This window comes from Maylandia zebra, linkage group LG5 (assembly GCF_041146795.1).
Source record: "Maylandia zebra isolate NMK-2024a linkage group LG5, Mzebra_GT3a, whole genome shotgun sequence".
Taxonomy (NCBI): domain Eukaryota; kingdom Metazoa; phylum Chordata; class Actinopteri; order Cichliformes; family Cichlidae; genus Maylandia; species Maylandia zebra.
In genome coordinates, this window is record NC_135171.1 from 29,392,930 (window position 1) to 29,465,018 (window position 72,089).

Here is a 72,089-nt window from a genome sequence, read left to right on the forward strand (position 1 = left end):
GTACATTTAAGATGAGTGTCAACTTATTCAGGTTGTAACTCGATGTAACAGAACCACAGCAGACTTGACCACATGGCAATGCTTTTCACACACACTTTATTTTTACGGTTGCTGTTTTACAATTGGCTACACCTTTGCAGCTCGCAGCCAAACACATTACCAACAACAACAATTACAGCAGAACCAAGTTCAGACTTTAAGCAGGGCATGATTGCAGATGCCGCTCAGGTGTGTCCGTCTGCAGTGCCAACCACAGACCACGGCCCGCCACATACCCCCATCACCCGACTGTGGCCAGCCCCTGGCCTAGTGACAGGTGTCTGTTTAGGTGACCACCCACGTATACAGCGGCGCTAGTGATGAGGTGGGTCCAGGTTCCGCCCGCATGTGAAGCAGCGGTTCCGGAGCTGGTCTGTGGGCCACCAGTGTGGCAATTGGCAGGAGTGCAGCAATTATGGCCGTGAGCCGGGGCTCATAGGCAGCTCAACGGGTGGCAGGTGTACTGGGAATCCATCCCACCTGCCAAACCATCCTACCTGTTGCTTCTATGCATGCGCACAACACGAAATAAAGTGCAAAACCGTCCTACCTTTGTGAATGTGACCTACAAGCATATTTTAACAGCTAAAATTCAGTGGCAAATCATCCTACCTTTGTTAATAAGAGCTAGAAACACACTCTTACGGGTAAAATTAAGTGCCAAACCATGCTACCTACAGCACACGGCCAGTCCCTCCAGCACCCCGACCTCCAGCTCAGGCGGAAAACGTCCTACTTTGTCAAAACATCCTACCGTAGCGTAAATTTATAGTCATGTCTACCAATCCGTGCTGTCTTATCAGAATATACTACCTTACGTGGTTTATGCCTCCATTGTACATATCTATAGGTAGGTATTTATTTAGGCAGGAGGACTAACATTAATTGACAAGGTTTACTCTGTACGCCAGTTTACAGAAGTTTAGAAGTACTAAATCCATCCATCCATCCATCTTCATCCGCTTATCCGAGGTCGGGTCGCGGGGGTAGCAGCCTAAGCAAAGAGGTCCAGACCTCCCTCTCCCCAGCCACCTCCTCCAGCTTGTCCGGGGGAATACCAAGGCGTTCCCAGGCCAGCCGAGAGATATAATCTCTCCAGCGTGTCCTGGGTCTGCCCCGGGGCCTCCTCCCGGTGGGACATGCCTGGAACACCTCGCCCAGGAGGCGCCCAGGGGGCATCCTTGCCAGATGCCCGAACCACCTCAGCTGGCTCCTTTCGATGTGGAGCAGCAGCTGCTCTACTCTAAGCCCCTCCCGGATGGCCGAACTTCTCACCCTATCTCTAAGGGAGAGGCCAGCCACCCTTCGGAGGAAGCTCATTTCCGCCGCTTGTATCCGCGATCTCGTTCTTTCGGTCACTACCCACAGCTCGTGCTAAATCAAGACTTCAAATATGACTTCAACTGAGACTCCAAATTGGAGTATTTTTGCACTGGTGAGAATAGATTTCTTAATATACATCAGAGTTAAAGAGAATATAGTTTGTGATTGCTTGCAACATTATAATATTGCGGTTAATGGGTGTAAGAATACAAAATAGAAAATGGGCCTGGAATGGGAACAAAGAACTGGGGTGCAGGGCAGGAGGACAATCAACCCCCACCCTCAGGGCAGGAAGCAAGAGTTACTGAGGGTGAGGGGCAGACAAAGGGCAAACGGGCACTACCTTAAAAGGAGATGGGAGTCAGGGTGTCAGCACCCTTGGCCACTGTACTAGTGTATTTCCATTGCGGGGGTGTTTACTGTAGGGGGTTGGGGGGGACCAGAGGTTATACTGTAACTGTTGTGTGGAGTTCTTTAGAACAGCCTTTAGCATAGGATTGCATAGGAATGCAGTGTGCTGATCTCCAAATGCATCTGTAAGAATAATGGGTAATAAAAGGATTGTGTAAAATATGGAAACATCTCAGCGTGATCTCTACCAGGACCAAAAGAATCACAGAGACCGGCGTTGTCTCAACAGCACAAAAACCAAAATGCATACTAGCTTGAAAAGTTAACAAATTGACAACAGCTTAAGGAAAACTGTAATAAAGAAGTAAAACATATAATACTAACTGTTTTTCACATGCACGAGATTGGAGTAGGATCAAATAATAGGTGCGTGCTATTAACACCGAAAACATGGCCGTTTTGAGTTGTGCGCATGCGCAGTAACAACAAGTGGGACAGCTTGATAGGTAGGGTGTTTTGTCAGGTGGTTGCTCCACCGCCCTCCTCCAGGTAGCGAGCACCTGACAAAACACCCTACCTATCAAGCTGTCCCACCAACCATCAAACCATCCTACCCGTTGTTTCTGCGCATGCGCACAACACAAAATTAAGTGGCGAACCGTCCTGTATTTGTGAATATTAGCTAGAGAAATACTCTGATATGTAAAATTTATTGCCAAACCATGCTACCTTTGTGAATGTGACCTACAAGCATACTTTAACGGGGGGAAATGACCCGTGTGGCACTTAATTTTACTCGTCAGAGTATTTTTCTAGCTAATATTCACAATGGTAGGACGGTTCGCAACTTAGTTTCGTGTTGTGTCTGGACCTCCTCCACTCCCACGCCTTCGGGGTGGCGGAGGTGTCAGCCAGGACCAGATCAGCAGCTCAGGTGCGTCCGCCTCCTCTGCACCGGCACCGCAGACCATACCCCGCCACACTCAACTACCCATGAAAGTGTCATGCTGTTCCCAGGCCTGTGTTGTTGGACTGCTTGTGCAATTTATATGAAATTTGCTGGCATGTACACAAGGATGTAGCTTTTTCAGCAAGGCAGCTTAAATAAGGTAAAAGAGTTACAGAGTCAGTGATCTACATGCAAAAAATAATGTATCATTTAGTTAAACACGACAGTTTGGTGCACCTCCCTAAGAGTTTTACCCTCAAGTTACATGCTTAAGGTTCAGACAGCACGACATCAGCCTGATTATAGCCCAAATTCAACAACGTATGGTGTCACTCTGGATTTTGATCTCCAAAAAAAAAATCATACACAATAGTTCATTTTCACCTTATATGCTGTGTCATAATGAAAGGATTTTTGTCTTTTTGAGTCTTTCATGATGGTCATGCCCATTTGGTTCTCCCGGAGGTTTCTTCCTGTTAAAAGGGAGTTTTTCCTTCCCACTGTCGCCACAGTGCTTGCACATAGGGGGTCATATGATTGTTGGGTTTTTCTCTGTATTTATTATTGTAGGATCTACTGTACAATATAAAGCGCCTTGAGGCGACTATATAAATAAATTGAATTGAATTTCATGAGATTAACTGTTATGATCACAGAGGATTCAGTTGGCAATTAGGTGAAACGCTTGAGGACTCACACGCAGGACTCAGAGGCACTGTTGGTATTTATTACAGTTCCACCAGGTGTATATACAAATAGTGCAGGGGTAGTGCTATATACAAAGCAGTGACAGGGAAAAGGCTCCGGGAAATTCCAGGTAGGGAAAAGACACTTGCTCCTCTTCTGACTCTCTCCTATCGTGACCAGTCTCTCTCCAAACACTCACAAAAAAACAGGAATCCACTCAGGGAATGCAGGGTCGGGTCCAGGGGATCTATGTACAGAAGGAAACACACGTTAGGGGTTTTGCGCAGGGAAACGAAAGAGAACTTGCTCAGAGCTGGGCTGCACTGACGCGAGTCACACACAACGATCCAGCGATGAGTAGAAGCCACTCCCTGGCTTAAAGGCTGGCTGCACTGATGAGGCCCAGGTGTTTCGTCTTCAGAGGGGCGTGGGCCGAGGGCGTGAACCCGCCATGAGTTCCACCCTGGCGAGAGAGCGAGAGAGAGAGCAAGAGAGAGAGAGAACACTACTAGTCAGCGGCCTGCTGATCCCCTGACCGTGACAGAAACTCTAAAACTTATGCCATTCACACTGCCTCTGTTGTTGTTGTCCATTTATTTCCTTTCCTGTAATTGCTAGCTTGCCCTTCCTCCTGATGTACTTTGTGAAACAAAGTTTGATAAAGAAGCTGCATATAGTCTGTCTTATCTCTCAGTCATGAAATGGCATGTTTTTATGACTTTACAATTGCCCAATCTGACAGAGTTACGCTCAAAACAAAACAAAAAAAATGTAATTTGAATGTGACTTTTGCATTTCTTTGCAGTAAGAAAGGAATGTTCTTAACTTAAGATTTCCAAAATATACTTATGAATAATAATAATAAAACTCCCCAAGTATAAAGCACAAGTCAGGTTTGATTTTTACTAAACAACAAATGAAATGTATTGAAATTACACTTTCAAAGGGACTTGTTATGCTAATTTCAAATTCATTTTTTGAATTCTTGTGCTCTGCTAGCATAGCTGAACAGTTTAAAATAATCCTTATTTATCATATTGTGGACCTTGGTGCAATTCCCTAGTTTGTCCTCGGTTTAAAACAGCCAATTTAGTTAATTTCTAATGCTTAATTAAACTTTCTTCTGACAGTGACAGTGAGTATGCTGGCATTATAAGTCTCCTTAAAAAATGAAAGTTGTAAAACTACATAAAAAGTTCATGGACATGAAAGTCAAAATAATCTGTACTTGGAAATTTTACGTTGACCATGTAAAACCAGTGAAAAATTGGAGGTTTACGAACAAAAGAAAAATGGAAGTGCCAAACAGATATCACTGGAATCATTTGTGAAGAAGAGGAACGAAGCTTCCCTTGGGTGTGTTGGAGAATGTTGAGAAACAGGTGGGTGGAGTATCTCAAAACCTGATCTTATCTTTCCACGTTGCATTAAACATGAACATGCCTTATTCATGTCAGTGTTGGGCAATGTGGTTTCTTTCTATGTGTGATATAAAAGAAAAATGTTCTCAGGCTGGAACTGGACAACAAACAGTTTCAGATTAATTTTGAAACACAATGTGTGCCCATAGAAAAATAATTAAGAATTATGAGTCCTTACATGGATTATTTTGTGTGAGAAAAACACAATGTAAGCTGCGTACAAAAACATGTCATAGATCTCATTTAATCAGTACAGATAAGAAGCACAGTATGACAGCCTGATTCAAATACATATACAGAGTCTGCCTCAGAAATGGTTGTGTTAGTATTTCAGATAAGTGCATTAAAATTTGACACAGATACAATGAGAAGGTCAACATCAAGAAAACCGAAGGAAACATACTTTCATTTCATGTCAAAAACAAAGAACAGTTCAGGTAGAACATTTAAAGACTATGTAAGCTGTCTCACTGTCTCCTGTGTAGTGGCCAGTGTTGGGCAAGTTACTTTGAAAAAGTAATTAATTATAGTTACTAGTTACTTCTTCAAAGAAGTAACTGAGTTAGTAATTGAGTTACAAGACTCTAAAAGTAATTAATTACTTGAAAAGTAACTATTGCGTTACTTAAAAAACTTTTTTTTTAACCCTCTGGGGTCCAGGGTATAATAGGCCATTTTTCACTACTTTTGATTTTCCCTCCACATTTCACTGTTAAAAACTATTTACTTTGCTTTGTTTGGTATCATCCTTTTCAGCACAATCTCACGTGTCTGAATTTATAGTTATGTTTTCATTTTGACATACTGTATTAACACAATTGATCTAAAATTAGACAAAAAGCATAAAATTTGAGTAGAAAAAGTTATATTTTATGCTGTAACAACCACAAACATGTTTAATGAATTATATTTCATAACTTTAAATGCAAATATAAATTGCCAATTTTAAAATCATATGCACAGGTTTTGCAAACAAAGTTATTTGCAGCCATTTACCTTTTACCCTTTTTAAAATAATCATTTCAAACTATTTACAGAACAATCAGCTGTTCTGCATTCAATAAGATGCCACAAAAATTATTTGTGCCACTCCAAAAAATAATTTCTGTCCACTATAAAGGAGAACATCACAGCCTGACACCTGCAGACAGCAGTCGCCTCATTGTTTTGACACACAACACAAAACTATCCACAACACTACACACTAACTACACAAGACAACACATTAACTACACACTCCAAACATGCTAAACCTCACAAATCTCTCACATCTCAAAACTCGCTCTCTCTCTCTTTCTGCTCTCTCTCACTCTCTCTCTTGCCGTCACTCCTAAAACTTCCCCCTCTTCCTAAACAACCAAATGTCATGTTGCCATATTATTTTTTTGATTGGTCAACATGGTGCATTTTTCCACCAACACGAAAGGGCTGGGGAGGGGGGTTTGGTCATAAGCAGAGAGTGCTTGCTAGCGCTGTCCTTAGACAGTAAACGTGATGAAACTATTGAGGAAAACACGGGTATATATTGTTTATCATGACTCTGGTTTTACGTGGCCTATCAACACAATTTAAAAACTGGTATATATCACCTTGTTGCTTTGTCATCTTGAAGTGATTGGCTTACCACGACTACTTTATTGTTCCTCAGCCAAACAGCAGCACTCAAGCGATTGTTTTGCCCCCTTAGCTCTGGGTGTTGTGCTAGAAAGTGATTGTCTGGCAGAAAGTGATTTCCATCCGCGGGAGCGCGCACAGCTTAAAGTTGTAGCGCCCAGATTACTTACGTAGTCAGTTACTTCCGTGCAACTGATATAAGGTGCGTAAACTGAACACAGCTTCAACCGTCTGTTTCTTGAAAAATAGTAACACGACCGCATTTTCTTGGTAACGGCATTGTAACGATACCGTTGTAACGATAGGAATAATAATTAGTTAGATTACTCGTTACTGAAAAAAAGTAACGCCGTTTCTTGTAACGCTGTAATTCCCATCACTGGTAGTGGCAGATCTAACCTGACATGTAAGATGTGGAAAAGCATAGATTGCAAAACCTGTATAATGAATAAAATGTTATTGGCATTTATTTCTTTTGTTTTTCTGTGTGAGTCCTAAATCATTGCCACAATAATGGGGACTAAAACTTGGAACAGGATGTGAATAAAAACATCAACATGGTCTAGAGCAGATACACCAATTCTTACTGGAATTGAAGCATATTTATGCTCCCTTAGTCACAAGACTTTGCCACAGTGGATAGCTTTGCATTTGATTGTATTTTACACTGGATGCTCTTCCAGAACTCGAGGGATAAAGCCAGAGATCTTTTCAGTTATTAGTGAATGTGAAAACTACGCTTCAGTGAAACATAAATGTACTTTTCCATCTCTTATTCCCAGGAAAATAAGTATGGTTCACAGTCCAGAATGGATTCTTACTGAATGCCAAATGAAAATCAGTACACTGAGCTCTTTCAGGGTTGGACTAACTCTCTAAGCAGTGGAAAGTGAACCCACCCCAACTTTCAATCCATACGCAGTTTCAGCACAGACACCTTTTTGATGATTCAAGAGACAAAACATAAACCAAAGAAATTACTAAATAGTCTGACATCATACAATATTAAGCAATTTTATTGCATAATCAGTGTTACATGTTTCAGTTACGTCTTTCTCATGCACAACTGCATTCAACCATGAAAGTAAACTGCATGCCAAGACCTGACCTGAAAAGCATTCCCAGGGTGTTCAAGGTTTTCATTTATTTAGTTCGTCATCGGCTTAAGTTTCATGGAGGAGGTGTGCGCACAAAATAGTATAATTACTGTAGAACAGCCATTAGGCTCGGTCACTCAGGCACGGCTGGCTGCCGGCGGAGCTCACGGGCGCGTCACTGCAACTCCCCCTGGCTTCTGCTCCACGGCTGCTGAGTGAGCCCTCATCTGGGACTCTCCTCAGCTCTTTCTGGGACGGTGGCGCGGCTGCCCCTCTGTTGGTCTTCCTTGGTCTCTTGTGTTCTGGGGGCCTCTGGATGTCTGGAGTTTTGATCTCCTCCATACCTGCTTCATGCCCTGGAGGACGGGGCTGTGGCCCCCCCACACCCTCTAGCAGATCATTACATGAAGGAACCTTTTAAAAAACAAAAAACAAGCGCGTCCATGCTCACAGGTGTACACACGTGTGATCACACCCACAAACTACACCCTTTTTGGCTCCTACCTCAAAGCACACTGTGTTCTGTTGATCTTATGTGCTGCACAATAATGTTTAATATTTAGTATTTACTGTCATATTCCCATAGATCATTGTGATGTTGTTTATTCTATTACTCTTGTTCTCTTCTGCTTGTTTTCTTTTTTCTTTCTCAGCAGGTGACCCAGGTGATTGATATATGCTTTTTTTTTCTTTTTTTCTTTTTTTTTTTCTATTTCTGCTCATTCTGTTGGTTTTTGGTTTTTGCCCTTCTCCCCCGTCCCTCTTCTCAGCTGTTTCTCTTTCCCTCTTTCTTTCTCCCCTTCTTTCCCCCAGTCAAGTCTGTCCCATATTCAGTAAGTGAAAATAAAATAAATTTAAAAAAATTAAAATAAAAAAAAGAACAGCCATTAGTCAAATTAATGCCACTGTCATGTCACCTGATTTTATGAAGTCCCAATTTTGAAGCCTTGTCCAGAAAAACACAGTTATCTTAGCTTTCTGAAACTAGGCTTAATAACCAATCTCTCAGTTGCATATCACTAAAATTCATACTCCTTTTAGACTCTAATTAGAATCATCATTTAGAAAATGAACAATCTGTTGTATTTAATTAGAGATGGAACTAGCAAAAAAAAACCTGGATCAGCATGTTGCCTTATCCAGACTTATTATTTACACAAATTAGATAGCACTATAAAATACACTTAGGATATTCAGAAACGCGCTAATAATTCAAAGGAAACAGAATGTAATGCACTGCAGCATCATATTATCCTATGTGTGTGTTTGTGTGGGTGGCTTTTTGAACAGGGAGGAAATGTTTCATCTAGTTTGTGTAATGTAAACTGGGTGACCTGGGGCTGGGTGTGACAGCTGGTTTAAAATAAATCAGGGCTCAACCACCTGTCAGTGTGGTGCTGAGTCCCAGCCAGAGAGCTTCTCATTGTACCTGAACTGCTGTGGAAAGTCTAGAAAGATGACATCGGAGACCAAACAGTCAAGTAAGTACATTAACTTTTAGACATATATTAACTGAAGTTTATCATCATATCTTTAAGGGCTTAATGTATTCTGATTTAAATTAAATTGTTTAATTTAAATAATAACAGTTAAATAGTCTTGTCAAAAGCAGGATTGCATTTGACAAGAGTTTTAGAAAAGTTTGCACCTATTTCAAAGTTTTTATAGAGTTAAAATAAAATCGTGTTATACACTTAGTTTGCATGACCTCAGTTCTCCCAGTTTCTAGAAATCTTACTTGCAGGTGCTGGCAAATAGAAATGAATGCCTTACAACAACAGTCTTCAGAAAGTACATGCCAGAGAATGTTGTGTGAAAAGCTCACATTGACACATTAAACAGGATTTTTGCAGTTTATTCTCTTTACATACACGACAACATGCCTGTGGTCATCATGTGTCAACCTGGAAATTCAAATATATGTTTTGCAAGTTGAAGTTAATCCAAAGTTTCAGATTCAGGCCAGTTTGGCATAAAATTTAGTTCAGGAAATCTGGAACACCTTCTAAATTTGATCGATGCCCCCATAATCAGTTTGAGTTTCGTACTCAAGTGCCCATTACATCGACGTAAGAGCAGTTGTTTTTGAATCATGTATTAGATTGTTGTGGTTATGTTTGTTTTATTTTATTCGGAAGGCATCTATAAATAATCATAAATATCAAAATATTAGTGCGCGTGATGTTTTGCCTCCCATCCAGGACCACCTCCAATATGTGACACCCTCCATCAGATTGTTTTAGAACTATCAAAAGATAAACACATCGTCTTTGTGGGTTTCAATTGTGCAGTGCAGACAGATTTAAGGCAACTGAGATTCTAGAAGGAACAAAGTAACATTTAGCAGCTCTGGAAACTGAATTAAAGATCTAAAATTTTAAGATATCAATGAGACTGTGTTAGAAATATAAATATGAACTTATGCAAACTTGTAGGCACTGCAAAAAAAATGTATGTGAAAATATTTAGAAAGTGTTCACAGACTGACTTTAATGTCACAGACAGCCAAAACTTTCTATAGATATTAAGGAGAGGTCCCTTAAATGCATTCCCTCTCTCAGGTGTTTCAGTGTGTATTTCAGGCCAGCCTTCATGTATGTTTAGTAAAAAAAAATGTGTATAAATTTATCTACCCAAGGGGAGAACTCTACATGCTATAGATTTATAAGTTTAATAAATCTAAAGAAAGTTTATAGTTTTGGGGGTTTTTTCTTACTGTACACCCTTGTTAAAAATGTGAGTAATAGTGACAAAATGTAGACAGTTAACTACAATATGAAAGCAGGTGTGTGCATTTTTCCCTCCCTCACACACACCCAAACCAAACTCACCCACCACGAAATCTAAAAAACTTCATCTCTCCTAACAAAAAGTTATAAATTCACTTTTCATTTCAAACACACTGAGAACCTGTTCAATCTTGTTTCCTAACATTAAAATTAAAAGTTTGACTGTGAAAAGTACTTCTCATATCAATATAGAAAAAGACAAAGTGTTAAGATAGTCTCTCCAAACCTCACTATTTTGTGCTTAAGTGTTTTTATGAATTGTGTCTCAGTTTTCCATGTTACTTGTCAGTGCAGTGCTTTTCTATGGATTCACCTGTTCTCCTGAACATACCCGTAGGCCTTAAATGTGAGGTTTGTGTTTTGTTTTGTTTTTATTACCATGCTGTTGGGGTTTGGTCGAGACACGAGCATTGTGTTCATCACTGATTCTGCCCTGTTGAGGCATGCCCAATCCATGCATATTTTTCCTGACATGTAACTTCAACTTTGTGACGTTTGGATGACTCTCATGACAGTGTTTAAATAGTTTTATCTCCACCCTGCCTTGCCCTGGGTTCCTGTCACCAAATTGCTAGATAGAATTGAGACTTTTGACAAGCTGAGGCAGTTTTTTGAGGTGAATCGAGGTCACTAAAATCTTCATCTATTTTAGCATGGAGAAGGTATCGGTGTAGCAAGCTTAAAGCCTTTTGCATCCTTCAGTTGCAAATCTTTCCAGGAAACCAAGTTAAAATGTATCAGGAGATGACAGATATTGGTCTTTTTCTTTTCTTTTTTGTTTGTTTGTTTTTTAAAGTGTCATGCCATTAAAAATAAGTTTATTAAAATAAAGACTTCACTTTGTGACCTGACTTTCAGATATTTTTGTTCACAGTTAACATTTCTATATTTTATTTTACATTTCTTGCAGTTTTTAAAGGAGTGAATCTCAACTGTGAGACAAACAACACAGAACATGGCACCAAAAAAATCTCAAAGGATCAGCTGATTGTGAGGCGAGGCCAGCGGTTCACCGTGAAAGTTGAACTGACACAGCCGTTCAACCCCAATCTTTACCCGCTCACCTTTACAGCAGTAACAGGTTGGTCCACCATTAAATGATGTTTTTTTGTTTGTTTTTTTGTAAAAAATGCAAACATATTGTATGTAAACCCTCCCAAGTTAAATCCTTATAATAAAAAATATGTCCAAAGTGTACAGAAGATGCTGTTTGATGGGCGCTGAACAAACATTTACTGACCCAAAGCTGTTGACTAGGGCTGTCACCGTTAATCACCGTCAATTAACGGCAACACCACGTTAACCACGTCATATCTCCGTTAACGGGTTAATGCGGATCACCCTTTGTGTTGGGCTGGACTGCGTCAACGGGTTAGCGCGGGTAGCTTGATTAACGTATTAGCGCAGTGTTGGCGAGTAACGGAATACATGTACAAGCGTTGCGTATTTAAAATACAAAATATGAGTAACTGTATTCTGTTACAGTTACCGTTTAAAAAGGTAGTGTTACTCTGTTGAAATAAATGGATTACACGGCGGTCTTTTCCTGTTTCATATGTTAGGCTATGCCCTCTCTGTCCTTGGTAATTCCACGCCAGTGGAAACCCAAACAAAACACGCATTAAAAGGCTCTAATGTCTGTGTCTCAATCTCGCGGCCCATGTCAACTCTACTTGCTATAATGATGTGACGAAATATTTTTTTTAATTATTGTTCAAAAATTATTTAATATAAAGGCAATAGGCACAGTGTTACAGGCATAGGCCTAAACAATGTAGCTTCATGGGCAGTATTGGCCAGTTGTAAGTAAGTTATTAAGACTCTACTCTACTCTGTGTTCGTGTTTTCCTCCGAAACAACAAATTCCGTTGGAGCGGCCTTTCAACGCCTCTCTCTGTCTCTCGCTAGCAAAGTCGACCCAGACAACAAAGTAAAGCTAGTTTTCGGCTATGAACTCAACACGGAACCTGACGTATTAGCCAGAGGACCTGTTTTATATACACGAAAAACAGTTTTCTATACGAGATCGTTGCAAAAAGCGCAGCCTTACCTAATGTCCACCCTACTGTTACTCATTTTATATTAAGATTTAAAAATCTAGTTGCTATTGGTATGGCGAGTAACCTTCAGTAATAGTAATAAATCACACAGCAATAGTACATTCATGTAGTTGTAAAAAGCATGATAATATATTAAGAAATCCAAAGTATTTAGAATACGTTACTCTCATTGAGTAATGTAAAGGAACACGTTACAAAATACATTTTGGGGCATGTATTCTGTAATCTGTAGTGGAATACATTTTAATAGTAACCTTCCCAACACTGGCAGCCCCACACAGAGGGTGATCCACGTTAACTCGTTAATGGGGATATGCTGTGTTAATGTGGATTTGGCGTTAACGTCATTTTAACGCGATTAACGCTGACAGCCCTAGTTGGGACTCAAAGCAAAAACCTCCAAGCCCATTGAAGGCACCCTTTTTGAGCTTTGGAAAGGTTTTGATCCAGGAGAAAGTCAGTCTGAGGAATTGATAGCTGCAAACTGTGCATGTTTGGTTTATATAATTTGAATTTATATTTTTTAAATTTAAATATTTAGTTTGCAGTTGTGACACTTTATAGTAAATAAAAGAGATGTTTGAATATTGATTTCCATGTATCAACAGGAGTTTGTTTATGTTTGCTTACTTTTGTTTTCTTGGTTTTTTTGTTGCTGTTATTTTTATTATTGACATTAACATTTTTGAAAGATCTGTATGGATACATATGAAGAATTTTGTGAAAATCAATACAAAATATAAATTTAAATAATAAATAACAGCTACATGTGGTTAAGTGTAGTTTAAAAAGAGGACCCAAACACAGGAACCAGAATCAGGTATTCCCAACAAAAAGCAGGTTTTACTAATGAGCTGATGGAATTTAAAAAAAAACAACTAATTGGGCAATCAGGAGAAATAATATCAGGTGAAACCCATGAGGGTGTGGCAAAAATTGAAAGGGTGAGGAAAAAGCCAGACATGACACATAAGTGAAAGGCTAAATAAACTAAGCTTTACTTAAAGGTGTTTTGCCAGTTAGCACAGTTGGATATGACCACTGTTTGTCTTTTAAACTATCTTTCAGCCTTCTGTTGCAATCAAATTCAAAATGAGCATTGGGTACTGTGAAAAAGTCTTGAGCCACTCCTGGGAAATACAGCAATGAAATGAAAATTTTTACAATTCTGAGTTTGAAAATCAGTATTCGGTATGGCCACCTCTGTTCCTCGATGCAGCCTGAACTCTATTAGGCAAGCCTTCTTGTAGTTTTAAGTAGCTTTCAATGATTGTTTTTTAAAGGTTGGCTGTCATTTATTCTATTCTCCATCAAAATGGGACAGTCTATTAATTTTGTTCTATTATGTGTTTTTCTATGAAGATATACTTTTTCTGCATTGACAGTGTGTTTGGGAACATTTTCATGCAGTAAAATTTTGTCATTTGCCCTGTGTTGACTACTGGAAATGATTCAGGTGTAACTCACACTGGTTAATGATGTCTGTCTTTCATGTACACTCTGTAGTTACAGAGTATTGTATTGTTGGTACTGTATTGTCACATCTATGATCTCTGTGAATCCTCTCTGCAGGAGAAAATCCATCTGAGGACCTGGGAACAAAGTCATGCTTTGGTATGCCAGACAGAATCCAGCGTTCGCCATCAGCAAAGGCAGTGTGGAAAGTGGAGCTAGAGAAGGGATCCAACCCACCAACAGGCTCCTTGAATTTGACCATTACCCCCCCAGCTGACACTCCAATCGGAAAGTACAACTTAACTGCCAGACATAGGGATGAGGAAACGTTGTTGGCAGAACTGGTTGTGCTCTTCAATCCCTGGTGTTCTGGTAAGTTATCTTTCTATCTGCCGACCTGTTTTCCAGGCTCTCCAGCACTGTTCATCTGTTGCTGTTGTTTTCCTTAAAACCACTATTATCCATCCATTAATCCGTCTGTCTCATGTGGTTATCCCTATTCCCGCCTCTGTAGATGATTCAGTGTTTATGCAGGATGAGAAAGAGAGACAGGAGTTTGTGATGAATGAATGTGGTATAATCTACAAAGGAAGTGGGAACTACATCACATCTATTAACTGGGACTTTGGGCAGGTACAAACACACACACACACACTGTGTAGGCTTAGTAGATTTGTGATTCTAGGTTTGATAAATCGACACCGAAAAGTACCACATTAATCATGTTTTTACCAATCAGTCTTTTATTCTAAGAGTTCTATTGTTCAGTATGGTAGAGGCGCAAAAAAGATGGTCACTGTTAATGGCTTGTAGGTGTAACTCCTTAATCGGAGAGACATATATTTATATGGTGTGAGACTACTGTAGGTCATTATTAACATGCTATTATGAAGTATAGAGTAGTGACATTTTTAGATATTAGCTGCTTCAAGTTAATATTTTACTTTAGAATTAATTAGTTAATGTAAATGCTTCGATTATTTTTGACTCTGCCATTAAGTACGAATAACCTACAGCACTGTAGTTTAAGATAAGCTGCTCTCTTCCTGTCTAGTTTGAAGAGGACATGATGAAGATTTGTCTTAAGATGTTGGATGTCAACCCCAAACACCTGGCAAATGCAGCTAATGACCTTTCTGCTCGCTGTAACCCCATCTACGTCAGCCGTGTGGTCAGCGCCATGGTAGGATATTTATGTATATACATGTGTTTTGGACAGATGTACTGTATTTGAACTGCAAGTTTCACCAAGAAGGTAATTTAAAGCATTTTACATAACGTTTAAAAGGCATCATAAACAAAATAACACATTAATTATAAAGCATTACTATAAAGCATTAATTAACAAAACCTTTTGTTAATTAATGCTTTATAGTAATTTTGAGGGGAGCCAAAGCTCACTCACTCACTCACCTTTGTTTTCCTGTTTTGCTCCAGATCAACAGTATGGATGACTGTGGTGTCCTGGAGGGACGGTGGTCAGCTCCATTCTGGGGTGGAACTATACCCACTCACTGGTCTGGCAGCTATCCCATCCTCAAGCGTTGGTATAACATCGACTGCCACCCAGTCAAATATGGACAGTGCTGGGTATTTGCAGGAGTGATGTGTTCAGGTACTGGCTAACTCTGCAAGTCCTCACTTACATACAGTATCTATTTAGGTGGGTAATATGAATACATACCTAAATATCTGTTATATATACAGTATGTGTTTAGGCAAGTGAAATGAGAAATAAGAAATAAGCTGCCTTATATTGCAGGTGCTTTAGTTTACATACATTATCAACTTTGCTGGGTATACCTTTTTATTCATCCAAATATTTAATCAGCCAATCACAGGGCAACAACTCAAAAACTTAATGGCCTATAGACATGGCGAAGGTGCTCTGCGATAGACTGGCAACCTTCACAGGGTGTACCCTGCCTCTCACTCTATGGCAGGTGGGGTAGGCTCCAGCCCCCCTGCGACCCTGAATCAGATAAGCAAAGGAGAAAGGATGGCTGGATGGACATGGTAAGGAAGACCTGCTAAAGTTCAAACTGCATCAGAATTGGGGAGAAAGGTTGTATCACCTGGATGACTGAGAACCTTCACATTTAAGTGACTTTAAATGTTACGTGGTTGATCCTACCAGTCGGCTGGTCTGAGTATTTCAAAAACTGCTGATCTACTGGAATGTTTTTTCACAAACATTTCTAAGGTTTAAAGTCCTTAAAAGAGAAACTCAATAAGCAGCAGTTCTCTGGGTGAAAATGCCTTGTTGTTGATAGCCGTCAGAGGATAATGGCTTCAAGCTAATAACAGGGAAAAAATAACTCAAATAACCACTCACTACAATACAACTATGCAGAGACCTAAAGTGTAGAAACTATAAGTATAACATAAGCAGAAAACCATAAAGAGAACTAGACCCATGAGCAACAATAAATCAAGGAATATTAATTAAACCTGAAACATATGCGATATGACATCTGTCCTCGTTTGTATCAACGGTTCTGCCTGGTACTTGTGGAGCGATGGTGTCTGGGATATTTTCTTTGCAGACTTTGTCCAATTTACCAACTGAGCATCATTTAAATGCCACAGCCTACCTGAGGGTAGCCACTGACCATGTCCCTTGCTATATGACCACAGTGGATTAGAACAGTTCTGAATTTCTGAGGAATGTCTCTGTCATTTTGTTGAATATATGTATGAAGAATAAAGGCAATTGTGGAGGCAAAAGGGTCCTAGCAAGGTATATGTACCAAAGTCTCAAGTTTGTTTACAATTGCCAATTTTCTAGTGTTAATATAGGATTACACTAAAAGTCTGGTGAGCCATAGCTTTAGTGGTTTACTGATTTGTCTTTTCCTTATAACTTTCCATCACTAGGCCAGTGCAACAACATTTAACAATAAGATGCTAAACTAATGTACAATTTGACAAATATCACATTTTTAAAAAATCTGTTTTTTTAATGTTTGTATTTCCAGTAATGCGTCTGCTGGGCATCCCATGCCGTGTGGTCACCAACTACCAGTCAGCTCACGACAGCAACAAGAATCTGATCATTGATGTGTACCATGCTGACTATGGAGTGAGAGAGAAAGAGACCAAGGACAGTGTCTGGTAAGATGACACAAGCTCATATGGCTTATATTGAGAAAGCAAACAGAGAGAGATACAGATCAGAACTAAATTCTGTGGTAAAGAGTTGAACAGTTCCTTTGTACACACACACACACACACACACACACACACACACACACACACACACACACACACAGAGGGAGAGAGAGAGTTTCCCTGAGCATTGTACAGTCTTAATTTCTCACAGAACTAAATAAGGTTAATTTAAAAAACAGAGAGGCACTATATACAACAAACTATAATTTATCCAATTTTCAGTGGTTTTGGAAAAACAAACACCAGAAACGCTATAGAGCTACAGGGTTGACTTTCAAAAGGTTTTGCTGTTTTTTTCTGTTTTATTAGTACTCAACCACCATCTTGTTCTTGATATGTCAGACTGCATAAAAGAGGACAAATGAAATTGTGTCCAAAAGTCTAAAAGGCTTTTAATCTTCACTGTGGTTTTACAAAGTATGTCTTGTGTGCTTTGGGAGTGGTGACTTTGTCTGAAAGCTTTTAATCTGTCAATAGAAAGAATGTCCTTAGTGTGATTTATGGTGCCATTTCTCAAGCTTAGGGTAGGGTTGGGTGTTTACCTTACAATATAAAGTTCCTTGATTCAACTGTTGTTGTGATTTGGTGCTATATAAATACAATTCAATTGAATTGAAGTGAATCACCCAGCCTTCTTTGCCATGTTCTCGAGTTTTTAAAGCCACTGTTGTGTTTCCACTGACTCCAACATCAGAATTTTGTGTCATGTTTATGTTTCAGGAACTATCATGTCTGGTTAGAGTGCTGGATGAGGCGAACTGACCTGGGAAAAGATGGTAAATATGACGGCTGGCAAGTTCTGGATCCAACGCCACAGGAGAAGAGCGATGGTATGAACTCTTGTCTCCTCAGATTTTCTTCCTTTGTCTAATGACTTTTCTTTTCCTACTTTAACTATTCATTTTTTGCCAGTAAATATACCAACAATTTTTAAGTATTGTTTTTGAATGTGATATTCGATTGTGTGATTTCTTTTCATCTAGTGCTGTTAGTGATGGCAGCTCCATGGTTAGAAAGTTCCATATTTAGTGCCATGAAGTTAGAATAAAAACTACTCTGTATTAGTAAAGCATGTTTCTTTATTTAATGTTCATCTGATGGCTTTTCTTGCTTGTCCTTTTGCAGGTGTATACTGCTGCGGTCCAGCCTCAGTCAAAGCCATCCTGAATGGAGAAATCGATCTAAAATATGATGCCCCATTTGTTTATGCTATGGTCAATGCTGACTGCATTGACTGGCTGGTTAGTGAACAGAGCTGTACTATATAAATCCACAAATAACATAGTTAGCAGCACCAAAAGAGGAGCAGCCTTTAGTATAATAGCAATATTTATTATTTCAAATTTTGGTTTCTATCGTGTTTCTTTCTTTGTGTCCTGGCAGTGTAAAGCTGATGGCACAATGGTGAATATTTTCTCTGACACCAAGAGAATCGGACAGAATATCTCCACCAAGGCTGTTGGCTCCAACACAAGGCTGGACATCACAGACAGCTACAAGTACAAGGAAGGTGGGTTCACCTAAAAGACGTGTTTCTTGAAGACTTAAATGGAGAATTTTGTTCTTTACCATCCTGATATTATGAAAGTAGATCTCACAAGGGACATGACACTGGTAATGATTTGTCAGTCAGAAGTTACCACTGTTATACCACCCCTATTTATAAAATGAGCATTTTGATGTGTCACATAAATCCTGAAATGAGCATGTGAGACCAAAATGTTAATTAAGGTCACAGATCAACAGAGTGGTAGTGTAAAAAAAAAAATTGTCCTTTATTTATCCAGGTAAAAAATCTCATTGAGATTAAAAATCTAATTTCCAAGAGAGACCTGGCATCATGGCAACAAAAATTAAAATTCATGAACAGAACAGGATGTTGCATCCGCCTTTTTATATACAGTCCATTGTGCTAAGTTAGGCTGTCTTTGGTTCTTTGAATGACAGATAGTATTCGGTTAAAAAAAATACTATATAAACCTTGTTTTAACGGTTCACTAGCGATCTGCAAAGAGATTACAAATAAAAATGGGTTTGGTGACTGTGTTCTCTGTTTTCTGATACTAATAAGAAGGTTAAATAAAACCTTTTGGTCAAGACATAGTAGAAATTCTTTAACAAAATTAATTTTCACTCTCACTCTAAAACTTTCCACTCTTACAGGGTCTAATGAGGAGAGAACTGTATTTAGATATGCCCTCACCAGAGATTACTCCAGAGATGAAGAGGAAAAGAACAATAGAGGGACAAATAATCCAATCCAGAATGGAGGAACAACAAGTGGAACTGGGATTGGAGGAACAACAAATGGAACTGGGAATGGAGGGAGGGGAGGGAACAACACAGAGACTACAAATAATACAAATGACAGCATCCTTCCACTTCCACAAATATCCATGCGAATTGAAGAGGTACATCTCAGTTCCTTATATATGTTTTTATTTTTAGAGCTATTCAAGTAGATCTTAAATATATTTTAGTATTTACCTTTATCTTTGTTGTGTGAATTTCTGTCTACTTTTTACGAATGTAGCAGTGACCTTTTTTCCACTGTTAACATTTTTTCTATTAACAAAAAAATAAGAACTCCCAGAAATACATACGAACAGGGTCAGTGTCAAAAATCTGAGTTTCTCCTCACTGTGCCGCCTGCGTAAATCCCAACAGTACTTTAGGCATTGAGGCAACTGTTGTTGTGATTTGGCGCTGTATAAATAAAATTGAATTGAATTTGTGGTGCTGCAGGTATCCAAGCCAATGGACGGTCAGGACGTGAGTCTGAAGCTGGTGCTGAACAGTGTGAGCCGCACTGCCAGGCCTGTGTCCATCAATATCAGCGTCCAGGCCATGAGATACAATGGCTCACCGTTTGAAAACATCCAGACTGAGACAAATGAAGAGACACTGCAGCCTGGGAAAGGTGGGTAAATTGCTGAGGAGTTTCTCACAAGTGTTTTTATTTATTTGTCCTGGTGGGGGGACTGCAACAACTATAATTGTCTCTCACTCCCTCTGTCTGCTCCAGATCTGTCCATTCCTATCTTGGTCCCCTTCTTGGTGTACCACAAACACATGGTAGGCTCTGACAGCATGAAGATTTCAGCTGTAGTCACAGATAAGCTGGAGCCAGGAAATGTATACCTAGCAGTGAATGATGTCATTCTGTTGAATCCTCCTATGTCCATCACAGTGAGTAAAAAACTACCATCTCTGTGTCTCCTTAATCATTATGTTGCTTTGTTCGAAGTAACTGTCACATTAGCTGACTGCTGTTGATTGTTGATAAAATAATATATTATACTTAATATATACATACTCCTCTAAATACTCTTATAATATAATTATACTTAACTATGTTATATGCCTTTAAATAAATATAGAATATAATTTCTAATATATATATATATATATATGTGTGTATATATATGTATGTATATGTGTCTATATGTATGCATGTGTATATATATATATATATATATATATATAAAACTAAAGTCTGCAACTATGCCAGCATCTATTCAGGCTGTTCTTGGCCAAAGGAGGACTTTGAGCAAATAATGCTTCAGCTGACATGTTTCTTTTTGTTTTTTTGTTGTTGTTTTTGTTCACAAGTGCGTTAGATGCATAAAAGCTTGCTAAAGTAGCACAAAACAAATAAATAAAATAACTAGCTATAAGTTGGTATAGCTCAAACTGAGCCTGACCTATATAGATGATGAGTCAGTTCCTATTTATACAGTTCATCTTCAGCAGCTTTGGTCTCTATACCAAATTTTGTGTTTGTCCATTAAGGATTGAAATGTGACTCCTGTATCTGTAATTTTATATGATGTGGGCTATCATGTTTATTTTTCATGCATTGCTAATGGTAAAAAAAGAGGCTGGATAAACTGAAGGTATAATTTGTAGTTTATATTTTCAAGCAGGTTGGAATCAAAACTGGACATGCAAAGATTTTTACATTGTTTTACTGACTAATAAGTAAACAGTGAGATTTTTGTTTTTCAGGTTAATGGTCCAGTGAGACTGAACCAAAGGACAGTTGCTGAAGTAGTTTTCATGAACCCAATCAACAAGATGCTGACGGACTGCACTCTGACTATCTCTGGAAGTGGTCTAGTGGATGGGGAGGAAACATGCATGTATGTGTGAAAGATCTGCTACCTTAATTATTTATTTTGAGCCAAGAGGGAAAGGCAGTAAAAATACTGACTGTGTGAGTGAATGGGTCAATGCTCTATCATTAAGACAGGAAAATCTAGAATTTAATTTTTATTCTTTCTCCTGCAGCCTCTGGAAGTGTTTAAGGGTCTGAGAGTAACATGAAGATTAAATATAAAAACAGAATGGTAAATGGACTGGTTCTTATATAGCGCTTTTCCACTCTTCTGAGGACTCAAAGCGCTTTACACAACTTGTGCATTCACCCATTCGCACAAGCACAACTGACATTCACACACATTCATACTCCGATGAATGCATCGGAGAGCAATTTCGGGTTAGTATCTTGCCCAAGGATATTTGGCATGCAGACTAGGGGAAGCCGGGAATCGAACCACCAACCTTCCGATCAGTAGATGACCTGCTCTACCACCTGAGCTACAGCCACCCAAATTTGAATTCACAAGTACAAATGGGTTGCTTGTCTCTCTAATATTGATAAAAACCTGCTCTGGAGCGGTTTAGGTCTGCAGCATAAGTTACATAACTATAAACAACAGTGAGAAGCAAACCACCTTTATAACGCTGAAAAACAAGTGTTAGCTCTGACGTTACCTGAATAAGCCCAAATCCTGCTTCATAGTACAGGCCTCAGGACTTTCTAAAGAACGTAGCCCCAGCAAAATCCCTTGAAGGAATAATGATAAGAGGGTCATCTCTTTGTAAAAGTCTTTTCCGCAGTCTGAAGTTTTCAGATTTTACCATATCTCAACATTATTTGGATGTCTGGCAAAGTTGTCTTTTCAACAGGCTTCTAGCGAGTTGTTACTGTGTATAAAATGTTATGTCAAATCCACAAACTAAACATCAACCTTAACAGTTCTGTATTACTCTTATGTTTCCCACAGACTTCCAAATCTGAGGCCAAGCAACAGGATACGTATCCAGTTGCTCTTTTTTCCCAAGAAGACCGGAAAGAAAACTCTCATGGCTGACTTTGACTGCTCCTCCTTCAGAGACCTCAAGTGCACCTGCACTTTTGATGTTCTACCATAAAACCTACCAGTTTATTTCAGGCTTTTCATTCATTCATTCATTTTTACACAACTCTGTGTGTGTGTGTGTGTATATATATATATATATATATATATATATATATATATATATATATATATATATATAAACTTTTGAGGTTGCTTTAAAAAGCAACCTTTGTGGGATAAGAGATAATAGTTTTCTATGTATTTTTCCTTTCTTTCATTCGCTGATTTTCAGAAGAAAAAACAAGTTTGTGCTTCTGGACAGAAAGTGCTGCACTGATGTTTCATATAACTGCCGCATTCACTGTCACCATGTATTCTGACACAAAAGCTGACACTACTACATATTTTAAGCTGTTACGGCCACTTTAGGTACAAACGCTCAGCTGATGCTCATGTGAAAATGAATGTTTACATATTATTAAGAATGTAGCTAAACCTGTTGTACAAACAGCAAACTGAAAAACAGACACCTGTATTCTCACTGTGTGTTTTATCTCAGACTCTGAGCTTTATTAACTACTCTTAAAATATGTATTGGTTAGTGTTCCTGCAAGCTTATTCCTGCTCCTGAAGGAAGCTACAAGCAAGCACATGGCAATCACAGCAGAACAGTAATATTTTCAAACGCTTGCCTGTCAGATTTGCATCTGCTAAATGAACTGGAGCTCTTCATAGTGTTTACGAATGGTACGACACAGTAAGATTTCCTTGTGTTTGCATAAATTCCTCTGGCCTGTTGATGAGAAGGTGTTAAAGTGCCTCCCTGTGGTTGAGAAGTAAACTGGCCTATACTCATGTGTTTTATTTGCACTGTAGATTTTGTACATTTTTTATGACTATACAAATAAAATGATTATTGGAAGATGGTTAACATTTTTGTTTTTATTAATAATGCTTCTGGCCTTTCTGTCATACTAATAATTTGTATTTTTCAAGAGAGACCTGAGTGTTCTTACACACTACAACTGTCACTCACAGGGGATATAGGCCTTTGGAGGGCCTGGGAGTTCCCAGAGAGGTGGAGTGTAAGACCCGACCTGACATATATAGACACGGACAAACAGGCACAGACACAAACATGCATTCCCACCCTCATGCACACATATACAAATACTCAGCACTAACCCAACGTAGGGATAGACATACATGGACACTGTACACACAATCACACTCCCCAAACAAACTCTATACCCAAGGCCCAGCCAGAGCCCTAGCACGGAGGCGAAGCACCCCCGAACCCCAAGCCTGCCACACTGGTGATGGCAAGCTATGTTGTAGCCACAGCCACCCTGGGGCGCACTGACAGAGGACACTGGCGCCACCGGGCCCTCTGACCACCACCAGTAGGCAACGGGTGAAGTGTCTTGCCCAAGGACACAACGACTGAGACTGTCCGAGCTGGGGCTCGAACCGGCAACCTTCCGATTACAAGGCGAACTTGTACAACAACTCAACAACTCTTGAGCCACGATCGCTCTTAGAACACCCTCTAAGAGCAACCAGAGCCACTAACCAGGTTATGACTACAACCCCTGGGTTAAGCCCTCCAGGGATAACGTCCCTAGGGATTCTCCAGACGCCCTAAGCCCGTCCCAACCTCCACATCAACCACAATGGCGAAAGCGGGACCAAACCACGACCCCCCACCCCCGCTAGGTGATGGAGCCGATCAAAGGAGCCCAGAGGGATTGATCTAATGTGGTGGCAGAGGCTGTCTTGAGACTGATGTAATCTATTAGATGGTTTCTATATTGGCTAGAATTAGGATCAAGATCCTGAGCACAAAGAAAACATGCACACAGAGACCCCAACCGGCCCAAACATCAAAGGCACACTGTAAACATTCAAAACTGAGCAATTTTTTTAAAATTCTTTTTTACATTTTGCCTGAGTCTCAGACTATAAGTACTTCTTTTGCATATATTTTCTCAACTCCGTTTACAAGGTTTCTAACTCTAATAGGAACTCATGTTTGTACATTTAAATTGTACTCGTCAAACTAGATTCCAAAAATAAAAATAAATAAATACATTTAGATTTAAATAGGACACGATGTACCATCGCGAGATTTATGTCGAAACACAATTTGCTCTCTAAATAGAAACCGAACAACTGCTTCTCCCTATCTCATGAGGCGTTCAAGATACAGAAAGGATAGTGCAAAGGACTTTTCACCACGAAAGTAAAACGAGCTGCGCTTTATTATAGCTTCGCGATCAAAAGCTGAAGCATATATAAAAAAATCTGCATGTATTATCTTATAAAGTTAAAATTATTGTGGCGATTACTGCTGAAAACTCAACCAGTGAGTCATTTGTGGTTTCTGGTCTCTGAACACACTTTGATCAGATGGTCACCAGAGGGCGCGCCATGCAGGTGAAAGTCCTACACTGACCACAGTACTTGAACACAACGTTAAAACGAAGCGAAACCGATATCGCAAACTGAGAAGTTACTAGAGACTGCCGGCAAGTTCCATATACCTCCCCCTGTACTAAACTCTACCCAGGCAGAGTGTGGGTCTCAGCCACCGGGACAACATACATGCACTGAGTAATGCCATTATTAGCAACGTTCATAAGGGCAACAGATAGTTTGTGAAGAGGGGAACTTCCTCGTTGTGATCTCTCAGACTGAGCAGCCGGTAAGACATGCTAATAGTAGCAAAGCTATGCTACGCTATGTTAGCTGCCATAAAACACCATTCAAAACCCACACGAGTTAGCATTACTTAGCTAGCGAGTTAACGCATAGAAAGAGTGGGAGTAAGACGCGTTTTTAAGCAAAATCTCGAGGAAACAAGATTCAGTTGTGGCTCTTTTTGAAAGTAGGATTTAAGTAATGGTTTGGAGAAAATGTCATGAACAGAATATGACTGTGTAACTGTTAGCGGCTAGGTACCAGATTAGCTTACAGTTAGATGAGCAGGTTTGTTAATTTGGTGTGGGGTTTTTAACCTGAGGTTTAACTGATTTAAGTTAAGCCTGTGGTATATGTGAGTGCAAACTATTAGCTGCCATCAAATCTCAGTATTATTATTATTATTATTATTATTGTTGTTGTAGTAAGGCTACAGAAGCTGAAAGTGGAAAGTATTTTTATTGGTTTGTGGTTATATGTCATATGACATATGTTATATGTCAGAGCTGGGTGCAGGATTTCACTCTATACATTTTTGTGGACACCATGTTAATTAATTAATTGGTTAAAAAGTAAAGGCATGTGGAAGAGAACATAAAGCACCACTGCAAGAAAAAAATGACTTCAACTTAATTGTTTAATTGTTGTACAGTGTAACTAATTGAAATTTTTTTTTAAGATTAGACAAGATATTTTATATTAATTCCAGATTTGGAAAATTCTTTAATTTACAGCCCTGCCAGTGGCCTCAAACAAAAATAAGCCTCTGTGCACTAAGCAAAGCTATTTGATATATATTCTTGTTAGTCAATCTAAAATTGCCTGCATCTGAATGTGACTATATAGTGTTGGTAATTAAAATTACTCTTGTGATTTAGTGTTAATCAGGCAGTCTCATGGTGTGCTTATGGTACAATTTTTTATATTGAAGTGATGATAAAATATATACCTTATAAGTAGTGATTACTTTCAGTATATGGCTTGTTGTGACATTTTGTTTCAGTTTCTCTACAGCACAAAACAAAAGCCGAAGACAATTGTCTAGTTTTGAATGGAGAAAATCCTCTTTGAGAAACTAAAATCTCTAAAAAAGTATTTTTTTCCCTCTAGTTTTACTTAAAAAATGATGAACTAATTGTCAAAATAATTTCACACATTTTTCAGGTTAATTGTCCGTTTCAGACCAACACTGGTGAATACAGTAACAAAATAAAAATAAAAAAACAATGAAGAAGCATCTTTGACAAAAAATATAGATACAAGCTTCTCTTGACTGACACATAAACAAAGCTGTGTGTAACAACTAATATATCAATTTCTTTCTTTACAAAATTGTTGTAGAAACACGTGCCTCATTCAGCCACCACACAGAGGTGGCGAGGTCCACATTATTCCTTTGTATGAATAGAAATCCAGTATTTTATTGATGAGTCATTTCAGTTACATTTGAATTGTCTGATGTTTTAATCCACATATAAACCAACCATTACTGTATCATTCTAGGTAGGAGCCAGCAAGAAGACATGCCACCAAAACAGAAGTCCAAGTCCTGGGCTGAGCTGAAACAAGCTGGCAATGAATGTTTCAAGACAGGCCAATATGGCGAGGCCACAAATCTCTACAGCCAGGCAATCAAAGCGCTGGAGAAGAACAGTAAGTATTATAATCTGAGCGTGCATACACTTCACCGAGAAATGAGTGTGAAGTACGTTTTATGTTCCTGTGACCTTATTTGATATAAATCTGCATTTTCCTAGGGATGGAAATTGATCAATTTAGTGGTTCCAATTCCATTAGAGGTTCATGTTGTCTTCTCATTCGGTTCTCACTGGCTCCTTTGAGACTCACCACCATCATTAAGCAGCATATCCAAAAACATTAAATTCATGCAGATTAATTGCATGTGGTGGTCAAATGTGTGTGCATGCTGGAGGTATTTCCCCTCTTTGTTGATCAGTATTGAGGTTGTTACTCAAAAGATATATTACACAGAACACTTTTCTTAAAAGAAATGCAGTACTTTGTAATGTAGTACTTCACTACTCCCAAGAGGAAGTAGTGAAGTATTCTTTGCTCATAACCTTCATTACTTTAACATTTCACTACTGTAAAATGACCTGATAGTTACCAGTTAACAGTATAAACCTACTGGCACATTCCTGTTCCTCAACAAAAACCCCAATCCTAATGCTGACACACATACAGTCTTTCTCTTAGTATTCAGTTATGAACACAAAGCAAAGAAGAAAACTAGCACAAGAAGACTTCACAGTAGGGCTGCCACAAACGATTATTTTGATAGTCGACTAGTCACCGATTATTTTTGCGATTAGTCGACTAATCAGATCATCATCCATTGGACGTAAAACTACAGCTTATTGCACCAGCAGCATCTGCTCTTATATAACTATCATTAGCTTACAGCTTTAAGTGTTTAAGGTCTGTGCTAACTAAAAATAAAGACAAGATGATAGTTTATTAAATTTTAATGAAATTTGCAGATTGTTTCGGTGAAGTTTAATAAACTCCTTGCTATCTAAAATATAACAGGACACTGGAGTATATTCTGGAGCATCTCACACTTCTGATAATCAGCTGTCTGCTTGACGTTTATTCAGCTGTGTAAAAACTATAACTTTAATCTCAGACAAACTGATTTACTCAGGAACAAATAAAATACTAAAAAAAAAAAAGCCAAACAATAACATTTTAAGTTATCTAAGTGACTCATATATATTTAACCTGAGTAGCGAAAGACGGCGGTGGGTTTGAAAACGATTTGCGGGGAGTCCGGTGTTCTCACGGCGCTAGTGAGCCTAGCCCCCGGCTCGCTAACGAGCTAGTGGGTAACAGATGTCTCCGAAAACGTCGGAGCGCTTTTGAAAATATGTGGTGTCCTGATAAACTGAGCAGATATTTGAGGTTTACACAGCTACATTCTCGCCTGAAAATATGTTAAACGTTTATTTTGTGACCCAGAAAGAATAATAAGAGTAACATTAAAACTAACTAGCTGCCGCCATTGTTGGAAACTGCGCTGGGCCGCGCTATGAATTCTGGGACACAGCTGCTGCTTCTTCTTCGGGGTTTAACGGTAGCTGACATCCTTGTACATGCAATGCTGCCATCTTCTGTTTCAGTCCGTTATTACACTCTTAAATCCTGCCACTTATTCCTGCGTCTTTTGTGATCTTACAAAGCTTCAAACGACGCATCGACTATTAAATCAGTCGTCGACGATTTTGATAGTCGACGTAATCGTGACTAGTCGACAAATCGTGGCAGCCCTACTTCACAGTGATTATGATTCTACTGTAGAAACATTACATTACTTTTGTGTTTCTCCATAAAAATAGAAGTAGAAACGGAGGCTGCAGCCTGACTGCTCATCCGTTTTTTACCTGTTGAAGTTCAGGGTTTGAGTTCAGGGGTTGGTATTTACTCAGCTTTAACATCACTCTGGGTCCTTGGCTAGCTTAGTGTTAGTATGCTTGCAAAGGGCCAAAGTTGTATTAGCAACATAATGCAGTTGTTTCTGTGTTGGATGTAGTTTGCACTCTCATCCTTTTGTGCAATAAAAATAAGTACATGCTGTAGACTGAACCGCTATTTTCCTCCTCCAGCACACAGATAAGCAGGATCGATAGGCAAGCAGACCAACAATTCCAAGGAATTGAATTATTGGGAACCTATTACTGGTTCTTAATTCCCATCCCTACATTTTTCTTCTTCTTCTTTTTTAAACTGACATACAAAAAATTGTCCTAGTGGCTCCATAGTGCAATACTGCAGAGTTTGCGCTATTGCGCTGGCAAGAGACAGTTTGCTTGTGGGTTTATATTAGGAAGGGCTTTTGGCATAAAACTCTGCCAAAACAAATATGCAAAGCTACCTGCTCTGGTGACCCCTTGTGAATAAGGGAGCAGCAGAAGATATTTAGTAAAAAAGGTCTTAAACAATAAAATGAAACCCATATGAATGTAAAACCAGTGCTCTTTTATTTTCTTCTTCCTTTCCATTGGCTCTGACTAAAACCTCTTTGGGGAAAATCAGTGTGTGTACACTGACATCCCAAGTGAATATACTCAGTCTAGGTAGTCTCTCTATCTGCTTCCTCCACTTATGTGTGCAGAGCTGCACACATAAGTGCAATTAGTACTGCAATTAGTATTTAGTATTACAGTACAGGCAAAATGCTATAAGAATTGAGTGCAACATTAAATTGTATCAAATCCCTCATCTTCCTCGCTAGTCGCAGTTTCTAACATGGCTATTGTAGCATCAGGGAACAGCAAAGCAGTTTTTGAGAATTGATGCCATGTTGCAATAAGTAGAGACTTAAGACTTAAAAATATTTTACAATGTGCTTGACAACACTACAATGCTGTGTTGTGTGATTTGTGTTTTCTGGTCATTTAATGAATGTTTTCTTTCTAACAGTTGCACATGTCTTCAGATTAATAGGGTTATTTGTTGTTTGACGATCTGCTCTTAAACACATCGTTTTCTTCCTGTTAAGGTAAAAGGAATCCAGAGGATTTGTCCATTTTGTATTCAAACCGTGCAGCCAGCTACCTGAAGGATGGCAACTGTGGGGAATGTGTGAAAGACTGCAATATGTGAGTGTGATGTTGCAATTTGGATTTCATGCATCTTTCTTTCCTCAGATCTTACACCCTGATTTTCTTATTTGGGGTGTTTGATTGTGTGAGAACATCCAACCTTTGGTAATGTAACATAAGGGAGACGCTCAAGTACATGAAATAAAAGCAATGTTTTGTTCTGTTCTGTATATTGACTTCTGTAGTTTTGTCCATTAAACTTATTGTTAAATTTTTAATGACGATACGTCCATTTTCAGCCTGTTCATTATCAAAATATTATCTAAATTATGATTTTAACATGTTTTCTTTCAGGTCTCTGGAGTTATCCCAGTTCAATGTGAAGTCTCTGCTTCGTCGTGCTGCTGCCTCCGAAGCTCTGGAGCGTTATAGGCAAGCTTACGTAGACTACAAAACTGCTCTACAGATTGACTGCAACATAGCAGCAGCTCACGATGGCACCAACAGGTATGTTGTCTGTTAGCTAGCTGAGTGATGGTTATATTTTAGCTTACAATATAATATTCACCATCTCTGAGTTTCTATAGCTGCAGTACCTTAATACGAGCCTTTCCAATCGCACTGTGAACAATATCAACATATTGTGTTTGTATGGCATGTTACTGCCAAGTAGACCAATCACAGTTGTTTCCGAGTTTGATTTTCCAGATCGAAATAAACAAATCTAACCAGTTTACACTTTACAATTTACAGTTTTGCAGAAATATCAGTACAGAAATATCTGTTTTAGGAGGTTTAAAAAAACAGATGGTTTATGCATCTTCTTGGTCTGTTGTAGGTTTTAAACACTGTTCTGTAATCCCCCGTCCCCAAGAAAGAGATTATGAAACCATAATGAAAATACACAGACCTGACATTAGACCTACACATGAGTATTTGTAAATACATTAACAGAAGTGTCTTCACAGTATCTCTAAAAGTAAAAGTGTTGACTCCTTGGTTCCATAGTTCAAGAACAGAACCTGAACTTGTGGGCAGAAGCACAAAAAGTTTGTTTTTCAGCTTCTTCTCTGTTCACATTCTTGTCACTGTTGTACTGTTTCTCAGGATGACAAAGGCACTCACAGAGACAGACGGTCCGTCATGGAGAGAAAAGCTTCCTCCCATTCCCACAGTTCCTCTGTCTGTGAAGGAAAAACTTGCCCAAAAGTCTGCAGGCAATGTCACCCAACAAAGTCCAACACCTCAGCAGAATGGCACAACGCAAACAAAAAAACCTGGTACATAGATTTATGAAAAATTATGTTATTTAAAATTATGTTATTGATTTGAATTGACTGAGTTCCTTGTTAGTGTCAAAGAGTTGACCAGCTTCATGAAAACATAACCATTCATTGGATTTTTTTAAAAGTTACTTAGAGACAGAGCAGCATTATCATATTCAAACTCTCTTTTTTATGCCCCCCACCTTTTCCTTACCTTCTCCTCAGCTCCCAGTGATAAAGAGATAAAGAAAGCTCAGGCCTTAAAAGAAGAAGGCAATGCCCTGGTGAAGAAAGGAGAGCACAAGAAGGCCATAGAGAAGTACAGCCAGAGCCTCAAACACAACCCTACAGAAGTCACCACCTACACCAACCGGTGAGCCTTGATCATCAACATCTGTGTCTCTGCAGTGTTGTATTTAATATTGCTCCAACGAATATATCAACCATCATATATTATTTGGTCCTGTTTTTGTTTGTTTATAAAATAAAGACTCCTACAGATTTAGCTAAATATAGCTTTGGCAGTTATAAAAAACCTGACTATATAAGAATAGTAATATGTTCACAAAGGTGGATGATTTCAATATCGTTGAAACTGTGTTAAAGGGATTTGCATACCTATGAAAACTTTAAAGATGACATGGTATTCATAATATACATTTTAAGATTTTTGTTTTGATAACTTTTCTCTGCTTTAATATTCAGTTGCTTTATTTAATCAGGAGGCATTTGTACTATGTTGGGCAGTTTCTGTGTAATGCCCATTGCCTATTAAGCCTGTTTTTTAGTGGCTGATGGAAATTTGCAAGCTGTAGCTTATATGGACTAACTGCTGTTGCACAGTAGATGAGTCATGTTTTTCTGCGTGACTGGACAAAAATGCTAAAATCATTAGCTCAGTACACAGATATTACTTTACACTTAAGTCTTTCCTGACTTTTTGACATGAGTAAACATAACACAGTAGCACTAGAAAACAATAACAAACACAAAAAAAAATATTAAAGAAATGCCGGGACTCTATTTCTCTGCCGCACTGTGACATGAATTCGGCCCCTTAGCTTGTTATATTTTCTTTGGAGGATCCTTAATGTGGATTTCTGACAATGAATGGTAAAGAATCAGTCTGAATCACATGATGGCCCTGGACTAAGATAAATATAAATTAAAAAGTAAACAAAAAACACTTTAGCTGGATATTATTTAAAGAGTTCGTTGAAATGGAGTTCACATTTAAAAATATTTCAGTAACAAATGAACAAATGAAGAGGCTAGAAAGCATTTAAAGGTAAAGTTTTAGGTGTGTCACTCAAATAAAAGCTTAGACAAAAAAATGAATAATCTTGAAGAACCTGAAAATAAATACAAATTCAGATTCATCCATTTTGGAGTGCTCTGATCACAGAGTGTTATACATGTAGTGAAGCATTTTAGATTGATAATTAATACATCATGGCAACATTATTGTTTGACTGGACCTTCAAATAAATAAAGATGCGCCCAGATGTTTTAAATGTGGTTTACTGTGTGTTGTGTGATTAGGGCGCTGTGCTACCTGTCAGTGAAGCAGTACAGAGACGCCATCAGAGACTGTGACGAGGCGCTGGTGATTGACAGCAACAATGTCAAGGCTCTCTACAGGAGGGCTCAGGCTCACAAGGAACTCAAGGTAAGAGCACGAGTCTTCATCACCGCGCTCCAGCTTCTGATTCCCACACAGCGCAATCAGACGTTAGTTTCAAAAGTGTCTGCAGGTTTTCAAGCTAAGCGACAAAATAAAAAGCATTTCCTGCCTTGATAATTACCAGCGTTTCCCCTGACAGTCTCTCCTCATTAGTAGTCAAAACACACAGAGGAGACAGTAAGCTCGGCACTCACAGCTACATGCAGTGAAAAGCTCAAGTCAGTGTTTGGAGGTTTGAGTTGTCAAAAAGACACGAAGAGAGTCGATTCTTCATTTCCACCTCATATTGTTCAACGTGATTTTTATCTAGACATCCAATTATCAGTGTCTCCTCTTCCATTGCCTTGAGTAACAGATAACCTGCCAGCACAAGAAAACAAAAAGAGGGGGCGGGGGTGCAAAATAAACAAAGATTTATCATGTATTTTCTTTATTCATGTTCTTCTTTTCCTGTGATTGTGAATCTCAATACTACATCATTGATCATAGCTAGCACTATCTCAGCTGGGTTCAAGATCAGGTCACCTAAAGATGTGAATAAAAATAGTAGTTATTTCAGATAGAGAAGAAACAAGAAGGCATTGTCTACCGGTTACCCAGACTAGGGCACTAGTCACTCGTTCACTCTTTTTTTTTTTTTTAAAGCTCAGTCAATGCTAACCACCTAGTACCAGCTGTTCCTGTCTTAGTTGTGGGCTTTAAATCATTCAGCTGGTTGTGCAGAGAGGAACTCGTTTTTTCATCGTTTTGGACGGCATTTTTTTTCATTGTCACAAAGTACTAAAGGAAATGACTAGTTTTTTTGCTGGGTGACGTTTTGTATCTTGATCTACTTTGAGATGGAATTTAGAAAAAAATCAGTTTGAACATTTATTTTGTCATGTGGGATTACAGTCACACTTACAGTCATAAGTGTGACTGTAATCCCGTTTTAATATTAAATGGTAGCTAAACAGAGGTGTATTTAAACACAAGAGAGCCTTCATTATGTGATTAGTGTCACTTGTTTACCCATGTTTAGTGTTTCCCATAGAAATAGATTGAATTTGTGAATATATAAATAAATAATAAAGCACATATGCTTTGTGACAAAAAGTAATGGGATAGTTATCAACTTCTTCCTCATCCTCTACTGTCTTTGACTGAACCCAAAGGCAGTCGTCCTTGTTCTGCTCTGAATCTGGTCTGTGAGCCTCAAGACTTCCAAATAGATGTCCAGAACAGAACAAGGACTACTGTTGCCTGATGCAGTCCAACGTGGTGGAATCAGACCCTGACCCGTCACAGGATGACAGTCGAGACTGCCACAACAACAGCAATCTGATCAGACTGTTCACAGGGAAACATGAAACAGAAAGTTCAGTTGATGCTCAGGTCCTATCAAAATAATGGCAAGGGGATCTTCTCAAAGTAAACTGATTGAGTTGTTTTCTCAGATGAATGAAAATTTAAAACTAAATAGCAAAATATATGCAAACTATAAGGCAGCGGGCAAGAGACATTATTATTTACTTGTTAGTTCCAAGCTGGTTTGTTTTTAAAAATGTTCAAGTTCACCTTGTGAGAAAGCACATACGTCAACTGTGGATTAAATTGCATTGTTCTGAACTGTGTTGATTGTTTTTATGCAGATATTGGTCACTGACTCTGTTCTACTGAGGTGTTTTTACTTTCAGTTTCTCTGACCTTGTCAGCATTGTTTCATTTTTAATCTCTGAAACTTTTTGCCTTCTCCCCTGCAGGACGTCAGAGCCTGCGTGGACGATCTGAACACTCTGCTGAAAGTGGAACCAAAGAACTCGGCCGCCTTGAAGCTCCTGCAGGAAGTGCAGAAGAAGAAATGAGGACAGGTCAGGGACTAGAGGCAGCAGTAAGGATGTGTCACTGCTCTGAGTGCAAGAAGCCAAAGTCATCTTTTTTTATAAGAATCAGTTGGTGGAAAATAGCAGAACAGTGACATGATTCTACTGTCTGTGAGTCCAAGACCAGGCCCGTGTTTCCCAAAACTCCTTCACTGAATTCCTGTTTGATGTGTTTACTCTCACTTGAACAGACATGAAGTTGGTCTCAAGGTGCTTGTAGAAAACCACATCAGCTCTGGATACTTAGAAATGATGTTGGAATAGGAATGAAGCAGCCTTGGAAATATTTCTTTTACCACTTTTAGCTTGTCAGTTTCCAATCATCCAGTATTTATGGTTATTTATTTTACTCACACACCTCAACCTGGTTCTGAGAATAAACGTTTACCATCGTCATTTGTAAAACTTGAGCAGGCAGTCAGCTAACGTGACGCTCCTGCTGGGTGCCAGAACTTAAATTTGATGTTAATGTATGTTTTGACAAATAAATTTACCTCAAGGGTATGCACCTAAAGACTTTTCCAAGACAAAAAACTATGATCATATTCAAACCCTGTGAAACAGGTCAGTCAACAAGTTTACTTTGCTGATGCAAAATCTGAGATGCAGCTGAATTCTCCAAAAAATAAGCCAAGTTGAATCAGACATGACATAGAAATCTGAGAGACTACAGGAATAGCAAAGAGGGTGGCTCTGTGGGTAGGGTTGGCGCTTACTATCGGAGCTTGAGTGTCATGGTACCACTACATGGCCATAAATGGCATGAGGAAGGCAAAAAAAATGCCTTCATATTAGCAGGCTGAGGTCTTTTAGGTAACCATGGATAAAATATTATCTTAAAGTTTGATGAATCCCAAAAGTTTTGACAGAAACTGAAAGAGTTTTTCCTTAGAAATCAGTTGCTGTTGAGAAGCCCACTTTAGAGTTAAATCACAAAGCTTCTGTAAACACTGGTGATCATAGACGTTAAGTTTCAAGGTAACAGCCAATTCAGATGTTTTTACTCTCAGGTAGTGTACTTATTTATCCCATGTTTGGAGTACATGTTTCTGTTTCTAGGTCCTTTGATATTTATAATGTCCATGCCATATAGGATAGCTTGCATAGATTTCCTCAGTAGAGTCTGATCTAGTTAACTTGTGAGGCAGTCATATGCCTGCAGAGCTGTTTGTGTGAGAGTTCAAGTAGCAAGCCTTTTGCAGCATATCACTACAGTATGTATGCTTTGGATTTAATTTCCTGGAATAAAGGAAAACGTTTCTTTGGCATTTCTTCTTAATTACTCCGATGTAGGAAGGTGTAGTGATGCTGCAGATTTTGATGTCAACAAAAGAATTGCCTTTTTGTTTTTGTAGGCCAGCCCAGAAGTTCGTACTGCCCCGGTTCCTTCAGCCAAAACGTGATTCAGACTTTCCCAGGAAGTAGGCTCAGTGGGGAGTAAAATTTTGTAATACCTGTACGTTTTGTACAGAATGATGATCTTTAAAAATTCATGATATGTTTGTGCTTTAAGAATAAGCAGTTGCGAGCTGTAAAATGTTAATGTTAGGACACAAACCAAGGGTGTTCAACTCATTGTAGTTAAAGGGCCACATATGGCGCAATTTGACCTGCAGTGGTCGAGAGCCACTGATAAATTACATTAGCTGACCTGCTAAAGATGTGAAGTCTGTAAATATTCCACTGTTTTAATGAGCCATCAGTTTTAACGATAGTATTTTAGTTCACTGCTTTTGATCCATGCTGGTATCTCAGCAGTACGTTTTATTGATAAAAATGTAGTTGTTATTGATCGAACTGTCACCTGACATGTAATGGGTGTGTTGGACCCATGTTTGACTCGCTTGCTATAAACAAACCTCACCAAGGTTGCTTCTAACTTTAACGTCACACCACTAGGCTGTTATGGGGCATGCGAGAGCGTAGAAATTCTCAGGTGGCCGTCACCTCCTTGCACATTTTTTACAAGCCAATGAAAGACTTGTTGAACGGGCTGTTTGATGGACGAGTCTTACTGGATTTTTGAAACCATGAAGGCTTCGATGGTGACGACTCAAGAAAAGCTTAACTGAACAAAGTATGAAAATCTGTTAACCGCAGACCTTTTTTGAACATCTAAAAAAGAATAAATAAGATAATACATTTAAAAAAACAAACAAAAAATGCACTGACTTTAAGGCAAGTGAAGTGGAAATAAAACATACCAACTCATTTCCAGGTTGTAAGACTTGTGCTGTCTGTTTATGGTTCAAATTATAACTAAGAGCGGAGTCCTTCTCTGGTTATCTGCATATATTATCTCTGTCACCTATTGGACACCGCATTCTTACTACTTTGCTTCATTTCATTTCTCTCTGTCCCAAGTGAGAGAGGTTGGCTTGGTACTTTAGCTTCGGAACGTCGACTTGTTCCCCTTCTCTTGACATATGCAGTATGTGAACCAAGTAGTAGTGTCCTCACACGGGTCCTTATGTACAAAGTATTGCCTCATTCTGTGAACTTTCTATTTCATTGTAGATAGAGTAAAATTTCTTATTAACTTGCTGTAGCTTAGCATCTCCATCCTGACTAAAGTGCCTGTGTCCATCTTTCATCTGCTGAAGCTAAAATCATGTTTTTTGTTTCAGTGACAGCACCTCCACATGTATATCAAGTTATTCATTCAGGGAAACTTTGAAGCACATCTATGCTTGATCCTTTGTTTTATCTCACTGTTGTTTTTGCAGTTTGTTATTTTAGTTTTGTCACTTGCTTCTGTTTTAACTGCAAATAAATTTGAGGGGAAAAAAAGATTGAGCATGCTCTACCTTCTTTTAGTCTTTAAAATAAAATATGACAGCACTTGATCACTTGGCAGAGCATCAGATGAAAGTAAGACAAACTAACTACACCCCTACTAGCTTGGTAGTTATTAGCTTACCCCTTTAAGTGCTAAGATACCTTATTTTGTATATGTGTTGGTGTTGCTGCTTCTAAAAAAGACAAATGACACAAGTGACACAGGTTTACAGTTTCCCCCAATTTGCTAAGCTGACCAGGTGCTGCATACAGCGTCATACTTACTGTAGGATTTGATCGTCTCATTGATTTATACACAACTACACATGGATTTGCTTGTGTCTATGTAACATAAACAGCAAGAAGAAATAATTTTTTTAAAATCTGGATGGCTTTGTGCAATCTTTTTTCAATATGACACGAATTATTAAACTTAAAATCTTTCTTGCCTACAAAATCTTGAATAATAAGGCCCCATCCCATCTTAAAGACCTCATAGTACCATATTATCCTGACCAAACACTTCGCTCTCAGACTGGTGGCTTACATGTGGTTCCTAGAGCTTTCAGACGCAAAATGGGAGACAGCGCATAAAGCTTTAAGCCACCTCTTTTGTGGAACCAGCTCCCAGTTTGAATTCAGAAGACAGACACTCGCTCTGCTTTTAAGATTAGTCTTAAAACTTCCCTTTATTTAAAAAACTGATTCCAATAGTTACAGGCTGGATCAGCTTATCCTGAACCATCCCTTAGTTATGCTATAATAGGCCTAGACTGCTGAGAGGCTTCCCATGATGCACTGGATACTTTCTCTTCTTTATGTGGGAAACTCTGGGAAGATCAGAACCTTCTGAAGTATTCACACCAGGCTGTCTGGCACCAACAACCATACCACTTTCAGAGTCATTAAATTCAGTGGTCCCCAACCCCCGGGCCGGTCCCTGAGTCGTTTGATACCGGGCCGCGAGAGTTGAGGCTCGAGTGTGAAATGTATAGTTTTCAGGGTGTTTACCAGTTTTTATCGTTATTTTTTTTAATCGTTTTTATCGTTAACGCTGTTTCCCTGGGTCTTTTCCCGTGTGTTATGCATAAATTATTTATCTGCAACAACTTAAAGGCCGGTCCGTGAAAATATTGTCAGAAATCATCAGCATAGCTTTTTTTATTTTTTTATTTTTTTTACATAAAGATTAGCATATTTTATAGTCAAATGAAAACATCGAATTCCATTTGTTATGTTTGGAGGTTTTCCTCCTCATCTGTACACACAAGTCAGCCTCAAATCGAAAGTGCAACCAAGAAATTGAGATAAGTGCTGTTTTTGTTGGCAGCACACTCAGACATGACTCCTTCCCCAGATCCGGTCCAGTTCAGTCAGGCAGGAGAGAAGCCAACAACTTCACTTAACTGTAAAGCACTTACAAAGAACTACAGCAGCTTGTCTTTCCTCTCAACTAGTTTTCTAAAAGAAAAAGAAAGTATCTGTCAAATCTAATAGTGTTTCCTGTGAACTACAGATAAAAAAAACAAAAAGAAAAACAGGTTGGCATTTTGCAATGCAGTCAATAAAAAAATAAGGTTCACAGACAAAACCGTTCTTCATCAGGCCTGACGTAACCTTTAACACCTCTTTACCTCCTAATGTGTCTCATTATGCTCAGCTTGACTAACTAACTTCAGTAATTCAGTTTCAGTTTTACCAAATTACATAGTTCTGGGCACAAAACTAATGGTCTAATATCTCCTGTACACAAAGAAAGATCCAGAAATCCTGCATAGCCCTTAATTAATAGATGTACAATGCTCAAGTAGCAGTTAACTATCATCTACATTCACACCACTCAATCTCTCACCCCGCTGAGTGTGCGCACAATAAAATATTCAGAAAGACAGCACATCAAAGTGGATTCAACACTCGGAGAGCAAAAACGAGCTCAAACAGATAAAAATACGAAAGACTCGAGCAGCCAGAGCCCGATATATTCAGGGGGTGTTTAGAGGTAGTGCAGACTCTGAGCTGCACACCCGATGATCCATCCTCTACTTAATATTGACATTTTTAGCTAAATCTGCATTTCAAAAGATCACTGCTGCCATAGTCAGTCCTGAAAAAACATATAAAAACATGTTAAAATTAAATACAAGTGTATCTGAACCTGCGTCATGTTCATATAGTCAGATATTTCAGAGTCACAAGTTCACATATCACTTTATCTTCTTCACATCTGTGATGAATCCGTTTAGGATCATCAGTGAACCTAGCCTAGCATAGATGTCCTTGGGCTGCAGGATGAAATCGGAGTACCTGGAGGAAAACCACACATGCAACTCCACAGAGAAAGGCCCCAGCAGGGGTTCAAACCAGTTCTAACCACTCCATCGCCATCCTGTCCGTCTTTCACAGGATATTTTAGGTAACTCTCATATTTGGTGCATTGTTTTGTACTTTGATGCTGTGTGAGCACTGGAGGAGTAGATTATTTCCCCTCAGACGGCTTGGAAACGGTTGCAGATTTCATCAGCTCTTAGAGCAGTGGCTCTGGGCATTACTGGGGCTGAAGCAAATGCCTCAAACTGACGTGACTTGGGACCAGCGTGGTCCTCCATCACAGTAATATTCACTTCAGGGGATACTGGAGGGTAAAATTCCTCCGGCTTTAAATAGTTGTTTGTAGCAGAGGTGCCTTTAGATTCTGTTGGCTCTCCATTTTTCTTGGAAACCAGCTGCCTGAAGCAAACCCTCTCCCCCCTTCCCATTGGTTCAAACATTTAAACTTTTTCCACTGATGTAATTTCACACTCAAGTCAAACCTTTTTAAAAGTGATGGTTGTTTATTCCTTTACTATAACTGCAAACCCACTTATATGGCAACTATAACAATAGTAAAGTTTTCCAGATAGATGGCTGTTTCAGTGTATAAAGTGGAGGTGCTACGTTTGCAGTCTTTTCCAATTCAAAAAGTTTTAGAATACATTTCAAACAGTGAGACCGATGTGAAATTTATAAACATTTCAAAGTGATGTCATGTGCTTTATGTAGTCTATACTGGTCTATTTGATATCCCCGTGTTGGTGTTGAGGCTCCATCATCCTCATAATGTTGGTCCAGGATCAACGGTCATATCTTGGAATGTGGAGGGGAAAAACCCCTTTGTTTATATAAAACTCTTCTGGTAAGCATTTCAGATGTTTTCTTTATTAATTTATACAAAAAAATAATAAAAAAAAATTGTATCATCGTTTTCTTGTTAGCCAAATTTAGGCTAGTCATGTTAGTTTCCTAGTGAAAGTTCTTAATAGCTTCTTGGGTAATGCTACCTGAACGCTTAGACGTGACTGGCCAGGTGAAATGTTGATCCTGTACCAACATTGTACATCTATTCAATTCAGTAGTTTTATTTACATAGCGCCAAATCATGACAGCAGCTCCTTCAAGGCACCTTCAATCAACCACTGTTGAGCAAGCACTTGGCAACAGTGGGGAGGAAAAACTAAATTTTAACCAGAAGAAACCTGCAGATCCAGGTTCAGGGAGAGGCAGGTTTGTTTGATCAAGGTCTTTTAACACCCATTGCTCATTCGATCTGAATCAGCTGATGGATCTGCAAACTTGTAGCTTTTTTTTTTTTTTCTTAAACGAAACTCCAAGGGTGGCCTCATCCAAACCACGTGAGAACATTCATCTTATATAACAATGTAAACACATGACAAAGGGTAGTAACAAGAACATTTTCCTTTAAGATTTATATTTATTTGGAGACCATTTCCAGCAAACTAAATGCACCAGGATAGTTGCTATAGTTTGTTTACTCTGCTGCAGAATGCAAAGCATACCAGCCTACAGGAAGATTGCAGTGTACACCTGGTAGTCAGGTCAGATTGAGCTTGAATCATGTTCTCACCATAGAATAAACTCTCTGGAGATGTAGCTCTGTAGTCCGAGCGGTTGACCCAGATATTGTGATGGCATTTGCACAAATTAACTAATCCCACAGCAAAAACCAAGCAGAGATCAATTATAAGCACCTAAATAGCAGTGGCGTGTCTAGAAAATTTTTGTTGGGGGGGCCAGGTAGGGGCACAGATTTGGAGAAGGGTGGCAGATGTAATTGGCAGATAAAGTTTAAAAAAATTCTACCAACCGTTAATCAAAGGAGCTTGCAAGCTCCTTTGACTACGATGACCTGGATGACTGAGAACCTTCACAGACCTACCAACCGTTAACCATAATTCAATAACCCTATAAACCTAATAACCGAATGCGCTTTTAACTCTTATTCGAATGAGATTTTAACCACTATGGTGCAAAGTTTTTAGATACTGTGTTGATAAAGTACAAGAGATACAATCAGTGCTTTGTCAGTGTTTACTCAGTATTCAAGGACAGCAATATTTGCATAGTATTTTTACTGACATATAGTGCACATATGTTTTGGGAAAAACATTTTTGAATATTAAAATACGAACATTTGTAACAAACAATTGACAAATTAGCCAATTCCAATGTAAAACTTTATCTGCCTGTTAAAAAAAAGAAGATAATCTTCTCACAAACTGGTGATTTTGAAACAGGAAAAAAGTGGGGAAACAACTGAAAAGACTAACATTTGAATGAAACCTGAAAGCAAGTAAATACTTTCTATGCTGCCTTATGGTAAACTTTGGTAATATTGATCAAGAACAACACTGGCTGATGATGAAATACAGTCAGCTGGCATGGTGACACTGCCAGTATTAACCTGCAGGGCTGGACTGGGACAGAAAATCGGGCATTTTGACTACAGACCGGCCCACCAGGTATTAAAGCCATAAAGCCTTTGAATGAAAACAAATGCTGTTGTGACAGTCCCATATGGAAAAGAAATAGTAAAAACTTACATGATTTACTCATGAAAGTGGCCACTTTCTTATTACTTTCATATGTTGTTTTAGTATCCAAAACATACAAGATTCATTATATAATCTTTCAAGGGATCTTATATCTGTTTTTACTCTTGTATGCTTTTCATACAAGTTTCACACAAGACAGATACAAACTTTATAAAATTTATATATATCTTTTCCATATGTACACCGTCTTGTTGGTATATGTATGATTTCTATACATTTTACATCAGATAAAAACTTTGGTTGTAAGATTTAGATAATTATTTAATAAAAGCTAGGTATTTTAAATGAGAATAAGAAAGAAAGGTATTTCTTTGTGCCCCCCTTTTGCCTGTTAATGCCCTACCTGGCCCCCCTGGCAAAACTTTCCTAGACCCGCCCCTGCACAGTTACCAGCTGTCAGCTACATAAAAAAGGATCCTGGTGTTATTTGTCTCTCAGAAACAGTTCATAACTTCCCTTCAACTCATCCATGTCACCTAAAAGGTAAACCTGTTTCTCCATCATCTGTTCAGCTCTGATGATTCAGTAAGGACATCTCCTGGTTTCATCTTCATGTTTCCCTCTCACCACATAACCAAACCGACATCATGACCAGCAGGTTTACAGCTGTGGCTCCAGCAAACATCAGCTGATACTAGAAATTAATATTAAATAAATTCTAACAAAAGCTGATCAAGCTTAAACGTGCTGCTGTTGTTTAGCGCGACATCTGCTGGTTTCCTTTCTGGCGCAAAGTGGGCGATAAATAAACAAGAGAAAAAAGCCGATCAGCTGATCATTGATCAGTTTCATGATTGAAGTAGCAACAGGAGAGGGAGGGGGGAGAATGAGAGAAGTTCACTATCAGTAACATCATAGCACCCACCCAGCTGTATAAAAACTCCGTCAAGCTGGCTAGAACGCAGTACGAGTTATTGTAACTGACAGTAAAAAGTCAGCACAACAAAAATAAACTCCACCTAAACTTGGTTTATATCTGACCCAGATAGACTGCAGGTCATAACTTCTTACCTGAAGTTCAGTTCACCTGACACTCGGACTGGTGGCCGCCTCGGGGCTCTCCTCCTGCCTCCCCTTCCCTCATCCACCTGCTGGCCTCTGTGGAAGCCCCGCCATAGCCACCACCAAACAACTGAGTTATTTTTACACATCGACCTGCATCTGGCCAATCCACCACCTCTCATTGTTCATGCCATTACAAAAAAAAATAAAAAATAAGTCACGGGGCATATGCCCGGTATGCCCGATGGCCAGTCCAGCTATGTTAACCTGCAACCAAATCTGCAGCTCCATACAGCAATGTTACGACTTAGATTATATCTTATAACTCATAACTCTTATGTTAGCTGCCCTCTGTAGCATACTGTCTGAAATATTCGACGGCTGCAATAATTCTTTAAGTGTAATTTTTTCCTTGGTATTCTAATTTCACCGAAGTTTACTAAACTCAACAAACTTAATATTACTTACCGGGACATTTATTCTGTCCTCATTTTCTTTCACCGAAAAATTGTTTCGTGCAGTGCCGTCTTTCGTGCTTGGCTCTCCTACCTTTGCTAACTTGATGCACATAGCGCAGAAGCCAATGCTGCATTCACTTACACTCGGATATCTGAGCTTCACCGTGAAAACATAATCGTACATTTGATATTTGATTGAATTTTATTGTTTTGCCTTTGGGGTGGCACCTGGGGTGGCCAGTCTGGTTGGGGGGGTGGCCTGGGGGGGCACAGGCCACCCCGCTGGACACGCCACTGCTAAATAGTACATATGTGAAAACATCCTTAGATTCCTCCCTGGAAGTCTTTTCTGGACAGACATCTTCACTTCTCTCCTGCCCCACCCAGCTCCCTCCGAGCTCCTCCACTTCACAAAGTGAAAGTTAAGTTGAAGGATCATGGTTCTGATGTAAAAGAGGCTATACAGTGTGTCGTGCAGACATGCAAGATGTCATAATAGGCCTGAGTGAATGATACATAGAAGAACAACATCTTAATCACGAGATTTGGCAATTTAATCTGGTAAGGTTTTTCCCCCCCATTCTCATAGACCGATTGATTAAATCCCTACAACTCAGTGTTCAGAGGTTACCATAAATATTCAGTGAAGAGCAGATTTAAAAAAAAAAAAACAACAACATCCATCCGCTTATCTCACACACACACACACACACACACACACACACACACACACACACACACACACACACACGTACGTCACACACATGGGGGGAAAAAAAAAAAAAAAAAAAAAAGATGTTTGCCAGCTGGTACAAAGTGATTCTGGTTTCCATGGAAAGTACAGCCCCAGTCAATGTTTTCAATAACTCATGCACCTGGATATTGGGGTTAGGGGTGGGGCTACTTTTCCTTACAAGTGTCCTGACACAGACAGCTGTAAGTCATCAGTATCTGAGAGGCCTCCCCTTCATCATTTTCATAGAACCAAATGTAACCTATTCGTGTGAGCTGTCGGAGACCTCTGGAGCATTTTTAATTGGTTATCTGACTAAAATTATGACTCACCTTGTGCTTCAGTCTCCGAGTGAAATTCTAGTGTTTTACGAGTCTGTTTTTTAGCCAAAAAAAGCTGACTTGTGTCTTCACATTCTACCTTCACAGGGTAACGATGCAGCTTGCTAAATAGCCTTGAAATAAACTAAACATGGCGACTTCTGGTTCCAAAATCCCAACACTGAGGCTTCAAAATGCCCAGTTCAACACAGTGGCTACATCAGGCTGTGGTAATCATTCAGATGACTGTAAGGGATGCACAGAAGTGGAGTTTTGTTACGTCATATTATGTTCTGCATGTATACAAAGCAAAATTATAAAGGAAGTGAACCACTACACGAGAAATAATATAAATTGAATATAAAAAGTCTGATGCTGATGAAAATTCCCTTCAAGCCATGCATGGATTGAGTCTCTGGATCTGGATACTCGATAAGAGTTTGTAAAGGTGTGATGCTTAATGTCCACAATTTAATCAAAGCCACGTTGAGCTGACGTTTCTTTCTGATAAAATGCAAATCCGTTGATATCTAAACACACCAAAGAAAAACCTTTATGGCTGAAGGTAGAGGGAAGAGAAAAACATCAGAGGCAAAAGTTCCAACTATAGTTACTCGGACCTCATAAAGACAGCAAACATCTGATGCTTCCTTATTTTACAAACGACCGTTCTAAAAGCAGAAGAATACAGCGAGCTCCTGCTGTACTGCTGAATATTTGCATTTTTGCCTCAACTGTGCTTTAAAACTCGTTTCTGACTTTGGCTGTCACTAACTCCCAGATGTGACATCTTGGACGGCGTTCATCTTTAATCAGAAAACTCCACAAACAAAAAAACCCCCAAAACAAACAAAAACCATGTGGCCATTGGTGATAATAAACAGAAGAGGGCCGATTCGAACTGATAAAACCTTTATTTCACTTTAAATCGTCTTTTACATTTTGTCCTGTTTATAACATGTAAGGTGAAACTAGAGTTGGAATTTTTTTTTTTTAAAAGACATACACAAATCTATTATTACGTCAATAACCAGGGAGGGGTGTGGGGTGGGGGGGTATCGAAGGGTGTTTTTTTTTTTTTTCTTCTTTTTTTGTCATTTTCTCATTTTTATAGGTGTCCTGAAGCTAACTCTAAATTTTCACAACCACGTGCGCTGCTAAGCAATAAAACCGTCACAGAAGCAAACTTTTTTTGTTGTTGTTATTTTTTGGGTTATTTTTTTTTTTTCCTTTTTTTTATTTTAAGCAGAATACTGGTCAGTAAAAACAAAATGATTTCAGATACCAGATATACAGACAGGCTCGGTGCCACATTCACTACTGCATGGGATCATTTTTTTCCTTAAAAAGCGTAGAATAACTGCCTTTTTGTTCAGCTAACGAGAAAAAGAGCGGCAGGAGGGAGGAACTGGGTTGTTTTTTTTTTCCTGCTTTTCCAACCTTTTAAACATCAGTGCATGAAAACATGTGTCCCCAGCAAAGTAAAGTAAAACAAAAACATTGAGACGTATGACTTCTCTACACCTACAGAGTGGAATGTCGAGATGGTTGATGACAAGGTTATTGTGACACTGAGCGCGGGGGGCGGGGGGGCAGCGCTACCAACAAAACAAAAACAGGATTTCTGGTTAGCTGACGTCCGCCTATATTTCATCACATCTCAGTCTAAAAACGGGGGTCAATTGTGGGGGTTTGCCTTGCTTCAGAGCGCGAACAGTATATTGATATTGGACTGCAAAAACTGGGAGGAAACGTTTGCCAGAAAAGAAAACCAGGAGTGAGATTGGAAAATGAGCTAGAAAATGTACCGTAAGTTGCTGATTGAGCGTTGCCTCCTTTTGATGCAGTGGACAGATCTTTAGATTGCCTCGGCATATATACGCATGCTTAGCAAAACTGGTCCGAACTACGTGTTCTCCCTCCCACACGTGCACCTGTTGTGGACTCTAACTGCACCACAGGTGACATTTAAAAACAATGCTTCCTTTGTTTACATCTCTAACAAGTCTCATTTTAGTTTCGAGCTTAAAAAGGCCAAATATTTTTGCATGTTGTTAGCAGAATTTCACAATCAAGTCCGATTTGTATTTTTAGGTCCATCTTACTGATATTTTTTTCCTCTGCAGCTCACCTGGAACGATCAGGTAAGAAATGAGGAAGCAGTGAGTTTAAGTGTCGGTCCACAGAGTGCACAATTTCTGCGGCAGCAGATTTGTACTGCGATAAATGAAAGCGTGCATTCTTGCTGGTTGATCACACTATTCAGCAGCAAGTGGAAACTTAGAACTTGTCTGAACTTGCCCGTGCAAGCAGTGAGGAGGGCGCAGAGGGAAGCGAGGGGTCTGGGACGGGGATGGTGTGAGGGGATAAGTACCAAAAAAACTAAACAAAAAAGTGACTGGGTGAAAGGAGAGGAAAAAAAAAGCCCAAGCGTGAAAGAGCAGCTGACTGCAACGGCTTCAAAAGTTCTCTGCAAGCATGTGTTCAACGAACAAGATCCACAAAACCGTTCTGTTTTCCAAAAGACAGATTTACAGTTAAGCTCTAAAAATGTTTTACAATTTTACAGTCTCCAAAAACCACAAAGATTAGTTTGATTTGTTATACAAACACACAAAAGTAATTAAAAAGACAAAGAAAAAAAACAAGCATTTGCAAAGATAAATGAACATGTTTATAACCGAGGGGGGGGACAGTAGTACTCGATGTTCAACAGCACCCGACAGGAGGTGGATTTCAGGATCAGGTGGAGGGTGGGTTGGGGTCGTCCCATTTTGCGGTGGAAAATATCCTAAATTGAGTCAAACGTGAAGGTGGAATGTATGTGCTTTTGCTTTTAATCATTATCCAAATCATTTTTCTTTGAAGCCCAGTGCAGGGATTGTTAAATAGAGAAACAAAAGCAGGTGAGTGTTTGATTATGCGGCAGGTGAGGCGCTTTTGATTTGGGGTTTTTTTCCCCCTCTTTAGACTCGTCAGTGTCACAATACAGCCTTGTAAGGAGGACCCTTCTGTATAAACCTCAGCAGAATTGCACTGCTGCCCGAAACACACACACACAACCCACTCCCACTCCCTCCCCCCAACCCGCCACTCCCCCCAATCCCAGCTCAATATCGATTTTGCCATCAAACAAGGGCTCTTGGTGGCAAGGTGGAGGAAAAACTAAGCAATCACAGTGTTTGTTGAAAATAAATGGACAGTTTAATAACCTTTGTTTGTTTGTTTTTGTTTAAAGTGGAATAAAACCAGCCATTTTTTGCCAGTACACTAAGAAAAGCCAAAACAGAAGGAATGGACAACTATATAAATGCATTAACTCGCTAGAGAGAGGAGTGGGGGTCAGGAGGGAAGGGACTGAGATGTTAGGAAGGAGGAAGTGAGGGGAAGAGTGGAATGAAGAAAGAAAGATAAGAGGCGAATGTCGACTCTAGGAGACGTTAATTTATTTGGTGGTTCTGGATAAAAACCCTCCCCGCGTGCTATAAGACTAGACTGGCCAGTGGTTTTTAGTTGCTGGCCTGCAATGGAGTGCCGTGATCGAGGGAGGGTGACAGGGATGGATTAAATGGTGGGGGTGAAAGAGTAGTTTTCTGGGGGGGGTCCTCCTCTCATATCTGTTTTTAATATTTGTCTGAAGGGCAGGTACTATTCATGCTGTTGGTTATACAGAAGGGAAGTCGGGAGGCTGGGACTGAAAAAGTGGGACGAGGGAATGAACGGGTCGTTTATGTGTACGAAGAGGAGGAAGTAGAGAAGAAAGAGGAAGAGAGATAAAAGGAGGAGGAGGAAGAGGAAGAAGAGTGTGGGGATGGGTTAACAGTGAAGTGCGCTCTAGTTCTCTCCATCGCCGGCCTCACCCTCATCTCCCTGGTTTTCCGATGTCCACAGCTGCAGAGAGAGAGAGAAAGAGAGAGAGAGACATCTTTCAGTGTCGTCTTCCAGACTGCGAGGTACAAAAGAAGGTTTGAGCATCTTCAAACACTCAGCGTGAGCATCTCTAACAAGTGTTTCGTGATGCTGTCGAGATATTTTTGGTAGTCCATCTTCATCTGCTTTTATTTTCACCATTTCTCCTCCAGTCCAGTTCACTCCAACTCCACTTCCCAGAAAGCTTTTCAACAACCAGGAGTGAATATACTGCAGCAGAATAGCTGCTACATATAAATACACAGATCTGCAAGGGGGAAACGTACAAGTCCTGATTCGGTGCAGCTCAGGAGCAGGAATCTATTCAGTGCAATCTTTTTGTCATTATTACGGTTTTAGAAATCCCTGTGTCAAGCTCCCCTCATGATAATAACAGTTCAAGGGCAAAAACAGAGTCATAAAGAACAGCATTCTTTACTGAAGGCAAAAACATTTACTTCTGAGTTTTGTGGCTGCCAAGAATTGTTCTATTATTACACTTAATTGTAGCTTCTTGAAAGAACCACAGTATTAGGGCTCATTCAAGTACACTTGAGGTGCTTAAAAATGCACTAACACCAGCTGCAACGAGTTGATGACCAATTGATAATGAAAGAGCCACTCCCAAACTTAAAGGGTGACCTTTGAGGTGGTTTTCCCTTTGTGATAAATATAAATGGTGAATCTTCTCATTAAACATGGCCAGCGTTTCAAATAACGAAGTTTGGTATGTAAGAGTAATCCCTATAAAGAAAAAGCTCAGGCGCCAGGCTGCTATAAACACTCAGAGTTGTTCTCTTGGAGATCTGTACTGATGTCGAAGAGAGTGGATACCCGTTATCGGATCATCTGAGGCAGTGTTTCCCAACCACTTGAAAATGATGAGGTGTGCTGTGGAAGATTATTTGGTTCCACCTGATTAGTACTCTAAGCGATCAGCGTGAGTAACGGGCAGAACAATTACATTCTTCCTCTAGAGGGCAGTACAACGATCTGCTAAGGATACGTTCACACTGCAGGTCTTGATGCTCAATTCCGATTTTTTGATCAAATCCGATTTTTTTTGTCTGCTCGTTCACACTACAAATAAAATGCGACAGCAAACGTCCTCCAGTGTGAACGCTCAAAGCGGCCCGCATGCGCGAAAGAAGATGTAACACACAACGCGCTCTGTTTAGACCCAGAGCAAACAGTATTGTTTGACTGATGGCCCTTAATATAAAGACTTCGGACTTCACGTTTCCCAATTTTTGCTTAAGTTATTTTGTTATTTACATAATAATGTAAATAACCTAATAATGATCCTTATTGCTGTTTAAGAGAGGAGCGGTGCTTCAAAGGATAGTTGCAGATTTCTGTCAGAATCTGCAGATTATACAGTACAAATAAAATGTTCACGTTGTCTTCCCAACAGTTTCACTGACATCTACACTGGATGGCCAGGAAGCGTTCGTGATGTCTTCTCCAGTGCTGATAATTAGCGTCTGTCTTGTGTCAGTGATGTAAAAGACGGATTTAATGCAACTTGACCGTTCAAACAGCAGTCTCTTTCTAAAACATCGGATATGTATCGGATTCAGTACCACATACGAAAGTGACCCAAATCGGATTTGAAAATATCGGATTTGTGCCGTTCACACTGTCATAGCATGATCGGATATGGGTCGCATAGGGTCAAAAAAAAAAAAAAATCTGATTTGATGCGCTTTCGCCTCCAGTGTGAACGTAGCCTAAGTGGGTTGCCAACTGCCAGCAAAACAAGACGACGGAGAACAAATGACATAATAGTCATGCTGTGAACGCAGCGCTTAACAGCAACAGATAAATATTTGAAAAGAGAAAGTACCCGGGTCCTGGAGGAAATTTAGCCCAGATGAAGGCCATAGCCTGAGTAGTGGTCCACAAAACAAAACCAAAAAAAAAAAAAAAAAAAAAAAAAAAAAAAAAAAAAGGATACTGGGGACATGTCAAGCCAAGTCCACTATACCTGGTACACGGGGAAAATTATGAATATGCTTTCTGTGGCATCTTTGTTTGGTGGTGTACCGTGTGATTTTTGTAATGTCAAATATGTGCCGTGGCTTCAAAAGGTTGGGAAACACTGCTCTGAGGCACACATCTACATTTCACTGTGTGTTATACTTGTATAACTATGCATGTGACAAATAAAGAACCTTGAACCATCTCTGGCTAGTAACACAGAAGCTCACCTTCTGTTTGCATGGGGCAGACAATTGGAAAAACTTTAACTTAAAGAGAGGAGCTAAAGCAGCTTGTTTTAGACAGAAAATGAACTGAAGGTCTGAACCAGGGGTGTCGACCTCCAGGCCTTGAGGGCTGGTGTCCTGCAGGTTTTAGATCTCACCCTGGGTCAACACACCTGAATCAAATGATTAGTTCATTACCAGGCTTCTGGAGAACCTCAAGACATACTGAGGAGGTAATTTAGCTTTTTGAATCAGCCGTATTGGATCAAGGACACATCTAAAACCTGCAGGACACCAACCCTCGAGGCCTGGAGTTCGACAGCTGTGGTCTGAACCAAGGCCCAGTATTTAAGAAAAAATAAAATAAAATAAATAAATAACAGCTCAGATCAACATACATGACACCATTTGATTTTGTTTTCATATATATTTTGATCTCATCCTTATCGTTTATTTCTTTTATTTTTAACCCATTTCCTTCAATTGCAGATTTACAATTATTTTTGGATATTTCTGCAACTATTGAATCCTAAAAATAATCCTTTGAAATAAAAATTTGGTTGTACACTAACCAGCCACAATATTAAAGCCACAAAGTCTCATTTCCCACTAATCCTTGTTCTGGGAAAACCTTGGGTCCTGGCATTCATCTCAGAATGACGCTGATAGGCACTTACCCACCTAAATATTACTGCAGACCAAGCACACCTCTCATGGAAAGGGTACTCTGACAAGAGGAGGAGAAGGAGAAGAAGCAGCAAAAACTGCCCGAGGAACACGACAAAGAGAGAGTCCAGTTCCACTAAGCATCTTCAGGATGAACTAGAACAAACCCGGATCTACGGAGACCCCACCGCCCGACCCACAGGACCCAGAGGATAAGCTGCCAACCTCTCAGATACCGCAGGACAACCTCATGTCCATGTTCCAATGGTTCAGAGTTGTTTTAGTGGCACGAAGCAGCCCTAAACAATAGGTAGCAGGTAGTTTTAATGTTGTGGCTGATTGGTATATCACTTAAAACACAGAGTGGGCAGAAATGCCGGATTAGCGATGCACTGATCAGATACAAACACAAAAACTGGACCGGATATCTGTGATAGAGAGCCAATTCATCCAACCAGCTCTATGCTCCTCTATTTATCCTGTGGCTTGGTCTCATTTATTCATTTGCTCAATTTAAATTAAAAAAAAAAAAAAAAAAAAGACCAAACAAACAAAAACTTAGTAAATTTACTTGTTCAAGGGGAGCCTGGTTCCGTGTTAAAAATAAGAAGAGGTACAATCAATACCAGTGTTAATTATCCGTTTTCCTAACTGTGAGGAAGAGGCTGTAGCAGGCGATCCAGCCAGCGTATCAGATCGGAACTACAAACACTTGATTGGTGCATCCCTGGTAAGCGTGACTCTTATAAGTTTAAAAGAGAACAAGCAATGCTGTAGTATGTGTATTGTGCACACAAATATACTTCAGCATTTTTATTTGTGGATTCTAGACGGCCAAGCTTAAAGACTTAAATTTGCTGGCTGATGTGCAACAGTCAGCAATGTGTAAACGTTGCTGCATATGAATGAAAAACAATTCCACTCAACATATTCTTCTAATCATCAGTATCCTGCTGGCAGGTAGCATTAAATTAATGCAGCCTGTGAGTCTGTGATCATGGTAATATGATTAATCAGTCATCGACACTGTTGTTCTTCGCCATCGGATCCTGGCAGAAGAAAAGAGAGTAGAGCAAAACCTTGGCAAGTGGCTGCAAGCTGCATATCGGTGCTGTGTGCTCGGTTGTTGGCCAACACATAAAAAAAAAAAGTGAAACAGGATTTAATGGCAGCTGGAGTTGAAACACTGATGTGAACTCTGATTTGCATTCTTGAGCTTTAGCAGAGTTTTGTCCCAACCATACCCAACAGGAAACCCGATATAACAGTGTCTGTGAATCACATCGCATTTATGTTTTACACTCAACAATTGCAAGTTGTGCCACTCTCCTCTAAGAGACCTTTAATTATTTCTAATTCTAATCCTGAAACTCATCGAGTTTCAGTAACGACACCTGTTCACAGGTATACTCACAGTGAGGTTGTCCCTTAGTAGCTGCATGATCAGCGTGCTGTCTTTGTACGAGTCCTCGTTCAAGGTGTCGAGCTCGGCGATTGCCTCATCGAAAGCCTGCAGGGAGAAGTTCACTGGTTAATTTCCTTCTGAAAACTTGTTTTCACTGAGACAAGCTTAAAAAACAAAACAAAAAACCCCCCAAAAAAAACATGTATGAGTTACAGCTATATGAAAGATATAGCATATCCAAATTGAGGACAGCTCTTTAATATTAGCTCCAATAAATCGCACTGGACCAAATTGAACTTGACTCAACGGTGTTTCATGGACAGGTGTGAGCCATTTCTCTGATGCTTCTTTGATCCATTAAGCAAGTAAAACATCTGCAGTTGCCAATTGTGATATTTGGAAGCTGTTGCTATGAACCAGCAGCTGTCAAAATAAACAAATCCACTGAAAGATAGCTGGGACACAAATGTAAAGAAACTGATCACAACCATGGTGGATGATCACAGGATCGTTTCAATCATTTCAATAGCAAAAAACACCTTTCATACCAAAAAGCCAACTATAGAAAACTCTCCAGAAGGTAGACATTTCATTATCCCAGTCAAAAAAATAAGGAAAAGACCACAAAGGAGAAAATACAGAGGTTTGTAGACCATTGCCCTGTAGAGTACAGGAAGCACACACCCAGCCGCAGATATCATGGACGAGTGGTTGTTTTTGTTATTTAAAGTTCACTTGAAGTCTGCTGTGGGCGTCTGCATGGAGCCTCATGCTCAGCGTTTGATTAAATTGTGTCAGTCCGACCCAAGCAAACCTAAAAAAGCCAGGCAAGTTCTGGAAGAGTGCAGACGAGTGAAGCAGAGATAACCTGTACCACAGGCGGAAAGAGAAGAATCCACATTCTGAACGATCGCACACTTGGACGCTAGACCTTCTGCTCAGATTCAGCCCAATGCAGCAAAGTTTGACTGTTGTGTGCTAAGCAATACACAATGGGTGGACAATGACCCAAAGCATACTTCAAAAGCAACTCAGGAGAAAGAAGGGGAATACTGTGTAAATGGCTGACTGAGAGTAAAGGCCCGAAAAGGATCATAAAAGAGGAAACCCAGTGCTGATGGAGTCATTGGTTCCATATTTTAGCCCCCAATTCTTCAACTGTGAATTAAATCAGCTGATAATCTGCATTTCAACTGCATCCTGATTATTAGTTTTCAAAATAACAGTGGTATATAGAGCAAAATTTGGTTTTAGCAGTAAATGGCTGTATTTGTCTGGGAGGAAGAGCTCAGGAGCTGGTGAGACTCCATGTGTCTTATGACTGTTAAATGACAGACTGTTCAGTGGAGGAAGGACCACCTGTCTAATCTGCATTTCAATAAAAACGGCAAAAATGCAAATTCAGCCATCGTACATGAGTAAATAAAGTGTTAAAGACCAACCTGCTTAGCCAAAGAGCAGGCCTGCTCGGGCGAGTTGAGGATTTCGTAGTAGAAGACGGAGAAGTTGAGGGCTAGGCCCAGCCGGATGGGGTGTGTTGGCTGCATTTCCTTCTTGCTGATGTCGAAGGCATCCTGGTAGGCCATCTGAGAGTTCTCCACCGTATCTTCACAACACAAATGACCAGTTATCACGTGCTGTGTGAAAAGGTAAACAATCTTTCCCATTTAAATATATCAGAGGTTCGTTCAGACTACTTACTCTTCTTTGAGTCCCCAGAGGCCACCTCTGACAGGTATCTAAAGTAGTCTCCTTTCATTTTGAGGTAGAACACCTTGCTCTCCGCTTGAGATGCGTTGGGAATGAGGAATTTGTCGAGCAGGCTCTGAAACAGACAGATGACAAGTTTTTTTTCCATTTTGCACTTAGACATTACAGGTTGAGTATTACATAAAGACACACGAGTGGAAAGTAAACAAACACCTTGAACACAGAGGGTTTTGCTAATATTTCTCAGTCTATTTGCATTACGGCCTTTGCTAAAGCCAAACATGTGATGAATACAAACACCATTACCAACAGCTAAAGAGTAAACACCCGAACCTCAATTACGCTCATTTAATTGACTCTCCCATCCTACACATTTAAATAATGGATGGAGGCAGTCCTTTGGCAATCACTAACAGCATCAAGCTGCCAGACGCTTCTTTACACGTGCTTGTCGAATAGCTTTAGAAATTCACTACCCCCATCCACACCTTTCAAATGCAGGATTACTGGTAACTGTATCTGACCATTTCCTGATGGCTACCTGTGCTTCTGCTGATCCCACCATTCCAGGTGTGTGTGTAGATAGATTTTCTGTTGAAGACAGCTTCTCTTTTTAGTTAAAAATTACTGCTAATGTTTGAAAACTGTAAAGCCTTTAAAAAGTTTGACTTGTCTGAATACATCAAAAGGTCTACTTCTCTCAACACCCGTACTTTCGCTCATTTTTATCCAGTAGATTTATTTTAAGAACACTGCTATTCCTTAATATGCATGGTATATTACTGAGCTATGATGTTTTTCCCCACTAGCTGTCATATACTGTACTGCTACAAATGCGAATGTTCAAAGTGCTCAAAGTTTCCATGATGAGGTCAGTGTTTGGACAAGTAATCATGTGAGCCAAATGCTCAACTTCACTTCGGTTTTTTCCTCTCGCCTCTGTGTGATCTCAATAAAAGCGGCAATCTCCCACCCTCATACGATCGCCACCACTCTGGTAGTGAGTACAGAAGCCCCGCCCACCTGATGTTCAAACCTATTTATGAGGAGAAGCCAATCAGAATCAGGAGGAGGAGAGCTAGACCAGCTGGAGTCAAAAAGAAGAGGATGAAATGAGGGTAACACGGATGGGGATTATTTTGAGCTGGAAATCCTGCGAAGCCATTCTACTAAAGCATGAGAAAAAAAAGTGGAGCTAGATATGGGCATGGTGGGTGTAATTAATTGTGTTTTCTGTATTATCACATATATAAGACTCCTCTGTGCGAAAGAAATAAAGCCGTGTCCCAGTGCCTTGGGCCACCTGCTTATTAATGTGTTCTTTGTCTGAAAAGAAGAGAAAGCCAGGTTTGCTGCCGGGGTGACACCAACTTCAAGCATGTGTGTCACGGTTCATACCGCTGTTGCTGTCCTCATCTGATCGTTTAAAGAAGGGTTTTACTCTGACCATGTGATCAGCTCTCACTTTACCCCAGAGCCTCTTCCTCACTGAGGTCAGCTTTGTTTCAGTGATTACAATGATTCTGTTTTAATCTGCTGACTCCAGTAACCTGTCCTGGGAATGTCATGTAGACATGATATAGGGGCGGTAGCCATTTTAACTTTAGTCACTTGCACTCGGCGCTTTGACTTCTGAGCGAATACAGCGAGGAAATGCCTACATGTGATCCTGAGCTGATAACTTCGAGATGACAGAGCAACTAAAGAATGATTTGCCTCTTTTAAGTAGTTCCTGTAAAAGGAAAAAAAAAAGTCACAAAACTGAATTTAAAAAAAATAAATAAATAAGCTGATTTTCCAGTAAGTGTTTTTCTTCTGGCGCTCCAACTAAAACTGAGCAGTGACTGTGGATAAGTTCAGCATCAAAAACAAAATGAAGAACAACATGTAATTTTTGGCAAGCCTTTGGCTATTGATGACTTTGCACAAGGTTAGCGAGTGCTCCGTCTATTCCGCATTTCAAGTTTGCAGCACGCCCGTCCACTCCCCACAGCAGTTGCTAAATCAGGTTACCTACGTTTTATTTTAGCAACAAATACACCTAATTTTAAAATGCAGAATTCATCTTTCAGCTTACAACAAAACACTACTCTTGGAGAGCCAATATGATGCGATATGATGATCCACTGGTACGCTGTTCTAGGTCAGGGTTACTGACATATTTTTCCATCCCGTGGATGCATCAAAGCTCTCCCCTTCCAAGCTTCCTGCTGCTTTAAGGACAGCATGTCTCTACCCATCCTTTTCTCCCATCATTCCTACAGCACCACATCACTGCGGAGGCTTGAAGATGGTTTGACCTTGAAGATATTATTAGAAGTCTGCTCATGCGCTAAAAAATTTGAGCTGCTTTGACCTTGAGCAATTTATGTTCTAGCCTTGTCAGGACCTGACAGTGAGGCCTAAGTCATATTTATTGCTACAAGTGTTTAAAAACAAAAAACAACTGTAATTTCTCACAACACTTTAACAGCTCCTTTAAAGTGACACTTGAACAGCTGAGTAAGGCCTTTATTTATACAGGAAGCTTCACCGAAAGTACTTTCCAGTTGAGGCAAAAGTATTAACGTTCCAAGTGTTTGAAAATGAAAACAAATGAGGATACTTGAAGCCTATGAGGTCACTTCAGGTTCAGACACAATTACTGTATTTTCCTTCAGCCATCCTTTATCTGAAGTCTGCACTAACAATAAATTATGAGGTTGGAGTGTGATGGAAACATAACTCACTCTGGGCTGCTGAAACAACATCAGCAGTTGGCTTATACCCAGTATATTGGGTTGATTCTGTTTGGTACAATTTCACAGGTCACTTTTGTTATTATATGCACTTTGGTTGTTATAAATTATATTTAAGAAGTGGGACAAGCCGTAACTTGAAAAAAATAGATAAATTAATAAATGTTATTCCAGTTCGTTTGCCTAAAAAGTAAAAGATGCTGGGAGGAAACAAATCCCTCTGGTGTTACATCAGGAAGGGCATCCAGTGTAAAAACTGCCAAATCAAACATGTGGAGCTACCTGCTGGGAGCAGCCAAAAGTATCTTCTGTGTTTGCTCTTTTACAGGCACCATATGGACTGTCGTTCAACTGATTCACATCGTTCAGCTTGATGGTTTTGAACCAAAATGACCCAGAATTCGGTAATTGTATTCATTGACATTATCACGAGGAAGATTTCCTGCATATATACTAGGGGTGCAACGATACATGTATCGATATCGAACCGTTCAATACAGTGCTTTCAGTTCAGTACGCATATGTATCGAACAATACTAAAAAATTTTATTTATTTTATCAACTTTTCTTCTGACGATGCTGTCTGTGTTGAGAGCTCAGTGGATCTGCGTTCGACTTATCCGCCTAGGCTGCACTGTCGAGCGCAGATCCACTGAGCGCAGCACAAACTAGCAAGACAAGCTAAGCTCGTTGCAACATGGCAAATTGAACCTCCCCCACCCTCATTCAGATCTGGCGTTTGGAACTATTTTGGTCTTCGTGTGAAGTATGACCCTGAAGGTAAGCGCGCCATGGACAAAAGTAAAAGAGTATGTCGGATGTGCCACGCAATGCTCAATTACATTGGTGGGAACTACTGCGTTAGTGCAGTTTGCTGGTTAAGGTGTTGACGCCATCCAGCCCCACGCACGGGGCGATCCGCGGTAGCTCGTTAACGGAGATTTGCCGTGTTGTGGCGTTAACGTCATTTCAGATTAACGCTGACAGCACTAGTGGGAACACAACGAATATGACTGCACATTTACACCGACATCATCCTAGTGCAAAGACAAGCGGAAGCAGACAAAAACAACAAGCACGCACGCTACAAACTTTACCCGAGTCATTTAGACAGCCGTTAGCACATGATTCTCCTTATGGGGACCTGATATGTTTAATATGCTGCTGAGAATATACCCCAGAAGAAGCGTATAGTATAGCTTTTATTTTGGAAAGAGCCATTTCTCTGTAATAAACTCTCTTTTCCAAAGATGAGTGATTTCTCAATCAGATATTTATATTTGTTTCAGCAACATTACATTTAAAAACTGTACTTTTGAATTAAAATATATATTTATAATTTTAATAAATGACTAAAAAGGCATGAACATTTTTTGTATCGAAAAAAAATCGAACCGTGACACCAAAGTATCGAACCGAACCGTGAATTTTCTGTATCGTTGCACCCCTAACATATACAGGTAACTGCTGTATAAAAGCACACTTGCTCATTGGAAGAGTGACTCTACTGAAACGGGCAGTATTCAAGTGCACTAGTAGTGACACAGCATTACATCCAATGATACAGCATAAGTCAAATGTAAGCACAAAAGTAAGCAGTTAGTGTTTTCCCTGGAAATTTGAAGTATCACATAACTGTTTGAATATTTAGCTTGACGGAATTTTGCCTCAAGTGGCGAAACATTTCCTCCATACTTGGCAAAGTGTGGTGGTTTGCTGGAAGTGGTAAAAAGTACATGTAGTACCTTAAAAAAAAGCATCATCAGAAACTGATACACAACTCTTGCTTTTAGACATGCTTGGGCTTGTCTCGTCGTTGAACTCGAGGGACTGTAAACTCAAGGCATTGTTATAGCAATGATAGTGCTATATAGCCTTTTTATGTCACGTAAAAATTTGTACCGGTATTATCATGTACGATATGATGTGGCACAACCCTACAGCATTAAATTAGCACACTAATGACCTTCATTCTTGTCGTGAACGTTCATAAGGCATTTTACCACAATTACTTGCAAGTACTTTATCTGAGAAACACTTTGCATAGCTCCCTGGGATTGTGCAGGACCATGATGTCTTTGCGCAGTGGTCAAGAGTTTCAGAAGAAAGAAACACGCAGTAACTGATATGAAGCTGCCTGGCTAAACATTTATGCATAACTTTTTCACACAAGATCATAAAAATAATCTTGTGCAAGAACAAAGTCCATGTGAGATTCAAGAAGGGTGTCTAGTCAATGGGGTTACCGCTCAATATTAATTTGCTGGGAGTACGCACGGTTACTGTCACTGGGCACTGCAGTATTAACAGCACTGCTAAATGGGCAAGCTGTGTCATCTTAAGAACAATGGGGGGGTAATACACAGCTTAATCTGCCCACACCATCCCCCCTTTGGAGCACACGTGCGCGTGCACAGCTTCTTCTATAGAAAAGTGAACACAAATAAAATTAATCAAACGTGCCAAGTGGGGCAGCAAAGCAAAAAACCGAGAAGAAAATTAAAGCTTTGTTTGGCAGCTCTCTCAACAGCTGCCAGCTACGTTATTACCGGTACCATCTCCACAAGTAGCACCATATGACAGCCAGAAGGGATCAACTACAGTGTGCCTTCCTTCACCATCTTCTGCCTTCTCTTAAGTATTGCCGTTCCTTCTATCATCACAACCATCCATTTTCTCCTTTCTTTCACTGTTCCTTCACAACTCCTCGTCCCCCCCCCCTCCTCCTCTCTGCCCCACTCTTGTTCATACCAGCACGTCATTGCAGATTTCTTGAAGTTCACCCTCGATCTTCACGCGGTAATCACGGGCCATCTGCTGTTTCTTCTCGTTCCCCTCCGTCTTCTGCTCGATGCTGGAGATGACGCGCCAGGATGAACGGCGTGCCCCCACCTATTAGCAAAGACAATGCAAACCAGAAGGAGTCACATTAAAAAACAGCATCTTACTGCATCTGATCTACAACTAAATGAGAATGAATTTAAGTTTATCTAAGGTTTATTCGGGGCCACAATGCACCTTTGATTAAAGCATTACCATACATAACAGATGCCTGTGCATTTTCTTGATATGTTGGGTTTCAATCTGCACATTGTGGCGTGTTTTTGCTCTTCTGAAGAAGTGACTATCAGGCTGCAGCACAGGCTGATATCTGCACAGAGTATGCTGAATCTGAAGCAGATGCTGATTGCCCATCAACTGATGCGGGCATCTGAGTAACCATGATTAAAAATGCAAATATTCAGGGTTGATTTTGGATAGTTTTGGTACATAGTTGGACATCAACAGCTGCAACAAATCATCAGGGCACAAAGTCATTAATGTCATTCTAAAATGTTAGAAATCACAAGTCTTTTTAATCACAGCATCAAAACTGATGAGCTGAAATGAGATTACTGAAAATAAATTAGATGAATAATGCTAATAATACTGCTTTTTCTTTTTTGCTTTTCATTTCCATTTATCCCACCTTCATTGTCTTGTATCGTTTTATTAATTAATATCTTTTTTCCAAGTCTGTCACTGAATAACAGTTCACAAAATTAACTGCAAAACCAGACGAAACCCGTCTGAACTGCAGTGTTTTATTTCCTACGTCCGAACTAAACACATATATACTATCCACTTTGCTGCAGTTGCTGTTGAAGCAGGCAAAATCAACTGAACTGTGTACTACTTGGTGCAGGCAAGCTTTAAGAAAAACCCCAATGATAAACAGAGCGGCAGTGCAGGAAAGCCTCGGGCTGTTCTTACATAATTTGTGCTTCAAACTTCAAAATCTTTACAGAAAAAAAATAAAAACCACTAAATGTAAAATGCACAGCTAAGAACAGTCTTAGAGCTGAACGAGTTGGCATTTTAGTTACTGATTCGTGCCAAGATGGACTACACTATGGCTATGCTGAACTTCAAAAAATATTCGGCCACCCAAAACTTTTACAGTAAAGGTTTCCAAATAAATCTCTGAGAATGATTTAAAAACAGAGGACTGAAGGGAGGGACTCGTTTATAGCTGACATAGGTGCTATAAATGTATTGTTATCAATGAGCTGTGAAAGCGCTCTTTCTGCTTTTAAGATCATATGGGGTCAAAGAACACTTTCCTTGTATAATGTGCTGTGGTGACAAACTAAACATGAGAACAAAGAGACTCCTCTATAAAGTCATAACACAGAATTTTATGGTTCCTTTTGCAAAAGATGACAGATTTTTACTTCAAAAGAATTCATTAACACTACGAGTGTAATGTCTCCAGAAAATGATACAATCTGTCAAATTAATCCATTATTATCGGCATTTTAGTTTTGAATATCGCAGTTACAATCACAATTAATTTGGTCAGTACAGTATTTTGGTGATTACTCAACACCATATATCATATAACTTGGAAAGACCAAGGCTATTATTTGAACTGTGAGTCGTAGGAGAATAAATAACAAAAAAATAAATAAAAATTGAAATTTGAAGTGAACAAGCCTCATGGTCAGGAGTACATCTGGGCTTTTAGCTACAAACCTTTACTATCAAAAGATCAAATTTTGAAGAATTTTGACAAAATATTAATTTTCATTTTCACTGCAGAGCAGGAGCAGATCAAATATACTTGTAATCCAACAGTGTTGCCAGTGAAAACAAATCTCAGCATATACACTGTTAAATTCTCAATTTCCTATGCTTATCCAGCATAGATAAGTGATAAGGATAAAAAGGAAAACCATTAATCATTCCTATAGTCATCTAGCTTTTCATTGAAATCACAGGTCACCACTGATGATGGGCAGTGGCAGGTTTGCAACCTCTGTAATAATAAGGGGGATCCAAAAAAATAAAGCTATTTTTAAAGTGACATTTTCCTATCAATAATAAGAGCAAAATCATATCAACCTTTCAGTTAGCTGAATTTATAATAGTATACTCATTGTAAATGACCTCTCACGGCCCACCCGTAATACTTTCACAGCTCACCAGGGGACCGTGGCCGACACTTTGGGAGTCACGGATCTACAGGTTTGCGGGGAGAAGAAGAATATCAAAACGACCCACGCACAAATGATAAGACTGATAGCATACCACGTTCTTGTAGGCGACAGAGAGCAGGTTGCGCTCCTCGTTGCTGAGCTCTGCGCCCTGCTCTGTCACAGCCTTCATGGCAGCCGCCATGTCGTCATAGCGCTCGGCCTGCTCTGCCAGCTTGGCTTTCTGCACCAGGTCGCTCTTATCCATCTTTTAGACTGCAAGAAGAAGGAGACCAGAGTTAGGACTTCACCGCTGCAGCTCTTCATCTATGACCAGAAATGGGCAGCGAAACTATACAGAGATAGAGAGCTTGTGAGAAACAGGTGTGGAAATCAGCGCTTTTAATAAGAGCAGAACATATCGAAGAAGCTGAAAGAAATAGCAGATGTGATAGCTAGAATACTGCACTTGCAGGTGCCACTTTGCAAGAAAACAGGAACGTGTAAAAAGCTGGTCAACCCACTAGCAAAGAGAATCCACATCATCGCACTTAGCGCATCCTAACGTCACATACGAGAGTGTTGGATATACTGGCAAAGACTTAATAAAATGTCTCATAAAATGTCAAAACCTCAATTGCAGCGAAATGGCTGCTCCCCGTTATTTCATCCCCGAGGGCTGCTCTACTCTCCAGATGAATCTGTAGGTCTAAGTAGGCCACATCATCGCCTTTTATATCTACACCATCACACTTTGGATTTGCCACAATGAGCTTTAAGCACTTAACCATTACACATTTAAACTGCTAAGGAAAACACGACTACACCATCACGGCAACAATAAAATGTACAAACACATTTATACACAAAGCAGCCTTAGCTGCTACAGTTTTAGCTCCGTCAGCAGTTATCTACCAGAGGGAAATTCAAAACTACCTCTCTTTTCAGTTTTAGCATCCTTGGAGCTTACCTGACCTCTCACCTCGCTGTGAAAGAGGGTTTCCCTATGGAGGGCAAAGAAAATATGAGCTATGATAAATGCCACAAGCAGAGGACTTTTATTTACTGTACTTCTCTCACATTTCCCACCATAAATAAAACCAAATCTGAGATTTACAAGTTATTTTTTGACAGATCTGATGTCATTAACACATCATTAAAATGGTTTCAAATTCATTCTGAACCAAGTTCTAGTCTAATAAGAGAATTACTGTCATTAATTCAATATCAAAGATGAAAGCAGGCCACAAAAACAGACATCTGAATTTATTCGGTTATTCTGAGCTGTTTTCTGCTTAACACTGGCTTTTATGTCAACTGCTCAGATTTTAAATTAAAGAGCAGGTTGTAAAGTATCTTTAGATCTGGTGCCTATAAAACATTTTTAGCACTCACTTGGACTTTTTCATGTGTTTTTCCAACAATGACTCACTGAAGATACAATTAGGCCTTGCTGTCAACAATTCGGCCTGTCGAGTCGACTTCTAGTCGACACAGTTTTGGCACCGATTTCAGTCTGGAACTGTCGATCAACATTTCAAATCAGCACAGATCCTATTTCTCCCCAACATTCTCAAACTGTGGCATGTTTCTGTGGTTAGTAATTTTCTGGTAACTGCCACAGTTTATTCATCAGATAGAGATTACCATTCTAGGAGATTTGTTTTAAGTGTGCGTGGACATATTTTTGAATTCTTTCTTCTGGTCAAAAGCAATTCTCCCAAGACAGTTCCATTTCACGAGTAACACCCGTTTTTGTGCGGTAAAAAAGACATTCCTGTGTAAAGTAGCGCCAATGCTGGGTTGTTAGTGGGTTTCCATACACTAACTGTATGCTTCAAATACTTAACACAACAGCTCTGACTTTTTTTTTTGGACGGGGAGGGCATAGGATACCTTGTGCTTTGGGGGTGGTCCTGCTGGAAGACCCAATTCCTGTTTGTGGACAGATTTCCTCAGATTCCTCTGTTCCAATTGAAAACTCATTGTTCCATTAGGATTTAATTTAGCGGCCGCATCCTTCGGAGGCCGCATTTGTAGGCCAATTACATTACAGCGACGCGGCGAAGCCTGTCCAAATTCGAAGACTCCCCCAAATGCGTCCCCAGATTTGAAGGATGGGTCGGGTTTATCCTTCGTGGCCCAACCTATCCCAGAATTCATAGCACGGCTCAGCCAATTCCAGTTTTCAACAATGGCGGCAGCTGCTTAGTTTTAATATTACTCTTATTACTCTTTCTGGGTCACAAAATAAACTGTTAACATATTTTCAGGCGAGAATGTAGCTGTGCAAACTTCTGCTCGGTTTATCAAGACATCACATATTTGCAAAGGTGCTCCGACTTTTTCGGAGACGTCTGTTATCCACCAGCTCGATAGCTAGAGGCTCACTAGAGCCGGCGAGAACAGCGAACTCCCGGCACATCATTTTCAAACCCCCGAGGTCTTTCACTTCAGGTTAAACGTGATATATAAGTTGCTCAGATAATTTAAAAATGTTATTGTTTGGCTTTTTCAGAGTTTTATTTGTTCCTCAGTAAATTGGTTTGGCTGAGACTAACGTTACACAAGTTTTTACACAGCTGAATAAATGTCAAACAGAGAACTGATTAAACAGAAGTGTGAAATGATAGAGAATTTAGTCCAGTGTCCTGTCATTTTACATAGAAAGAACAGACGGCCGAGTTTATTAAACTTCGAGACAATCTGCAAATTTCATTAAAAGTTTAATAAACTATCATCTTGTCTTTATTTTTAGTTAGCACATACCTTAAACAGTTCAAGCTGTAAGCTAATGATAGTTATATAAGAGCAGATGCTGCTGGTGCAATAAGCTGTACGTTTTACGTCCAATAGACGCATGATCTGATTAGTCGACTAATCGCAAAAATAATAGGTGACTAGTCGACTATCAAAATAATCGTTTGTGGCAGCCCTACTTTTACAGGTTACGTTTTTATGTTCCTTCTTCTCTGTCTCTCAATAGTCAAAAAAAAAAAAAAAAAAACCTAAACAAAAAAAAGAAATAAAAAAAACAAGTCTTTGTGGTTCATCCACGGGGGCTTTAGCAAACTCTTAGACAGCAACAGAGCAGTTTTTGGGCAGAAGTAGCTTCCTCAATGCATCCCAATGAGGAAAAGTGCAAAGCATTGTTGTTCAGCTTTCTTCTGGTGAAGTCTTCTGGTGAACAAAACAAGACGACGACTTTGGTAGACTAGAAGCTAGTCTTTGTTCGTTTCTGACGTCTATTAAACTCAGTGTCTCATGCTCCTAACAATCAGAGTACTTCTAACGATGCTCGATTTCTTTTTATAATAATCTTATGGAATATATAAATATAAATCCTGGGTTTGAAAAAAAGCACCCAAAGATAAAGTTCCTTTAACCTGAATTCCTTCTAATGACCAGCAGGAGGCGACTGGTCCAGCTGCAAAAAGAAGTCCAGTTGTGTACACGCTCATGGGTAACTGACCTTTCAGCTCGCCAGATCAGTGACTTCAATAAAAACTTTCCCGATGAGTTTAGATTCTCAATCACTAGCTACAAGACCATTCTAAAACAGGATAATATCAATTTTGCAAATTACCATCCCCACTGGTGTCAAAAAGGAAGACAAGGCAGGGCACCTTAGAGCTCGCCTACCTTGTGATTCATGAAAAGGTCACGCAACCAATTTCACATCTACCCCTCGATCCCAAGATTTGGTTTCAAAAACGCTTAGCTCAAGGCTTCACTGACTGCTGGGTGACATCGAGGCTACATGCATCTTGTACGGGGAATTATATATCCTTCCAATAATATGTTGTGAAGATCAGACTTTGAAAGACGCTCATTACTGACGCAAAACTGGGCCCCCACACCTGGTTCAAACCTCATTGACTGAAAACATTTAACTCAGATTTAACCTTTAAATTAACCGCTATTCTCCAACAGGTTCACATAGTCACATACAAAAATATGTTGTTTAATTTTGAATCTTTCCTCCTTTGATAAATGCCTAGGTATAGTATTTCTCATTTATTTTAACTGGCTTTTTCTAGTTAGTTTTGAAATGTGTAACCAAAAGAAAAAAATAAATAAATTCTTGAGAATTCTTTGGCCATATATATGCAAATGTGTCCAAAAATGTCTATTAGCTTTAGAATTAAGCCATAAAATACAGACATTTTTGGTACAGTGATTTTAGCAGTTCTTCCAGTGGTACAAGGTATTATGTCATTTTGGTTTTTTCCCCAGCAGTGACTCTCACTTCTTCAGGCCAACCCTACTGCTGAACTGCGACTGGTAAAGCACATGACAATAGAGGACACTGTGTACACAGAAGCTATCTCAGCAATCTAAACAAGTAGCGCCTTCAAAGTTCCAGGTAGCCTGCCTTACTAGTTCTCTTTTCACATGAGGAATGACATTGTTTTAAGAACAGTGTGTTGTCACAGCAAAGGACACTTGAGGTTGTCTTCTACTAATAAGTATTTTCTTTATATAAAAAAAAAAAAAAAAAAAAAAAAAAAAAGCAGCAAGAAAGAAAGAAAATAACCCAGTTGGGGCAACATTCTGTGTACTTTTTTCAAATCTTAATCTATGATATTAAAAACATGTAACAGTTTACCTCACTGCCACCAGAGGGTGCTGAGGCATTTGTGGAAACAAATAGCCCTCTTTTACTTCTACATTTAAGTGGTTTAGTTGCTTTAACGCTTTCCCTAATTTAATTCACTCCGATCAATATGCAGATTTCTTTGCACACTCAGTCATTTTAATTGTTTATGTTTAAGAATAAGCACAAACAATTATGCATAAGGAAGCATTTTTGGTTTTTGTTAGCATTTTTTTTTGTTGAATGGAGCTCAGATTCCAGGAAAAAAAAATAATTAAAAATTAAAAAAAAAAAAAAAAAAAAAAAAAAAAGGTATTTTATGTTTATTAGTCAACCAAACAGTAAGTCAATTTGTTTCCTATTAAACTTACAAACTGTAATAAATAATAATATTTTAAAAAATGACTAGCGTGAGGCGCTAACACTTGTACTTTAGTTGTAAGCAATCATAACTGCCAGTCTGAAAATTGGTATTTGTTAATAAATGAAAGGCATCTGCCAAAAAACACACTTAAAGCCTAAATACAGTATCTAGGAAATGTATAATATAATCTATAGGGATGATTTAAAAGAAAATTCAATACCAGATTCTTATCTTTACAACAACTACTGTGAAAATATGAAAAGAATGAGTACCTCTAAACGTCACAGCAGGAGAGCGGACAAATCTAACAAACCTTCAGCTATTCATTCACAACTAAACGGCCACTCCTATTCTTCTGCTGAGTAATTAAAGGCCTCTTGACAGGGAGCGCACCAACAGCACGTATCGAGCGCCAATTCAAAGGCTAACAAGCAGAAATCAATTATCTGCTGATGCTGAGCACAGTTCCATTAGTTTTCCAAAAAAAAAAAAAAAAAAAAAAAAAAAAGTGAGACCATTATGATCATTATAAATTCAGAAACCCATTCAGTCCATTATCAGGACACTTGTTGAAGGAAAAATGTGATCCCTCTAGATTCACCAGCGTTTTGTCGAGGCTGACACATGGGTAATATAATTGTATAATTGTTTTACATTGGCAAATCCCACTTTAACCAACATCAGAATATATGACGACTGGTGTTTTAAGTGTGAAATCCATACAAAAAACTTTGAATGTTTTTAATAAAAATATGTATTCAAATGGCATTCAAAAGTTAAGCCAAAGGAGCTGCAACATTTTGCAGAGTGGGTCCTGACAGGGTTGCCGTATTAAGGCAAAACATAATAATCATGAATATTTGAGTTAACTATACTCTTACTATAATCTTAATTGTCTAATAGTTATTTATAACAGAAATCATTCATTTATAACAGGATTTGTGCAACTTTAAATATAATTATAATTTTTATAAAAAGGTTAACAATGTCAGGGACACAGGATCATCTCGTGGGAAGCTGAACACCAGTCACCTCCAGGCTGTAGTGTCTACACGCCTGAGATTGTACACAGGAAGAGGTAGCCAAGGCTGCAGTGGATTCTGAGGACTTTCATGGTTTGTGGAGCGACGGCGAGTTGAAGTCGATGACAAACCGACAATTCGATAGCATGCTGGCAAAAGCTTACAAGTTTAGAGAGTCAAACCCTGCATACAACAAAAGGTTCACCTGCACAAACGTTTTAGAACTTTCATATCATCTCGATGGTCACCCAAAGTCTTCTTGGCTGAATTTGATCTAAACAGTGATTTTAGGGTTTTAGGGTGGGGCAAAAAGCAAACAAGGTCAAACTTGTTTTTGATTTATAATAAAAGACAAAACAAGAGCCTCATAGCAGAAATTTTTTTTTTATCCTAATTATCACAAAACCAAAATCATAATTGATATATAAAACTGATGAATTAATGTTCATCACTGATGGTGGTCACAGAAACACATGATTTAGGTGGTGACAGTGTTTGGCAGGGTGAAGTCCCCCACCACCACCACCTATCATTACCAAATCTCCTATTCAGGTGCCAGATGCTGATGTACTTGTATTAACACGCACCACAGGAAAGCAACTTTATTTTTTTGATGAGACACCAGGACACAGACTGCAGTATTGGTTCCTGGCTATTATTTTGTTTAATGTGTTTCGAACATAATGCATATTAACAAAAGTAATGTTAACTTCATAATTCATCAAAATTTGATTCAAGACACCAGTTTTGCTCAGTGGTTTGAGCAGGCAACCATATCCCAGGACCCAGGTTCGTGTCCAATCCAAGACCCTTTGCTGATGTCTTCCTCCACTCCTGTTTAATCTTCACTGTACTCTCCAATAACACTGATAAAACTAAAATACTAATAGTAGAATTTAAGATATAACATTGAAATGATTTGATTCTGTTAAGAATGTAGGGTTCTGAAAACAACTTGGGTTTTGTAGCGATTGTCATGGGAACTGGATACAATGTCTGATATTATAGACATTTTATTAAAACCAATTAATTAAAAATAATATAAAAAATAGGACAATTTTTGTTCTTGTTTAGGAAGATGTGAGGATCATTTCTGTACCAGGTGTGTCAAACATGGTTCATTACTGTTTGATTGTGTGTAGAAACGATACTCCTACCTAACAAGGCGTGTCATTATTATAATTTTTTATATATACAAAGGATAGATATTATGTAATGGCTTGCATTACCTACAAACACTAAAACGGGGCTCCGCCTCAATTTAATTGCCAGGTCTATCGTGCATCGTAATTCACACAGCTGTGTTATGACATATTAGCACGAGTTAGCACTTAGCATTAGGTAAAATGCCGCTGGTCGCGATTACAAGCGCATTAATGACGCATTGCTTTACCGCCATAGCGAGCTACACATCGGCTTGACATTGATCCAACTCAGTCCAAGCTACAATCGTCTGGCACACGACCAACGTGCTTTGCATTTGCCGTGCTGTTATTGAACCACCTAGCTAAACAATTATCGTTAAAAAAATAAAAAATAAAAAAAATCGAGGGACACCATCTTCAGCTTTGGACCGACACACGCCCAACCGAGTAAAATCCATAATCTCGACAAAAAGAGTCTGACACGGACGTTTTTAAAAACGGCCTCGGGGCACGAATACTGAGGTAACAGCGCTGAGTCGGCCTGCTAGCAGTTACGCCCTCCTTGTCGCATTCCCCTGCGGAATTTTAAGATGGAGAGCTAGATTACCGCCAGCTAGCATGGAAGCTAAACAGTACGGCTGCTTACTGGCTTTAATGGTTAGCCTAGCCCGCTAAGGGGATCTGACCCAGTTCAGTCTGAACGCCGACGAGGTTACACCAAAACCGGTAGCCAAATAATCTACGTAGTTTAATGTTTAATTAGTTCTATGTCTTCACTATCCTAATCGAGCTACATAAAATCGAAAGATCTTGAAATTAAGTCGAATTTGAGGGGAGACTCCCAAGGAATATGGAGGGTGGGTTAGCTTCCATATCGTTTCACTACGGCATGACGGAGTTCGTTTAAAGACAATCCATAATCGCGATGTCTTTTCCAGTCCATGCTGCGAATAATGAGGCCAGATATTACGATCGTCATATGGCAGATAGCGTCTGCGGTTTAGTTTGTCGCTAGCCGCGGCGCCATGTAGCTAGCACTGACTGCTAAAATGTCTGAGCTCTCGCGACGGCTGGGGTTGCTAAGCTGTCAAAATGGCCAAACTTGGTGCCGCTTCCCCCCCTTTCACGGGACCGCGGATCGCGCATGCATCGATCTCATTCTGGGCCTTCAAAATTAAAGATCAGTGGTATAATAACTGCATAGAGAGCAGAGGCAACCGCTCATATGTGTTTTATGGATTATTTCTCGTTATCCGGCCACATTCTCGGCCTAAACCCTCGCCCCCAGCCCCAGACCACAATAGGCACCTTCCGCCGCAGAGGCAGGCAATGGGGCTACCACTCGGACTGCTCCTCTCCACGAAAGACTGTGTTTACACTGTCTATAAGACGATAATCGAGTAATATGCTGGTGAACTCACATTTAAGATGTACTAGGAATCCCGATTTTATTCTCTCAACGATGTGAGTTTGTCAAGCCGTCCTCCGCTCGCTGCTCAGGGTATTCAGGGCAGTACCACTTCCGCCTGCTCTGACACTTCCGCTTCCTCTTAACCCCACCCCTCCCCCCGCCAGTATCCACGGCAACCGCGCCAGGGGGTTTCCTAAGCATCTTGCGAGGGGCTTTGACGTCAGGAGGGCCATGGCAACCGCTACAGGATGACGTGCGTCGGTCTCCGTGGCAACTGTCTCCCTGAGGCTGCTGCTGTCGTATCTGAGTTCGCCGTCGTGTCAGCTGACACAGCTCTGTGTGGGTTACACTGATTTATTTATTTATTTTTATTATTTTCAAGCATTTATACTTTGTAACAAGGAGTCCTGTTTCTTTCAGTACACCACCCACACAGCAGTAGATCATCAGGTATACTGTTCATCTACTTTTACTATATATTTTATCCGCAATATATATAAAAAATGTCAAGATGAAGGCTATATGTCTTCAATATCTTCTTCATTCATTCATTGATGGCTTAACCTCTATCACCAGTCAATAAACTGTCTCAAAGGATCAACATATGGCCCATCAAACCCAAGGAAGGTGAAACTGAAAAATGAAACCAATGCACAAGTTCCACAAAATACAGTTCTGTTAATAGCCACACGCATTCAAATCAGGTTATTTTTCTCATAGTTAGCAGATAATACAGCATTGTTTTTAATCATTTCTGATCAGATATCCAAATCTTTATAAGCCATATCAGTTTTTTTTTTCAGACATATTGGGTCGACATTTAAATTTGAAAAATAAGTGAGATTCCATGATTAAAAGCAAACCTTAATTCCACTATCGGTAAAAATAAAATTGATAGAGCAAACAGTAACAGTTATTCTATTTTACAAAATAATCCCAAAAAATTGAATAGCTGATTTCAAAGGAATAATTCAGTTTTTGGAAGAATTCTGTTAACAACCATGGAAAGGATCTCAAGATTAACTGGACCAATATACACTTTAACTGTATCAAACAAAACTATTAAAAAAAACAAAAAAAACAAATTCACTATAATTTACTTGGAATAATAAACAACATTGCATTTGAAAAAGCAACAAAATTGGTAGAAATGAGAGGTGATTAATTTTTTGAAGTAATGGTAATAAAGTAAAGTAACATCAGCGACGGTTTAGTATTCCAGTTTATCTTTTTCAAAAAGCTTATTTTAACCCCTTAAAGTTGCCATTCAAGTTATCTGATAAATGCTTTATAAGCACAGTTTGGCTCCACATAATACTTCAATCTGCATATATAAACAATATATTATATAGAAAATATAGTGATTATTGCAGATTGAAGTATGTCAAGATGTCAAGATCACTATATATTCTATATAATATATTGTTTATATAGAATATATAGCAATTATTGCAGATTGAAGTATTATATGGAGCGTATTGTTTTTATATTCTGTTATTATCGTTTACTGCTTGTATTATTTGATGAACATGTTTGTTAACAATTATAACAACAATTGTAACTTTGCTCTTCTCCGTGAACTGCTAACAGACCAACATCAGCACATG

The 72,089-nt window shown here is 39.4% G+C and overlaps 3 protein-coding genes across 3 annotated transcripts; 2 read left to right on the plus strand and 1 right to left on the minus strand.

The window, feature by feature from the left end:
* Positions 1-8,857: 8,857 nt before the first annotated feature.
* LOC101483944 (protein-glutamine gamma-glutamyltransferase E) lies at positions 8,858-23,022 on the plus strand. Its single transcript, XM_004548849.5, has 15 exons — positions 8,858-8,962; positions 11,181-11,351; positions 13,903-14,157; positions 14,300-14,418; positions 14,840-14,968; positions 15,223-15,400; positions 16,764-16,899; positions 17,677-17,786; positions 18,082-18,197; positions 18,340-18,466; positions 19,120-19,367; positions 19,702-19,876; positions 19,982-20,145; positions 20,965-21,098; positions 22,026-23,022. The coding sequence occupies exons 1-15, from the start codon at positions 8,938-8,940 to the stop codon at positions 22,171-22,173; spliced, it is 2,235 nt and encodes a 744-aa protein (XP_004548906.3). The 5' UTR covers positions 8,858-8,937; the 3' UTR covers positions 22,174-23,022.
* Positions 23,023-24,563: 1,541 nt separating this feature from the next.
* Positions 24,564-36,965, plus strand: tomm34 (translocase of outer mitochondrial membrane 34). Its single transcript, XM_004548850.3, has 8 exons — positions 24,564-24,804; positions 26,304-26,453; positions 29,320-29,419; positions 29,717-29,869; positions 30,470-30,642; positions 30,853-31,000; positions 32,170-32,296; positions 34,054-36,965. The coding sequence occupies exons 2-8, from the start codon at positions 26,324-26,326 to the stop codon at positions 34,153-34,155; spliced, it is 933 nt and encodes a 310-aa protein (XP_004548907.1). The 5' UTR covers positions 24,564-24,804; positions 26,304-26,323; the 3' UTR covers positions 34,156-36,965.
* Positions 36,966-47,534: 10,569 nt separating this feature from the next.
* Positions 47,535-70,632, minus strand: ywhaba (tyrosine 3-monooxygenase/tryptophan 5-monooxygenase activation protein, beta polypeptide a). Its single transcript, XM_004548851.5, has 7 exons — positions 70,493-70,632; positions 62,059-62,219; positions 59,740-59,880; positions 54,242-54,365; positions 53,983-54,146; positions 52,550-52,645; positions 47,535-48,244 (listed from the first exon to the last, which is right to left on the minus strand). Exons 2-7 carry the CDS (start codon positions 62,209-62,211, stop codon positions 48,188-48,190), a joined length of 735 nt encoding a protein of 244 aa, XP_004548908.1. The 5' UTR covers positions 62,212-62,219; positions 70,493-70,632; the 3' UTR covers positions 47,535-48,187.
* Between the last annotated feature and the right edge of the window lie 1,457 nt (positions 70,633-72,089).

Coding starts and splice junctions, on each gene's coding strand:
- LOC101483944 (XM_004548849.5), top strand. CDS start 8,938: ATGACATCGGAGACCAAACAGTCAA. Junction 16,900..17,676: donor GAGACCAAGGACAGTGTCTG/GTAAGATGACAC, acceptor TTTATGTTTCAG/GAACTATCATGTCTGGTTAG. Junction 17,787..18,081: donor GCCACAGGAGAAGAGCGATG/GTATGAACTCTT, acceptor GTCCTTTTGCAG/GTGTATACTGCTGCGGTCCA.
- tomm34 (XM_004548850.3), top strand. CDS start 26,324: ATGCCACCAAAACAGAAGTCCAAGTCCTGGGCTGAGCTGAAACAAGCT. Junction 29,420..29,716: donor TGTGTGAAAGACTGCAATAT/GTGAGTGTGATG, acceptor GTTTTCTTTCAG/GTCTCTGGAGTTATCCCAGT. Junction 30,643..30,852: donor AACGCAAACAAAAAAACCTG/GTACATAGATTT, acceptor CCTTCTCCTCAG/CTCCCAGTGATAAAGAGATA.
- ywhaba (XM_004548851.5), bottom strand. CDS start 62,211: ATGGATAAGAGCGACCTGGTGCAGAAAGCCAAGCTGGCAGAGCAGGCC. Junction 54,366..59,739: donor AAATCTGCAATGACGTGCTG/GTATGAACAAGA, acceptor TGTCTGTTTCAG/AGCCTGCTCGACAAATTCCT. Junction 54,147..54,241: donor CTCTGGGGACTCAAAGAAGA/GTAAGTAGTCTG, acceptor TGTGTTGTGAAG/ATACGGTGGAGAACTCTCAG.